The sequence below is a fragment of the Gymnogyps californianus genome, chromosome 5 (assembly GCF_018139145.2).
Source record: "Gymnogyps californianus isolate 813 chromosome 5, ASM1813914v2, whole genome shotgun sequence".
In the NCBI taxonomy this organism is placed as follows: Eukaryota; Metazoa; Chordata; class Aves; order Accipitriformes; family Cathartidae; genus Gymnogyps; species Gymnogyps californianus.
The window spans coordinates 54,522,262-54,594,350 of NC_059475.1; the positions used below are offsets into that span (position 1 = coordinate 54,522,262).

Consider the following 72,089-nt stretch of genomic DNA (forward strand, 5'->3'; position numbering starts at 1 on the left):
GACTTTCATCATTTTGAAATAATCTCTTTTTCTTCCAGTGATGGTATTGTTATAGCCACAGAGGTCCAAGGAGGTAAGAGAGGCTGGGTTTTGTAGGGACAAGATCTTCTAGGAGAGGAACAGATAAAGTTGGTTTAGCAGTGTTGCCTCTCTCTACGTACCTTGCCTCTCTCCTTCACATCACTTTCTGTTCCTGCTCCTCTAGGGCTTTGTTCTGTTCTGACACCAGCTTCATGACAGAGTAAAGCTACCGTTTACAGTGCAGCTACTTCTAATTTACACCAAAAAAAAAAAAAAGAGCTCAGAGTTGCTTTCAAATCCCCAGTCTAGAAAAGTCTCTCAAGCAGAATTTCACCTACTTCTTATTGCAAATGTAATACAAAATGAACTGTATTCACTATGTGCAAATACAATTCTTATATCCTTCTTAAATAAACCTTTCCTTGACTTTTAAAGGAATCAGCATTTCTGGATTTTAGTCTATTAAAAAGTTCTGAGATCTGAATGTTCAGAAATCAAGTACTCGATAAGAAAGGTCCAAAAAATGAAAGTAAAAGTGTTAGCAAGATGGTGTCAAAGTATCAGAGAATTAGCAACCAGCACACTTAGCAGAAATCCAAACAGTAGAATAGAAACTAAAATAAAAATCTCAGTCAGTGAAGGAAATGTGATTGTTTTCCCAAATATGTTGACTCTTGACAATTTCTGAATTGTGATCACAGCAAGGATGCTAAGCTCCACCACAACCCCAGGATACCTTTGAATTCCTCACTGATACTTGCTTCAGCACTACTCATTTTTCAGTGTTGGCTTTCATTTCTTGTTCTTTGCAGACCAAGCTCTGAGGTGAATCATATGTGTTTTCCCTTGGAAAACCTAACAACAGTCCTATGTTTAGCTTTCTGTCTCCTCCGTTTTCTTCTCACTCATGCTTCAGAAGCATATTTCTCTTTTAGATTAGTCATTGGAGGGCGCTTGACCAAGCCAGCAGCAATTCCTCCCCACCGTGCACGATCTGCGCCCTCGCCGTGCTGATGACACTGGGTGCCACGCTGGGAAGCTGCTGCATGTCCAGTGTGCCTGGGGTCACTGTGAGTAATCATGCTGTAAGTATCGAATCAGTCTGTCCGGGAGAGGCAAGGTGTCAAGAAGTTTAATGCGGTTTCTTCCAACCAGGCTTCGTACCTTGATGCGGCAAAGATGGGAAAGAGGTCGTGGGGGCTCTGAAAGACAGGCAGGTCAGAAACATGAGAAGAACAGGTTTAAACTTGAGAGGGCCAGCTTGGCTTGGCCAGGTCAGTAGCAAGAGGAAAACGGGAGAAGGAGGAATGAAAAAAAGGGGGCTTTCCTGTAATGGAGGGATGACGCATCTGGCGTTGGTGGCAGCTCATCTATTCTGAGGCATGACAGGGAAGGAAGCAGGGCTGGAGGATGGGGTGCTGTATCCCATCTCAGCCTTAGCAATGGACTTACTTTCTAGGAGGATTTAAACAAGCTGCTACACAGAACTCAGCCTTCCCACTGAAAATAAATGTAATATGTACCAAATTTAGCTTGGTGCCAGAAAACCAATTCTGATAATATCTATGAAAGACTTTGGATCCTGAGGGAAGGGATATTTAGGAGAGCAGAATATTAGTAAAGGCTTTAAAGGCCACTGGTGCCTGCTGGGCTGCTGTGGAGATGGTCATGCTGCCTACCTGCCCTGATCTGACTGCACCGCAGGTGCAGCCAAATGGGTCTTCCTGCACTGGCAATGCTCATTCCCAGTGGGTCAGATCCACAGCTGGTGTACATTTAACATCACAGAGTCAGTGACACCCCAGCAATTTCTAGTGCTTCATACCTGGTCCAAAATGTAATTCAGTTTCAGTAGGGAAATCCTATCAAGTTTAAGGGATGAATACTAAGAGGAGATGGTGACTGAGGTTTTGAATCCAACAGTGGGACTATTTGTGCCAGATTCTCTCCTGGGTGACCATACCTGCTTTTTCTTTAATGACAGCCCAGTCCTCATAGCTGTCAATATGCTCCTTGAGCCGGGAACAGAGCTGCACGTTACCCACATAATCCAGGAGAACATCGATGATCGGCCCGGCCCAGCGACTTATCTCTGGAGTAGACACCATTTCACAAAACTTCAAGGAAAAACAGATTGACTAGTCAGTGGGACATGAATGCACCCATGGAAACTGCAACAGGTTTGCTGATCTGAAGGCTTTGGTGATCCCACCCTTCTACCAGCTGTGAGGACAATTACCAGCTTCCCTTTAGAAAACTTCAACTAAAGCCTCTTTTTTTGCAACTGAGGGTAGAATCCCCTCTTTACAACTGCAGGAAGACACAAACCCCTGGTGAAGTCCTAGCTCTGGAGCATGGAAAGGATGCTGAATTGTTTACAGGGTCCAAAGGTCCTACTTCCGCAGAAATGGGAGTGCAGAGGGGCTTTGCCCCAAGCCAGTGAGGGAGCTGCTGAAAGGTCCATGCAGCCCAGGGCACTGTGACCCAGCATGCTGGGTCCCTTTCCCTTCTTGGGAGGGGTTCTGTGGGGCAACTGTGCACAAAGGAGGCTTAGGGAAAGAGGGAGATGCAGCAGAGTGCAACACCTCCTGCTTCTTGTGAACCCACTAGTATCTGCAGCTTTTGGGGACCAAACACCTTACTAGAAACAAGTCTGGGGAAATCTCTGCACAGATGAATCCCAGGCAGTTTTACTTCCTCGTGAGAGAACTATCCTGGGCCTAATACAGAGGCATCTTCCTTACTCAGTCCGGGATCAAGCAAATTTTCTGTTGCCCCCAGTGTGAGCTGCAGAGTACTCAGAGCCGTTGCACGGAGGGCTGCTTATGGAGATACTGAAGAACAGACTTAAGGACCTGACTTTAAGCAGTCTCATTTCAAAAAAGTAGTAACTTCTCTTCCCACTTTGATCTAAATATGTATATTATACCAGACAGTTTCATCTATCTCTGTTAGGGTGCTGCATATGATGAAGGTATCTGTGGACTTATCTGCATGTGAGCAGTCAGAAAGTTTAACATGAATTAAATCATGCTGTGTGAACAGGAACTCAGGCACATGGCTGAACCCAATTGAATGATGGTGGCTTAAGCACCATCCATCAGCTTAGTCACTGAGACTAAGGTCTGCAAGCACCCTTCAAGCCCAACCCAAAGAGGAAAGAAAATGCACCAGCTTAAACCTCTTTCAGTTTAAGCTCCTGTAACTAGATCAAATTTGATTATACATGTATGAGCCCTAACTCAAAATGCATTAAACTCTTGTGTGGATACTCTAATCCAGAAATAAAATTATATTAGTTCACCTAGGAAAGAATAAAGCTGTGGAAAATTGTAAGGCCATTTTATTAAAGGTGAGAGCATTCACAGAGGTGTTTCCTACTCTTCTGACTTGTTTTTTCACTGAGCACCACCACGTAGTGTTTCCCAGGAAAATTAGATACAGTAATGTTGGGAGGATCCCAGTGGACAACCCACAGTTTCCTACATGTGTCACTTATAGGAAGTTCAGTTTAGTATATCTGGCTGTCATTCTCCAGAGCATATGCCACTGCCATGCAGTTACCCATAGGATGTGCAAACTGGGTATCTGCACTACCACCTCCAAGCAGTAACTCCACTTTGTCAGAGTTTCAATGAGGACGCATGTGTAGGGCAATAAAACATGGGATCTTACCGCTCTCCTCTTCTTGTCTCCGCCAGAGACCTTGCCTGCCTTTTTCTCTCTTCCCTATTCACAAGCTCAGTCTACAAAAACGTTTTCTGGAACAAAAATGTTCCAAAACATGTTGCAGGAAAAGGAGCACAGCAAAACGAAGCAAAATAATGCAAACCTGCAACTACAGGCAATGGGATTTACTCAGGGACAAAGCACCTTTGAGCCTGCAGTCTCGGTAGGCCCCTGAATGCCCTCTCGCGGCAGTAGGACACTTCACTCCCCATGTTCACTGTTTTGACACTGCAATTCTGGAAATGTGGAGTGAGACAGCAACCATTTTTCTGCACTCACTTTCTCCAGGATACATTAATTTAGTAGCAACAGTAATGATTTATACTTATGCATTTTTCAAATCCACTTCCAGCAGCTGTATAAAGACTAATCATTCAGATTTATTATCCTTACATAATCTTATACAAGAAAATAAAAAATGCACATCTTTTGTGTGGAGAAAGCTACAGTTTCACAGGATCCTCTATATTTCAGAATACAAACTGTATCACAACTATATCATGAAGCTACACCACACAAGCCTTACTTTTATTAGCCAAATTCCTAGCAGTAAGAAGCAAATTTAAAATAACATTGGAGGGAAGGGATTGCTTTTTCTCTGTATGCTTTTGTCCCTCACCAGTCTCTCTCTAGGCACAGATATAATTTTATACAGCTTTTGCTACCTCTGCCTCACGTGGTCTCTTTGAGGTGATGACTCTGTTTGTGAGTGACCTAATATTTTGTTAGGCACTAAAAGTAGTTTTAGGTAAGATCCAGAGGGAAATAATGTACTTAAGTAAGTAAAAACAGAACTAGTTTTGAGTGGTTAGGATACCATAGAGGGCTACAGACAAACCCTCTCTCCTTGCCTTGGAATTCCAGCCCTCTGTTCACTCTACATGCTACCATATTACGGTTCAAGAACTAGAGATGATATATTCTATTAATTTTTCTTTGACAAAAATGTGGTATCCTGGAGCAATTTTGCTGCGACAAACACTCTCAAGGAGAAGTCAGCTCTGTTTGGGATAAGAGATTATTCTGATGGACTTTTACAGTCCTCTTTCTAAGATTTCTTTTCATTTGTTTGTTTCCCAGACATGTTACTGGAGAGTAAAGTCTTTTGGAAGGCGGGACTGATAAAAAGGTCAAGATTTCCTAGGATCTTTTAATGTTTTCCTTTATTCGCTCCACCACCAAGGAGCATTTATTGGTGACCATCTCTTTGGGCTGAATGACACTTTCTTCCGAATCCCTCAAAGCTACACTTAAACTAGATAGAAGGTGATTTATTTCTTCCCTGATTCTTTGCAAAATAGAAAGACTGCTGTGCTGAGATTTCTTCATTGTGTTGCATGTTGAAGGGTAGCAAATTTTGATTGGAGGGTCAGATTTTGTTTGGGATATATTGGAAGGAGTCAACATGCAGAGATCAGAAAAAAATGTGTAATCTGAGAGATTCTGCAAAGTCCTTTAAGGGATTGAGAGTCCAGTTCCAGCACAAGGGAAGCTGAGCCCAGCTGCGCTTTGGAAAGGACTGCAAAGACACATGTGTAAAACATGGATATCTAAAATCTGTAAGTGGCTTCGAAAATATGAAATCATGGATCTAAATCTCCTAATCTCTTTTGAAAACTTCAAATATAATGCACAGTCATATAGCTAATGTAACAATTTATGCTGTCTCTCCAGGGCTGCTTATCAGACAAAACAAATCTTACAGGGCAAATAAAACAAGCAGGTTTCTACTGCCCATATGCTACCGCCCATATGCTACTGCCCATATGACACTGCCTGTCAAGAAAACATGCTTCACTCCTGGCACCTCAGGTCCAGAGGAAAAGAATATTGTACATCTTGACAGCAAGGCTGTCAAGATGGCTATAATTCACTGCAAATTCAAGCTAGGGCCACAGCGGCTGTTGCCTACCATCCTGCTGTCTTTGAACATGGACTTGGAACATTCACAGACTGTTATTGAGCCTTTTTTTCTGTAAATAAACTAGGAATAAGGGCATCTTCTCTCACAGGAAAGTTGGAAGAAAAAATATGTTAAAGTTGTCAAGATACATGGGTAGGAGACGTCCTCAGAAGTACTGTAGGTAGACTAGGCAGTGCTTACCTGTACCACAGTTGGCTCCTTGGACAGCTGAGGATCATTAAGTCTGTCCCGTCTGTAATTTAATGCAGGGTGTGGGCCGTTTCCGTACTGACACTCAAAACAGGAACCTGCATCACAGCCCAGATCCAGGAGATACTTCAGCACGGAAAGGTACTTCATTGAAAACATGATGGTAGCTGGAAATGCGGTGGGATGGCTTGATATATAGGCATCAATGTTTGCTCCATGGTCAAGGAGCAGTTTCATGGTCTTCAGGCAACCATGGCGGATGGAGATGAGTAATGGGTTAATGAGGTCAACATTGGGGTTGGCTCCGGCTTGCAGCAGTAGCTCTGTGGCATAGATGTTGTTGTTAAAAACAGCAAAATAGAGGGGGGTGGTGCGTCTGTCCTCGTAAAGGCAGGACCGTTCATTGGAGAGGGCGGTGTTGACATCGTAGCCAGCATCAATCAGCTCTTCCAAGATATCATCATTGTTGCGTTCAGCCGCTAAGTGCAGGGGGCTGATGCCACTACGCTTGACGCGGGTGCGGCTGGTCACAGGGATCAGCATGGAGACAATCCTGCCAGGTGGAGAGTCAGTGAACAGCAGTGAGCTCTAGGGGATCTAGGGGATCTACAACCATACAGCAAATCGTAGCGGTATGGTTGTAACCATAAGAGAGAGCCTGCTAACTCAGGCACAGGAACAACTCTCTCTGAGAGAAACAAGGGTGTGAACTTGAAACCTGTCAACAACTCCCTGTGCTCCTACCTTGCCAAAAATGTGAGTGGTGTGACCCCCTCTTTCATGGAGGAACAAGTTTTTTTGAAATTATCACCCCGTTTCTGTGAGGCAATGGCTGCTACAGGGGCACTTACGATGGAAGAGACAACATGCTAGCACTCACCTACCCTGTTGTAACTTCTCTTAGGTGCCACAGCCCAAATGGCAGACGCCCAGCCGGAATCTCCCAGATGTTCTGCACCTTCATCATTGCACTGTGGGTAGGACTGCAGGAACAGGCGCATGGCCTCCGGCCTGAGGTGCCAGCAGAGAGGCTGTATCTCCCCACCTCCATCAGGATTGCTTTATTGCTTAGCAGAGAATGGTGCCAACATTGGTAGGCCTCATGGGTCACAGCCACAGCAAGAGGCTTGAGACCAGAAAAGGGGAGAAACCAAACCTTCCTCTGCAGGACTGAGCTAGGATAAACTACATATTTGGTTCCCAGGCCTCCCCGCTCAATTTTACAATTCAGTTATTACCCTGGATTGATCCCCATTCTGGAGGCCCTCACTTGGCTTTTGGCTGTGGCAAATCCATGGGGCCATCAACATCCATCCCTGATCATGGGGAGCCAAAAAGACAATTAGGAAAGGGGAGAAAAAGAAATAAAAATATTTTCCAGGCTGGTTTCCATGCTTTAGCCCAGGGAGAAAAAATGTACAGCCAAGTCCTAAACCCTAGTAATCAGGGATTGCTATTGGAAAGTGTGATGTGGCCTTAAACACAGCAACATAAATCAAGCTGCTCTTGTTATGTAACATGAAGTTCAAATATATGATCTACAGGAACCCCACAGTCGCAAATCTGTGATCATTTTTATGTCTCCATAGGTGTCATTGGAGCTGCATGACCAGCCCCATGGGTTAAACCCTCTTTTCCTGCTCATAAAGTTGGGTGGTTTAGCCACGGTGCTAGGTTGATTCTGTAAATACAGACAAGTCACCTTAAGCTACTTCCAGAAAGAGACTAGGGAACATCCAACCTGAGTCTGCCTACTGTCTCAGGAGATGCCCATGCTCCCTGTATAATGCCTGTGGAGAGAGGGATATCTAAAAAGGAACTTGTGGGAGCCAGCAAGCTAAGCACACCTTCTCCTCCTCCTCTTCCTCCCATGCAGACTCCTCTATCTAGCAGTCAACAGCTCTTCTAACACACAAACATGCAAAGCTCAGTTTCCTACCATGTCGTATGTCTCCTTTAAAATGCTGCATATCTTCAGCTTGACTGCTATGGCTGGTCCCAACGCTGGGCCCTCAAACATATATTTACATAATGAACTAAGCCAAATATAAGTGCTCGTCTCAGGAAAACCTTTGTCTGTGATGCATTGAATGATCCTGTGAAAGACTGAGCCTCCAACGCTCTCAGGAGCTGAAATAAGAGTTGAAGATGCATAACACTTTACAGGATTGTGTTCCTATTTACATGATGGACTGTTGATGTCTCCAAGTTACTTCTACATTTCATTTTTAAACAAAAAGGCTTTTTTAATTATATAAATATCTTGGGAAATTAAGCACTTTTTTTTCTCGTCCAAGCAGCCTCACTAATCTTCCAGTGCTGTGACGCTCACCAGGGAGCAGGAGGTTTGGGTGCTGGTGAGCTGGCAACTTCCCACCATTAGCAAATGTTCTGTAAGAGCCATAATAACAAAAAGGGCACAGAGCACTGCAAGGACATCATGCCAAGTACCAGCATTAGTCATCCCATGATCAACTGTTTTGAAGATTTAAGGGTCTGTTTTGTTCTTTCCCTCCAGCGTATGTGCTTCAGCCAGCTCTTCACATCTGAGTTAAAGAGGCACTGCGTCATTTCTGTCTGCAAGAGGGACCTGAACCTCACCGCAGGGGTGCTACACTGAGGCTCTGCATCCAAATGCTGCCATGTCCCAGACCTCAGTACACTCCCTGTGCCCCAGATTTATTTTGGGAGGAAAAGCAGGAAGCATCAGATTTGTATCATCAGAGTTTAATTTTGTAGCTTGAACCTCTCTCTCTTCCTCATCCTCCAAAGTGGGTTGGTTCAGTAATACGGTGCCTTCACCTCTGCAGTCTTTCCTGTCTGTCTAGAGGGAGAAAGCAGCTCAAGTGAAGGCAGACAAGGCCAGATAAGCCAGACCACATCCACGTCTGTCACAGGGCTGAGCTTCATGTACAGTTTCAAGATAGTGCCGAGTTGCCCCTTATCCCTGACAGCTGCTTCTATGATTTCTCTTTGTTAGAAATTATATGGAGGAGGAGGCAGAGCATCCTTAGTATGAGTGCGCCAAGAGTTTAATGACTTGTATTTACTTAATAAATCTGCCCACACCTCACAAAGTCTTCCCTTCTCAGCATCTCAGTTCCGAGGGGGAAGGAGTTAAATGACTGCTTGTGATTGTCCTACAGCTGATGAGATGACCCTTATGAATTTCAGGTCAGTATTGACAAGGTGTCATTTAAAATAAACAAACACCAAGCAACAAGAGTTGACAGTTGAGCCTTGGGACGACATTCTTGGCTTTTTGATGGTAGGGAGCCTTTGTGCTCTGGCAAAAAGTTGAAGCGTGGAATTCCTGCAGAATTACGTATTAAATCTGCAGGAATACAGAGAGGTCACCGTGAAGGGTGTTATTTTACTGAATACCAAAGGAATTAAGAATGATTAGCCAATTGGGCTAAAGCTTTGTCATTTAGATAAATATTTATAGGAGAAGATCTTTTTCTTTTTTCTTTCTTTGGCACTTAGTTTGCAGCAGTTGTGCACAAAAATTTGTGCTCAGTCTTTTACAAGTGAAGGAACTCGGAGTTTGGGCTGAATTCTGGTCTCATTTATGCTGCTGGTTGTTGGGAATAATAGTTGTGAGATCTGAATCAGGCCCTTTCTTTCATAACGGGGATGGATTCAGGTTGCAGAGTTTCCATGTAAATTTCTTTTCAGGTTGGAGTGTGGAACTATTGAGGGGAGGAAAAGATTCAGAGAGATGGTCCAAACTCTATATACAAATTGGATTCAGATCAGCTTACTGTATTTTCAGATGAACTTTTTTGAAACTGAGCAACTGGAGCTGGGTCCTGTCTCTGGCACATTTCTCATCTAAAACGTGTTTGTTTTCAAGAAAATGTCTTTGTAACTCGAACCCTAGAGAAAATTTTGAATCATGCCTGCATTAGTCTATGCAGGGTATTCATGTACATGCTGTAAGTGTATAAACCCATGACATAAATTCACACTGGGCTGCCCTCTAGAATACACAGCTTGCACAAAGAAGCAGGCCTACTCCAACTACAGAAAATGAATATCCTCAGGTCTATCAAGTGAGAGAAGCTTAATTGGGATTCCCAAGCAGACCTAAATGCTAGGATAAAAGATGCTATGGGAAGGTGTAGTGCTGTCAAAAGTTTTCATTCCTCAGACATTGTGAAATATTTAAGAATCCGCTATAGCAGTTGATTGCAAAGATAGCTTTACTATCCAGAAACAGTCTTTGCAGTTGGATATACTCTCTCCTTTGACTGTTGCTGAAAGGATTTTGATAGAATCTGTGATAGTCAGAAGAGTTCACTACAGTCACCAAAAGGGTCTGTCACTGCAAGATGTGACTGTGTTTTGCAAAAATAGCTGCGGGCCACTCACCCTTCCTGCAGCGAGGGGTTAAAGGCAGGAGCTAAAACTTGCCCCAGGATCAGAAGTAAATGCTAAGAAGTTCAGGCTCAGAAGCACAAAGAGCTAGGTAAACACTATTTACATGACAGTGCAACAATCCCATCCCTAGACAGAATCTTCTAAATTGATATCCTTTATCACAGGCTGTAGAGTTTCTCCCCCTCCTATAAACACCTCTACTTCAGAGCACTGGTAAATCTACCCAATTCCTGGTTATTTTTTCCATTAGTTACTTTTCTCACTGTTGAAAGAATGTGCTCAGCTCTACCCCAAACACATTTCATTTCAGAAACAAACCACTGGATCTTTTTATGAATTTGTCTGTTACATTTAAAAGTCATTTAATGACTCACTAATAAAGTATATTTTCCAGACCGCAAGTAATTCTTGTACTTCTCTTCTGAAACCTTTCCAATTTCCTGAAAGGTTTCTGAAACGGAGGATACCAGAACTGGACACCATATTCTAGCAACAATCTCACTAATGCCCTAGAGATTCACTTAACCACTTCCCGCTGTCAGCATCTGAATTATTGTTAATAAAACCTGAACGTGAACACACCAGAGGTTAATGCAGCATGTTCTGCTTGTGCAGAAGAATCACAATGGGCTCATGTAGGAAAATGATTGCAAACTATGCTGCAATAGCTATTGAGGACTAACCCCTCTCCCCCAACACACACACACACACATGCTTTTTTATTGTCTCATGCATCTTTTGTGGAGCTCAGTTTAATCCACTTCCAAGATACATGAGGTTTTTTAGCTGTAATAGGTGATACCTTGGCAAAGCTAAAGGAATCTTGCACCCCACATTCCTGCTCACCCCATCCTATCCCAACTTGCAAACACACTCTTCAGTCTATAATTTCCAGCCCGAGCTCTGCAAGCGGAAAGCCCAGTTCTCAGCTGGCAGCTCCCTTGCTCACGATGCTCAGAATTAGATCTGGGACATTACATTCTCCTTTTCATAAGGACTTTGGATTCTTGTCTAAAAGATGAAACTATGATATTAACTAAAACTTACTCGCAAATTCCTTTTTTGGCTGCTATGTGAAGAGGTAACAGGCCATCCTTATTGGCTTTGTTAGCATCTGCTCCATGGGACAAAAGAAACTCCACAATAGGTACGTGTCCATTTTTACAGGCTTCATAAAGAGCAGAGGCATTATCACTGGCTTGAGTATTTATATCAGCACCTAGGAAGGAAGAAAATCTTTGTAGCACCAAAAGGTTAAAATCATATGGAAGGAAGATACTTTGAATGAACATGTATATCTCCATGACACTGGAGCTACAAAATGTGCTGGACGGGGATGTGAATGAGGTCATATCAGAGGTGACACAGTCGTATCAGTTATATACAGTTATATCATAGATTTCCACTGGCTTTTATTATGATGTGTATTTTATGAGGGAGAGTTTAACGTGGGTGGCAACCATTACCTCCCAATCATGAATCCAGGCTCCATTCAGCTGTAGCTCAAAGGCAAAAAACTTTAAAATGTGCTATTCTTTATATAGCATAGCCTTTTCTTTAGACACAATAATTCCATTAGTATTTATGTGTTTATACTATGTATATACACTATGCCTGAGCAGGAGTTTGGACTAGATGTTCTCAATAGGTGCTCTCCAAAATTCTATGGTTATGTATTTATGATATACATTTATTTATATTTATACATATTATTTATACTCTATTCACACTATAAGTACATTTATACTATTTATACTATATTTTAATTTTAGTACATATCCAGGCTAAAATAGGACTCTATATCATGACAGCTGCATGGTACCAAGCAACAATTCTAATCAGCTTTTATTTGGGCATGCCATAGTCAATGAATATTTAATTTCAGAACTCAACACCTGAGGCCATATCTCTTCACTTCACAAGGGTTCAAGTTAGGCTCCAAATGGTTTTACTAAAAAAAGATAAATGTTATTAACAGGCTACTAGGTTATTTGGGGCATTTTTTCTTGAGCTCTAGTGTGTGCTTGGCTTAATAAACAATATGCAAGAATAAACCAAGACCTAATAGTTTTTGGCCACAAACAATTTGGAATTTAGCTTTTTCTGTGCTAAATATTTAAGGCCTGAAAGCCTGGGTTTCAACTGTAATATACTGTACCATGGTGTCCTCAGGAAGGCTGCTCTATGTGTATCCTAAATGGGAATGACAGTTCACTGGAGTTTGGCTTCTAAACTCCAATAAAGAAGCCAATCAGTCTCCCATTTGATCATGAAAACTCCCTGCCAAAGAGAACATTTCCCTGTGCTCTCACCCCAAACTGAAACATCTGTGTTGTGTTTGGCCCTTTGAAGATGTTGTAGCTGGAAACATCAGGAGAATTGCAGTGACAAAACATAACACAGGACTATGTTCCTAATGAAAAAGAAATGAAAAAGAAACCCTTTTTATGATGAACATTGCTCATCATAAACAATGCAGTGATATCATTCCTGGGATTCTCAGAGGAGCTTTTCAGGGCTTGAAAAAATTGGACAGTTTTATTGGATTTTCTCCTGTGTATTATTCTCAAAATTGAACTTTAAGGAAATCCTAATATCTATCTAAGCTGCAACAAATCACATTCTGGCTTAGTTTCTAAAATCGTAGGCAGTATGGTGGACTAACTGGTCATATAAAACTGACTTGACAATGCTACCTGGACAGCAGAACACATTTTTTGTTCCCCAACTCTCATATCTTTCTTAGTCATACTAACTGCTTCAGAAGTTTTTCTTATCTTCATCACTGTTTAGCTCTTGTTTCGCAAGTGCAGGATCCAACTCTTACCTACATGGAAGATATTAGCCCACAGTGAAAATAAAATATGCCTCAACAGTAGTGAAGTATGTTGTGCTTATTGTAAAGCTGGTTTACATGAGTGGAGCAGTAAAAGGTAGGTTTAGTGTAAACTAGAATCAAATTCACTCTGTTTATATGTTTGAACATATACACGTGGGGAGAGTGAGTCTGCTTCTCCTTGATGTAAATCCATTAACTATACAATAGTACTTTATTTATTTTCAGCAGGATTCATTAGTGGAGGAGAGCTAAACTTGCCCATCACCGCACATGTTCATAAGCAGATGGGGTTGGCTAATATTCAACTTCTGCCATCTATTACCACCTACAGTTGTCTTTTATGACTGATTGCATTTTAGGCTACATGTGTGCAGTAATATGGGTTTTGAAAGCTGTCAGGCAATGCAATTAGTGAGCACCATATTACTTCCCAAAGTAGGTGACTATGAATGAATGCTGAAGAAGCACATGTGTGTAGACCATGCTCTCTGAAAGACCCTACACAATTCAGCCATCTGGAGCAACAGGGTTTCAGCACCTCTGCAGGTTAGGCCTTGTCTCCAGAGACAGAAAAACTGAGCCAGGGAGAACTAATGGGAACTTTGAAATATTAAGAATTAAATGAGTAAAGGCATGTAACGGCACAACTGTACTCACCACATTTTGCGAGGTATCTCAAAGCTTCCAACTGCCCACTCTCAGCTGCGACAAATAAAGAAGTGATCCCATAGGCGTTTGCAGACTCAATCTTGGCACCCCCTTTCACAAGTATATCAATAATCTCGAGGTCGTTTCGGGAGACAGCCTCATGGAGAGCAGTCCATCCTCGATTGCAACGATGGTTGGTATCAGCATTGTACTGTACCAGGAGTCTTGCGGCCTCTGCATTCTTGCGCTCACATGCTGTTTTGGAAAAAAGGGAAGTGATTAGGACAGGCTTTTGAAAAGATTCTGGGTGTTGTGGTATCCATTTCATGTAGCATAAGGCAATATAATACAACTAGGCCATAGTGAGTAAGCCCAAAGATCCATCTAGGTCAATATGAAGGCCAAGGCTGTTACCAAATGACACTGTCTGGGGTTTGTAAAGGATGTGGCAGTTAAGCCAACCTTCAACCAGGACCTGGAGAAGGCTAAGTGTCCTGTGCAGGACTTGTGCCAAGCCTGGTACTGAGGGCAATCCAGCCCAGCACATTTATACCAACTGGACACCACAGTGACACAGGGAGGTGACGAGGTGCAGGAGATGATTTATGAAGAACAAACATGTTACAGAAATCACATGACCTGAACACTTTCTTTCCAAATTCTGTGCAAACCAACTCTGTATCTTACTGCCCTGGACCACAGATAAAGCTTTATATAGACAAGAAAATAAAAGAAGCTCAAACCAACAGTGGCCAGAAAGGGATCCTTAGAAAACAGTAATGGCGTGAGTCAGTAGCACTTTTTCAGCCTGCAACAATTTATAGTTCAGGACCATCCTGAGTTAAAGATATTTTCTTGATAATTAATAGTATTTTGTTGATTTTTATTCTACCAATTTGTCCCATTGCTTTTTGAATCCCAAATCATGAGGCTTCCTGCACACCTTTATGGTGGGACCTCAAACCAAAGGTACCTAGAATAAGCAGCCACATTTACAAGCCCCAATTAACATTTGTTGTACAATGTACAGAAAGAGAGGCCAGCACATTCCATAGCAATTGTTTTTTTTCTTTGAAATAATAGTGTCTTTTTCTCACAGAGGTCCTGCCTTTTGGTTTTGATTCTTCCCTTGGGATACCTCTATGGCTTCCTCTTCCATACACAGGTGTCAATCGCATGTACTGAAAGCAACTATGTGATTAGACAGTTCTGTAATTACCTATGCATAGCTCTGCAGAGTTTAATTTGCTTACATACTATGGATGACTAATTTGTTATGATAATTTTTTCACTCTTTTTTTCTTGGAGGATAGACCAGAAGATTTTGCATCAAGACTAGCACATTCTTAATAACAGTTTTTCTCTGGCTAAAGGGTACTTTCATATTGTTGTTATTATTATTACTATGAGCACTACTACTACTACCACCACCACTACTGTGTGTTTAATGCACAGTTGAACAGCTTTCCTTTAGCAGACTATAAGCCACAATTTTAAAATGAAACATTTTAAACTGAGCAGCTCTAATGCCAGGCATCCAAAGTTGGAGGCAAGACTACTGTTTTAACCAGTAATATGTGCTTTTTAATGTTTTAGAGTGCTAAAAATAGTCGTGGCAGGAGCAGTCAGTCAAAGGGGGATGGACATAAAGGTGTGAGAGATCATCTCCGTCTCTGAATCTTTGTGATATCGTGGATGTAATACTGTTCTGCTAAAGAGAGTGTTCTCTCTGACCAGCAGCAAAGTAGTATGTCCATGTTAAACACTTTATCTACCTCACTGAATTGTTAATATCTTGATGCATCTCCCATAGAGCACAGCCTGGCCTGGCCCACACAGTATATGAATCACTGGCATGTCTACAGTTACTGTACTCCCACATCTGACAGCCTCTTAGGTCCTACTGTTTAGAAAAGCACACATGTTCCTGTACTATCCAGCTTACCATAAGTTTGGGACATTGTGCAGACACACTGTGCTTAGGGCCCCACTAAGCACGACACACCCCACCCTCAGCACCACATTGCAGCCTGCGCCCTGCAGCACAGCCGCTCATCTCCTGTCTCTGATGTGGATGAGAAGAGAGACTGTAGCATGGCAGGTCAGACATGGGAGACAGAGGACTACTGGAGGGAGGTAGAAAATGGGAGCTAATCGCTGAGTTTCAGCCCTGCATCATAAGCAATCCTGCAGCACTGCCTTGGTGGTGCCAGAAGAGCTCAGCATCCCTGGAAAAGCAGCCACTCACCTTTGTAAAGCGGCGTTTCTCTGGCCTTGTTGGAGATGTCGGGCTCAGCCCCAGCCTGCAGCAGGGTGAGCAGGCAGTCCAGGTTGCCCCGGCTGGTGGCCAGGTAGAGAGCCGTCTCCTCATTGAGGGTGCGCTGGTCAATTGTGCCGGGGTATGCTGTGAAGAAACAGTGAGCCCAAAGTCATTATGGCATGTAATGCACAAGTATGTGCAGCATCATCACCTTTCAAAATCCTTAGAGTTTTAAGTGAGTTTTTGTTGTTTGTTTCTTTTCTTTTCCTTTTTGTGCTGGGTTTGTGTAGTCAGGGAGAGGCTACAGGGGTGGCTCCTGTGAGAAGCTGCTAGAAGCTTCCCTGGCTCCAGCCCGGACCCGCCTCAGGGCAAGGCCAAGCCCATCAGCAACGGTGGTTGCGCCTCTGTGGTAGTGTATTTAAGAAGGCGGGGGGGGAACAAAACAGCACCAAAAAAAACCCAAACTCTTGAGGTGGTGTGAGTGTAAGATGGAGGACAAAGAAGAAGAGAAGAAGGAGGAGCAGGAGCTACAGTAAAGAGAGCAGGAGAGGAAGAAGAAGATGGCAGAAGAAGAGGATCTCCAGTGAGGAGTGGGATGTGAGAGAAACAACCATGCAGACACCGAGGTCAGTGAAGAAGGAGCAGGAGGAGGTGCGCTGGAGCAGAGATTCCCCTGCAGCCCATGGTGAGAGGGCAGGCTGTGCCCCTGCAGCCCATGGAAGGTTAACGGCAGAGCAGAGATTGCCCTGCAGCCCGTGGAGGACCCCAGGCTGGAGCAGGAGGCTGGGCCCAGAAAAGGCCGCCACTCTGTGGTGGAGCCCACGCTGGAGCAGTTTACGGAGGACTGCGGTGCGTGGAAAGGACTTGAGTTGGAGAAAATCATGGGGGCTGACCCCCGTGAGAGGGACCCCGCGCTTGAGCAGGGGAAGAGTGTGAGGAGTCCTCCCTCTGAGGAGGAAGGAGCGGCAGAAATAATGTGTGATGAACTGACCGCAACCCCCATTCCCGCCCCCCCCGCATCACTGGAGGGGGAGGTGGTAGAGGTATCAGGAGCGGAGCTGAGCCCGGGAAGTGAGGAGGGGTGGGGGGAAGGTGTGTTTCTAAGATACGGTTCTATTTCTCATCATTCTATTCTGATTTGGTTGTTAACAAATTAAATTGGTTTATTTTTCCCCAAAATCGAGTATATTTTGCCTGTGACCATAAGTGGTGAGTGATCCCTCCCTGTCCTTGTCTCGACCCACGAGCTTTGCTGCTGTATTTTCTCCTCCCCATCCTACCTGCGGGGGGAGGAGTGAGCGAGCAGCTGCGTGGTGCTTTGTTGCTGGCTGGGCCTAAACCACGACACTTTTCCATGAGCAAAGTAAGTTAAGAATATACTATAAAGTTACTATAACTCAGATTAAGTGTCTAAATCACAGGCTTAGATTAAAATGTTCGGCTATGGCCACTAGTGATGCAGAAAGTTGTTGAGTAACTGCTCTTCAGTAGCAGGTAGAAAACAAACTACAGTAGTTAACCACCTTCAAGCACCAGCAAAGAGGTGCTGGGCTGGATCTCCAGCTAGTGGGAAGTGGGGTAATTGTCGTCAGCTGTGGCAGCCGGGCAGCTCACGACAGCCGAGAGCTCCGCTACAAGGCTTTACTGTGAGAAATCCAGGGCTTGGCAAGATCTATCCAGATATCACTTTCTCCTGAAGATCCTAACTCTTAGAGGCTTCAGTCTGGAAAGCTATTCTCAAAGAGAAGGTGAAATTAATGTACACTCAGAGAGGTTGGAAAAAAGCTTCACACACAGTCCCAGACCAGGATTGGGCTGCTGCTAATTTTGCGTTTTAGTTTATTCATATTCTTCTTCTCCCTTTTGTAATTAATTAGTTTTAACTTCACTGACCTTTTTGCAACAGGCTCAGGCAACCCACTTGGCCGTAGTACGCAGCTTCATGGAGGGGTATCCAGCCGTCCTTATTAGGTTCAGAAAGGTCTTTTCCTGATTTCATCATGTTGCATACTGCTTTTTCATCTCCATCCTTGATTGCTGCCACTACAGGGTCAAGTTCTCTTTAAAACAAGATTAAAACTCGATTACTGCTTCCTTCATTACTGAGAAGCTTTTTGCAGCAAAAAAATCACTGTATCATTTGGCCAAAATAGTGAACACCTACAGCCTATGTAATATGTATTTGTGGCCCTAAGGTATCTTGCTACAGGGCCTGTAGAGGTAAAATTTGTCTTCTCTAATTTGGCCATTCACAACAGATCAGAAGAATCACTGTCTGGAGGTGCTGATCTCTCTTCTCGGAGTGTAAGGAAAGTGTAGGTGTGACTAATCTCTGACAGAAATACTGACATTTTAGATATCTGGAGTTGGGGGAGACTAGCTCTACCCTTGCTCTGTACACTGCCATGAGTGTCCATGGTTGTGACAATTACATCACCCTGCCATTTGCTGTCCCACGTGGCAAGGTGTTTCCATATGAGATCTCTTAAATAAGATCAGCTTTGAAAAGAATTGCCCCTGTTCATCCCTGAAGCAAATTTTTAATTTGATTTGCAGGTGGCTTAGCCCTAAAGCAGAAATTCTCAATAAGTCTTATTCTTGTATTTTAAAGATACTTCTATTTCTCTTATGCAAGCCTGTTTTCAGAAGTTAGCTGGTCCAGTTATGAAGAAGGGAGAGCTCTGGTTAGACTGTGTGAACATTAGGGTGTTGGTCTGGCCTCTCCTTTCTTCAGCCAGGGAGGATTAAAATAAAAATCCACCCACGCAAGTGAAATTCTGCGCTTCATGACCATGCCCCACAGATCCCCAGCTGTTATTTCAGCATTGAGTACTCAAATTTTCAGAAATTATAACCACACATTGTAGACCTTCAAAAATGTCTTTGGTGTCCCAGTAAGACATACTAGGTGCTGGACACTTCTGAAAATCTGGTCTTTAGAAGCCTTCTTGGGAGCAGACCCATTAGCTCTGTTGACAAGTCCACTCCTGCAAACCTCTTAGCCAAGTTAGCAGTTCCCCAGGTAACTGCAACAGTCAGGGGCCTCTGGAACCACAACTGGGACCGGGTACCAAGCTGTGAAGTGGTTCATGTTCCTGTCCATTGGAACCCAGTAAACCACTGTCAGGCTCCACAGGGCCAAGTAACTTCTAGGCGCAAGGAGTAAAAGGAATGAAAAGATATTAGGGAGGGAGGGAATATTTTAAAGCCTCTTCAGAGTAGAAAGTCATTGAAATGTGTAGAATCACCAAAAATGTTAAAGTAGTATTTCAGTGTTTACCAGAGAAAACAAAAATAACATGAAAGTCATCTTTTTTTGGTGCTACCTAATTCTGAAGCTTTCAGGAAGAGGCGTACTGTGCAAATCTACAAAAAGCATGAAGTGTGCTCCGTGCCACCCAGAAGCAAGACACAATGAACAGCGTACAAGCTAGCTTTGCTCTGACAAGCCTTCCCTTTGCCAAGCATGCATTCTGCACAGCCCGGGCAGCAACCCATTTCTCCAAGCTCTGTAAGAGCAATTGCAGAGCAGGGCTGACCTGGGCACACCAGTCCTTCTGCAGAGCAACAGCGAGAGCTGCTGTGGGACTCGCCGCACAGCGGGAGTCACAACGCTGCCCGACAGTCACCGTACCACAGATCAGCAGTGCCTGCAGCAGGGCCTGCGTCCCTTCTTCCACCCCGGCTGAGACTGACGACAGCGCAGCAGAGGCAGGGAGCTAGTACCCTGCAGCCGATGCAGGCAGGATCCTTGCCTATGGCTGACAGTGGCTCTGTGCATGATGGTGTGCTGTGCCTTCCAGTGTAGCATCTGCTCGTGCTCCTGCTGAGCTGTGCTTGGAGAAGGCAGCCATTGCTTCCTTATTCTGAGGCACCAAATGGCTAAGCTCCAAGACAGCAAACACCACAAAGGAAGAAGCATTTTTCCAGTTCTGATGGGGACTTGCAAAAAATGAATGTATGTGGGCTGTATTTTCAGAGACGGAGAACAAGAGGATGTTGAAAACAGGAGAGTTTGTGGTTTGAACTAACTCTAAAGAGAAAATCTTGCAGCCTTGAAAGTGGAGAGACTGCGGAGGGAGGTGCGTGTCTCAGAGAGACACTTAGCATTGCCAGGGTAGGAATACAGCATATGAAGAAGGTCATGCAGGGCAGTGATGATAGGAACAACCAGAAACTCTGGTTATGACAAAAGCTCTAAAATGCCACAACAGAGTGAGATCAGAGACAGAAAAATACGGGCAGCTCAGCACAGGGGTCCTCAAAAAGCAGACCATTGGTACAGCCTCTGCATTAAGTGCAAGTTAGAGGAGCAGCACTGGATTTCATTGCCTGGCAGGGGCTGGACAGACCAACAGCCTGAAACTCACACAGGCGTCATTAATTTCAGCTTGCCCAGAGATACCCAATCTGTGCCATAAACACTGATATTAGCACTGAAAGAAAAGTCACCAAGCTGCTTCTCTGAGGATAAACTCAGGGCCTGGAGCAGAACAGGTGAACACAACATGTGTGCCAAAGAATGGGAAACGACACCATTTCCCAGGTGAAAAAGTACATAGTGCCGCTCGCTCCTTCTCTATAGCTGGAAGCAGCGATCTCAAGACAGCAGGGTCACAAAAATAGCAACACTGGAATGGAGGGAGATACGGGACACAAAGCCAGGCCTTTTGCCTGAGGAGATAACAGCTAGAGCAGGCAGCTGCCTTCCTGGCCACAGCCCGCCCAGGAGGAATCGACTGACCTGATAACTGCCAGGCTGAGGTCCCAGGGACACTGCTGTAGCTCCATACTATTTAGAGTACCCTGGACACTAAACCTAAAATTGCTAGTATATAGGCATTTGAAATTGAGCATGTTACTGAAGTCGGTTAACAGCAACAATCGGCATATTTGGCTGGGAGAGGAGGAGGAGGTGGGGGATCTTTGTCTTTAAAAGCCCCTGGCACAAGGCTGCTGAAGCCATCTGTTGTTCTGTGCAAAGGTTCATGTTACACATGCAGGGCTGCTCACTGCGACCTCAGGATTTGGGCACACGATAGAGTTACCAGTGCTTAATGAGTTACTGCATGCCAGGTGGGCCACAGCAGGAGTCTCTGTATGGGGCTGGGACACAGCAAATGCAAGGTGAACTACGTTAGCTGAGACCTCAGTGAAAGCAGAGGGTACCTCGGATCTGTGGTAGGGTTAAAAATGTGTGAAGAATCAGTTACTATTCTGCTTAAGCCCTCACATGTTGAATGAAGCAAACTTCTGTCGGGCTCGTTGACCTTAAATGACTCCTGAGTAAGATGAGGGGGTTTGCTGGACCAGGCTGTAGATGATTTAGCCAAGCAAATTCCAGATCAGTACAGAAAGTTTAATGAATCTCCATGTGAAATCCTTGTTTTCTGCCTGGCTCATAGTTGGCTGTTATAAAAAACCAACACGTTCTGCTGCTTGGATTTTGTCAGATATAGAAAAGCGAGTATTAAAACTATGGAGGAAGCCTGAAGATCTAATGAAACCTTAACTTTATAGGCGAATCAAAAAAATTACTGCATTTCAAAGGCCAGTGGCCAAGATAATAAATACTCATTGCAGATGAGATGTATGGTGGGGTCAATTCGGAGTGCTGCAGAAGAAGTTAAGTGGAGCACAGAAAAGTTCAGGAAGCTCCTTCTTGTCCTGGCAGCCTGGTGAGATGCAGGCAGCATGAAGGAACATCTCCCCAGGTGAAGCCAACTATCGTCCCTGCCTGGCTCTGAGACCAGGGCTATGAAACAGACATGCCATCATGCTCTCCTGTGGCTTCCCAGCCACATTTTTGCTCTCAGTTGGCAGCAGAGGAGGGCTAGCTTATCAGCCTTATCCCAGTCTTCTTGTGGACTAAACTCTGTTGAGCTAAGTGATGCAGAAGAAAAGCCTGCCCTCCAGTCATCGCACCCAGAGCAGCAGAGGGGCATGCAAGTTGTGCAGAGCACTTAATGAGAGGATGCGATTTCGGTGTGGCCAAGGGGAGCTGGCAGGTGACAGGGATGAGGGAGGCTTCATGTTTCAGCAGAAAGAGGTTTTCACAATGTCAGGGATGGCAATGTCAGTGGGGAGCCAGGGATGGAGCCTGGATCAGCCAGGGTGCAGGGTGAGGTGGGGGAGGTGGTAGAGTTGGGTGAGGGATGAAAGGAAGAAGAGCGGTGGAGGGGTAGTCACTGCAACCATGCATCCAGGGAGGGACTTGTAAGACAGATAAAGTGGATTTAAACTGGGTAAATAAAAAAGGCAGGGAAGAGTTTTCTGCAGGACACAGAGAAGTGCTGCCTACAATACTTTCCTCTCTTCATCTGATAGCTAAAGGCAGGTGCATGCATCTACTCTGCCCTGCAGAGAGCTGTGATAAATCCACCATGGTCCAGACATTTCCACTACACACAGGCACTGGGGCAGAGCTCAGGCCACCCCCTTGCCCGTCTGCTTTCCTCATCCATGACTGTGTTCACCTAAGCTTATTTACGGTCTCTGCCAACAGCAAAACGTGGCCAGGAGGATCACAGTCAGTCAAGCTGGTTTCCTCCTTGGGCAGGTGAGATGTGGTACGGCTCCCCAGCAGCCCTCCTCAGTGTGGCAGGGCAGTGCAGGTATTGCTGGGAACAGGCATGGCATCTTGCATGTATAAAATATTTACTTCGAAGGACTGGACTTTCTCACCCTGTTTATATACTGCAATAAAATGTTTGTTTCCCCCACTCTTCCCCAATGTCAAACCCTGAACTTAATACCAATGCAGTTACTATTAGCACCTGCCTGCCTCATCTACTGTGTTGATATGGGAGCCAGCCTGCATAAATAAACCACCGCGCAGGCATCCTTTCCCTGCTATCCTTGTCACCTCAGAGCTACCGAATGACCCAGAGTCCCCAGGACATGTGCACTGAAGGGATGGAGAGGGATGAAGGGGGAGAAGAGAGCAAGGGAGGTTGGGGTGGGTCACCCACAAGAGCCTGGGCATGGTCCAGGGCAGCTGGGAGGTTGGAAGGAAGAGCAGGAAGGCAGCAAGGGTGCGGTGCAGGTATCAGCAAGACCTCCTCCAGATGAACACCACCGTTTCCCCCCACCAGCCATCACCACCCAGAAGAGCTGCCTCAGGGGGACAGTGGGTAGCAAGGCTTGTTTTGACCGCAGAGGAAAGCAGGAGAAGGAGAGGGAGGCACTTACACGGGCTGGGATGTGTTGAACAGGCTGCCGTCGTACCTTCGCCTGACCCCCCAGGCTGCCCCCGAGCTGGACGGCTGAGCACGGCCTCTCGGCTGGGCCGCCAGTCTGGAGTGGTGATGACATGAATGAAATAAAGAGAAATACTCCGAATAGGAGAAACAGGTCATGTTGAGGCAGAAACAGAGACACACATCCACAGAGACGGAGCGAGAAAGCCTGCCAGTCAGGGCTTTGAATAAAAGCAGATGGCCACGGCTTGCTCTGTGCTGGATTCAGCTGCTCGCTCAGCTCGAGATTATTTTTGGCCCTCTGAGGAAGCGTCAGGGGATTCAAATGACCATATAAGACAACAGTGAGGTTAACCCTGCCACCACCACACAGGAAGCAGGCGCAAGGCGAGGTGAGGTGACATTCATCACCTCCAAAGTGTCACGCAGGCAGGTCGGAGGCGGGGGTGGAGGAGGACCCAGGGCCCCCGGGTGCCGGCTCTGTTTCCAGCTCGGCTCTCCCAGGTGGCAGAAGAGTTCAGCAATGCTACTCATCTGGAGCTACAAGCTGCAAAGATTTTCTCTCCAGTGGGAGGTCAAAAGCTGCTGGGCTGAGGCAAAGGCAGGACAGGTTAATGCAGAGAACTGCAGATACTGCCTTTTGCCAAAATAGCAGATGTCAAAGGACCCCCAAGGAGGACAGGACGAAATGGCCAGGGAAGCCCTTATTCGCCCCCGCATCAAGTCCCTGCGGCAGAGCTGACAGTACAAGTGCACAGTAACAACACCGAGAAGCCACAAACTTTGGTGGGAGCAGGACTGCCTGCTGTACAGCATCCAGTACATCCAATTCATCCTGATTCCACAGCTATGAAACACTCTTACTGCTCAGCAAATTGTCCCCAGCCTTGGAAACCAAACAATCACAGGTGGTAATGAGTGAGGCACCAGAGGATGGTGGAGTTATGAGAAAGAAGGAGGAAGAAAACTTCAGTTACTCCCAGCTTATTAAAAAAAATTAGTTTAAAAGGATATTTTCCCTGGGTTTTGGGATGACTTTGTAACCTCTTCCCCTCCCCCCCCCCCCCCCCCCCCCGCCCCGCCTTGAGAAATCTGCCTTTTAAAAAATGAAAGGAGAACAATGTCTGGGTTTGAAGCTGTCAGCAGGTCTCTGTAACCCACAGCCTACCATCACAGGGGAGGGGGATGCCACCACGCTTTGGTGTCTGGAGCTGCTCTTGGCTGAGAGCGGTGTACTTGAGGTCATACTCTGATCTGAAATAACTACATCCTTTAAAGACTGCAGTATCTAAATGGTAGCCAGCTCACACTGTTTTATATACCTATTTTTGGCCTCTCTCCTATGTTTTCCCATAACAAATGCTGTGCTCCCTCTCTGGCGAAGCCTAAGCTCCGTGTACAGTGTGCCCCCGTGGGGGAAAGGAGCCACTGGCTTCGGCTGGGCTTCTGTCATTCAGGAAAGCTTGTAGCAGTGCCCCTTTTCTTATTTTATTTGTTGCTTAAAACAGACAACATGAAGCAAATTCTCATTTCGCTGTGAGGGCATAAATTGTTGACCTCATTGGATTTATAGCAGACTCTGGCTTTCAAACTAATGACAGACTCGCAGAGTAGCTGCTTGGTAAAGCTAATTAGAAAGCACATGTTTTAACAGGGGAAGCTGTTTTTCTCTTCCTGGGCGGGGTGTTTGTTGGGACGGCACAGCTCAGGCAGGCGCTCACTCACCTTTGCCAAGGGTAGATGTGGTAGGGCGGGTTGTGGCTGCTGGCGCGGCTGGGGGTGGCCGCCTCGCCGGGGCCTGCCACCATCGACTTCTGGTGGCTCTGGGCAGCTGGCTGACCCGCGGGGTCCTCTTCCAAGCTCTGCTGGATGGCCATCTTTATAAGCTCGTCTTCACTCAAGCTACTGTACAGACTGTATTCCTCACAGTCTATCGTTTGTCTTTGAGTATTTGCTGCTGTTGTAGCCATTTTCTTTTTTTTTTTTTCTTTCCTGTAAAAGGAAATTGTGATCATCAAAATCTGGAAAATGAAAGAATGAAACTCATTTATCTTGTCCTTTTGTTCAGCTCTGCTTCTTGGTTAGACTGACCAGAACACCCTTCAGAAATCCTGCACCAGGGAGAGAACATTATCAGCTAAAATCTGCGTGTAAACATAATGAACTAACTCCTTTCTATCACATAAAAGTAACTGATTTAGCTGGTGTTTAAAAAAGGGAAGGGAGCTGCTGCAAGCAAGGCAGGTTTTTATCTACTTATTCTGATTGCCACGGCTCAAGAGAAAAATAGGTGAAGGAAATCCCCATAAGAGTAAAGAGATACAGCTTTGAAATTAATTTATTTAGAACACCAATGGACATATCTTTTTGTTGGTTTTTTTTTTGTTTTATTTCTTGCTCTAATTGCAGAAAATTAAGGGAAGAGGTTTGTCTGTCTGTTTGCTGATTTTCTGCAAGGGCAGGTTCTCCACCACGAAGTGTAAAGAGACTTCGTGGAGTAATTTTTTCCACCTTATCTGGAGATCTCTCAAGCAACATGCAAAGCTATTCTTTGAAGTGACTTTCTTTGTTTCACTCAGCTAGGAGAGCAACACGACACTGCTCAGTTTCACTTCTGATTTTTTGCTTTTCACAGAAAAAAGTTCAAGGTCATGAGCTTTAAGACTTATGGTCAGACTCTCTTCTAAAAACTGGTGGTTGAGAGCTGGAAATGAGAGAAGGGGGAAACATCAGGGCACACTCAGCAGTCACAGAATGACTGTGAACTGTCACCACAGCATGGACTCAAAAAAGGCAAAGACAATCCAAAATACTGCGGTATTTCCAGCAGTGATAGGGAAGTAATAATGCCATGAATGGTACAATGCTCTAGCACGATCTCATTCGGATGCCAGAGAGCACTCTGGCCATCAGTGTTCAAGAGCTTATTTCATGGGAGGAGATGGAAAAGCCTGCCTCTTTTAAGAAGATGACAGCCAAGGGGGAATAGGTTTGTTTTTTATAAGCACTGAGCGAGAACTATGTAAAATAATGGAGAACACCAGGATGAGGAGCAACGAGTACAAGCCACCCAGGAGGACATGGACAGGACAGGGGAGGACAGGGAGCCGGCAGAAGCGGACTGTAGAGGCATGTCCCCCAGGTGCAGAGAGGTGAGGGGCTGGCTGAGTCCACCGTGGGGTTGCCGACAAAGCTGCCTGCCCCCACACTGGCGCTGTCAGTCCCTGTCCCAGCGACGCCACAGCAGGGCTGGTCTCCAGCTCCGCACAGCCCTGCGGTGCCCAGCCATGGGTCCTACTGAGCCAGGCCACCCGGCAGAGCCACATGCGTGAGGATGGCAGAGCCACCCAGCCTCCCACTGCTCAGGACCTGCCTCCCGCCACACCAGCACCGCTGACAGAGCGAAGCCTTCAGCTCCCCTTCCCTGTGCAGCTGCTCTCTCCAGCAGGCTGGGGCTCTGCCCCTGGCTCACTGATTGCCCGGGGCAGCCTGGCTTCCTGGGGACTCGCACCCACGTCGATGGCAGTGGGGTCCAGCATGCCACGAGCCTCAGGCCAGGAAATTGCCCTGCTCTAGCAGTCCTTGCTACTGCATGCATGGCCAAGAGACAGTCCTGACCTGGAGGAAATGGTAGCTCTCCAAACGGCAACAGAGCCCTATCTATGCATGTCAAGACACCCATGTTTTTTTCTTTAACCATAATTTAAAAAAAACCAACAAACTAATACAGTTTTAAGAAATTGCAAGAGCTTGAATCAAGCCATAAGTAACTTAAAATCTTGGTTTTAAGCTTTTCACTTCAGAAGTGGTGACATCTCCCACATCAACAGCCACCTCAGGCTCCAAGCACACCCCAGAAGAAATGGGAAGAATTCAGGGTAAAGGGAAGCCCAGCAGATTTCAGATTGACATTATGACTTTTAACAACAAAGGATGTATTTTACAGCCATGAAAACTGCCAAAATAAAACCTTCTGTTGCTGTAAATAATGCAACCCAATTTTGTTGTTATTTCTTTTCTTTTAATTTTCAGCCAGATCTCTCACGGCTGCTGTCAGTTACCTTCTCCAGTGAAAGCTGGTGTGCTTCAGCTCTATGACCCTTGCTGTCCCAAGGAACCAAGCCCAGGCATCAAACCACTGATAGCTCCCGTATGGAGCCGCTGCCCTCCCCGTGCCCCAGCCGCTCCGGTACCTGTCCTTGGCTGTGCTCCAGCCAGCGGCTGGCCAAGAACCATGACACAGCTTTGTTTTCCAGCTTCTGCTGCTGCTTGGCTTGCTCAACTCCTGGCATGCTGGGCAGCACTTTCATAGTCCATCAGCCTAGGTACTCACTTAGTAACTGGTGCGCTGTGGATGTGTGAAATCCATGGGCTGGAGTCAGAGGGCTTGTCTGCAGCATCCAGCACTGCAATGTCTAAATGTAGGGACTCGGCCCCGATGGTGAGTCAGAGACCTAAACTACGCAGTCAGTGGAGAGGGCAGGATCTGATTGTAAGCTCCTAATGGAGGTGATGCACAATGACTCTTTGGAGGAGGCAAGAGTGGAGATCAAGCTGCTCCTCTCAGAGCAACCTGCACCAGTGGAGCCTGGGACACAGATCCCTCCTCTTTATCCTCCCCATCCCCACCGCTGGCATCCTGACGGCACAGGAGGCAGAGCAGGCAGTGGGTCCAGCCTCACCGTGCTTCTGAGCTGGGTGTCGGAGTCCCTTCGTGGGCAGTCAGGGCTTTGAGGGGTGTACAGGAGACCACTGCCAATGCAACTCCACACTCTGGCAGAGGAGCTAACTGATTTAGGTGCCTCACTAAATCCCCAATGGATCTAGGTATAAAGGCCATTTCTGGACATCTTCCCCTCCCTCCTTCTTTTGTTTCACACCTTGTTAAGGCACAGGGAAAGACAAGGAAGATTCTGAGTTTGGAGATCACTCCTATTTCACCCTCTTATTCTTTGTATGGGTTAACTGGGTCCCACCCACTCACAGAGAAAAGGGAGAACCTCCCCTGCATGTTGGTAATCCTCACTAATCTAAATATTTTGACAGGAGTCCCATGGAGTGCAGAAACAACAGTGTTGGCTGCAGCTCCTGCCACTGACTCATCCTGCAGGGAGAAACTTCATAGGGCCCAAAATAGAGAAAGCTTTCAGTTCTGCTAATCTAACTGGCACAACCCCGATGAAGGTGTGAGGGTCACATCCTGGGGCTGCAGGAGCTTTTGGGCCCATCCTGACAGCCAGGGACAGCTTTGGGTGTCCTGAACCCTTGCAGAGACTGTTCAAGTTGGGCTTGAAGCTGTTCGTGCATCCCATTGCCTGTCTCTCCTTGCTCAGACTGACCTGTGTGGTGTGACTGAGTTTGGCAGGAGGCGCAACATGTGCCTCCTCCCTATAGCTCGCTGTGTGACAGCCCCGAGCAGAGCCGAGCAGAGCCACCACGCTCCCCTTCCACCTGGAAATGCTTTTGTTTGAAGCTGCAGAGCCACGGGGCACCTGATTCAGTTTAACCTTCTTTCACTGCGGCTGAGCTCAGTGGCATCACCGTGTGCTGCTGCAGCTGCCCGGACCTACCCTGGCTCAGCTGACACAGCAGAGCTAAGATTACCCCATCTGAGGCCAGTGGTAAACTACCAACCATGGCCTTACGAAAGCCCACTAGGCTAATGCGCTATAAGCTAAATATTTTCTGTAATGAAGGTGTGAAAGAAAAATCAATCTTTGTTGCTAGGAACGGTTGAACTGGTTTGGATAAGTAAGAACTAGCCAAAGTCATCTTTCTAAATGCAGCTTGAATCTATTTGTTTGCTTTAAGCCTGTTTACTATAGGTTTAAAGTATTGGAATCAGATTTATCAGTTAAATGCTGGTTTTACTGTTCACCCTAACATCAGGTTTTTGGGGGAGGTTTTAATGTTTGGCTGTCCCCTGCATTTCTCTGGCAGCCCAAGAGCCCATCCTCACACACAGGCAGCACACAGCATTGCATCTACTGTAAGAGCAGAACCTGATTTTTAAAGCTGTGGGTATAGTGCTCTTATTATTCCTTAGAGATCGCTTTGTGTTCAGGTCTGGATGGCTTCACTAGTCCTCTCTCTTGGCAGAGACATGTCTTAGGATACTGCTGCCTGTGCTGCCATTTAATAGCTCAGTCTGACAAGATCTTCTGGATCAAAATTTATCATCATTTCCACATAGGGCCTGATCCTGATTCTTAGTTTTGCCATCCTGATTTCAGTGAGAGTTTGTTTATTTAGATGCAGAAATCAGACCTGTGCCATACAGGGGTAACTTAGCTGCATCCAATGACCAGAAGGTAAGGTTAGAAATTAAATACTTGTGCCAGGGCCAGGCTGTGACACTCTGCCCTGCGTTAGTGAGCAGCTGTACCTGGCAGATCTCTGAAACCAAAGGTACTACTCACCAGGGTGACTACTAGTAACCACTCACAATTAGGTTACTATTATATTTGGACTACAAGCTCTGTCACCATACAGTGTTTGGGAAAATGGGCCTCTGATCCCTGATGCAACATAAACAAACAACAAGGATTACAGCTGCCTTTGAACATGCAGAACCTCGCTATTCAATACCATTAGCATCTGAAACAACTGGTCCCTATTGATAGCTCTTCCTTAAAGAAAAGCTTAGCAAGGCTGCCTGTCCTCCTTCAATAGATCCCAGGCAGCAGAATTAGCAGAATTACTTATTGCTGTCGGACGAGAGTGGCAGGTGAGTGACAAGGTCATTAAGGGAGCAGAGCCAGGGACTTTGCTTGCCTTTGCACTGAGTTTACCCCAGTCAGCTTGTAACTCAATACAGGACCTCAGTATTTATGGCTCAGGGTGCGATAAACCACATTTCTAAAAACAAAAACAAGTCTTTGGAGGCTTCAAAAGAGCGAGAAGAGGAGCTGCTTGCTCATTTTGCCTTTTGCAAGAAACAATTGAGCCCCAGCTTCTGCAGATATGTGTTTGCCTTTCCATGTGTTTGCCTTTACTTCTGAAAGCAGCAGGAGCACGCACAGCAGGAAGGTAAACATGGCTGGAAGTCTTCACAGTAAACCAAGCCTCCACTTTAGTTCTTACTGCGGCACCTTTCAGGCCAGATCCTTTCCTGGCAATGGAAACTAGACCAATTTGCAGGACTTAAAGTACTCACATTTTTGCTGTATTTTAGGTCAGTTTCCAGATAAATCTTTGCAGTTCTCCAAGGATATTATATTGGATAATTACTAGTGGGAAGCAAATGATTTTTTAAAAACAGAAAGATTTCAGTGCCCATCAGATCTGCCAGAGCTGAGACATCAGAAGAATGACACCTCATATTGTATGGCTGCGGCAACAGGCAAACATACTTTGTAATGACAGCTTATGCAAAACGCTCAAGTTCTAGCCCAGTGCTGAAGGAGCAAAGCCAGGCTTCCCAAAGGAATCCTCCAAGCAAACAAATCCCCTTGTCCAGCCCCAGCTGTCAAAACAGGTCACCTATCAGTCTGGCATATGTTATGATGCCATCAAATCTTGATTCTGCACAAATTCTTTACTGGAAATGCATACACCTGCAAGTTTTTATTTCTTCTCAGAAAGCATTAATTCACGCAGCAATCAGTACAATATTAACTTCATGTTGTACCAACTGGAAATTTATAAATGAAAGAAATAATTTGCTGATGTCTTTTTTTTCCTTTCTACTGTGCCTTGCACACTACATTGTAGCTTAGCATGTTGTAACTACAACAATTATTTCTGAGCAAGCTATTCTAGGGACAAAGATACAAGCATCACCTGTAAGTGAAAGAAAAATAAGGAAATGACAGAGCTACAGTTCTGCTTAACACCAGTGAGTGTTTTATGGCTTATTTGAAAAAAAAAAACCAAAAGCAAACCACAAAAACTCCCAAGACTGTGTTAGGGTGTTAGGTTACAAACTGCTATAAGAATAAATATTTGCTTAGACATAGCAAACTGACAGATTGAAAATGCTAAATAAGTTCAAAACATGCATATTTGCATTACCTTTTTGTTCTGAAATAAAAGGGTAATAATACTGTTGAAACAGGTTATCTCCTTGATTAAGTCTTAATTCAGAAAATCCTCGCTGGTATTCATCTCCCTGCTTTGCCTGGATGTTTCGATCAACTGCAGGACAGCTTTGAAACACTCTCACTTTGAAGCCTGGAGTTTATTTCTGGATCACCCCATGATCAGCGAATACAAGCCAAAATATAAGTTGTTCTGAATCTCAGATTTCCTGTTTGAAGATGCACGGCAGAATCCTAAAGTTCTTCTTTGTTGCATTATCTGAAGAACTTCACTTCATCAAGCATCCTGTAGCTAAATGACACAAAGCTGACCTTTCTATTACATCATTATTTATTGTCCCTGACAAGTAGACCATATATGGACATGTTTCTGGAACCTAAAGAAGAAAAAAAAATTGCCGTATAATTTTGAAGTAAAATATGTTGTCCTGGAGAGTTTTATTTACTTGGGGAGAAGGGAGCTCCATTTTCTTTTCTTTTAGCTGCTGCTTGTTAAACAAAACAGCCAAACATTACATGGGTATTTATTGACGTTTTAGAGTAGTTCGTATATTTTTAAGGCTGCAAGTTTGAGACTTCAAGATTCCAAAAGATGACAAAAGCAGCCGTGAACCTGTTCCAAGTAGTATTTGTAAGAGCTTACTAGTGGAAAAGAACTGCTTTAATACCATGTAAATGTGAACGACAGACCCTCTCTCAGACTCCTCGAGGCTGTAAATGTGAGATGGTAGCCATCTTCCCCACATCTGGCAGAGGGCAGGCTGGCCAAGGAAGAGAGAGCACTGATCCAGGGATGAGCTAGCAGAAAACAGTCAGGCACATACAGGAGAACTGACACTTGGATTAGCTGGAACTTGGGGATGATACTCAGTTTGGGAAGGTTTCTATGTATTTGTCCAGCTAATACGAAGAATGAAGGGAAGCTATAATACAGTATCAAAATGATGCCTATGCTTTTTCCTTCAGCTCCTGCTTCACTGATTCCCATGGCAAAACATTGCATATAAAGAGAATAAAGCCTAGATTGCAATGGGTCTGGTTTCCTTTCTGAGTACCTTGTCGAGCCTCAGGCTAGCTATACTCACCCTGTCAGTGCATAAACACCCCCATCTAAGGCTTAGCAACAGCAATCTTGAAGGGAACGAATTTAGCAAGACCATGTCATCCACTAACGTGATCCCTTCCAACTCACCTGCTTCGCTTGTAGGGTCTTTCAGGACCAGCATCATTCCCTCTCCATGCTTGTTCCTCGATCCGACTTGCTCCGGCATGACAGGATGGCCAGTACATGACACATCCCCCTTCCCTGCTGCCCACAAAACCATCTGCCCCTCATAACTAGTGCTAGGGCTGTTGTTTTGTCCAAAGTTAAGGACAATCAGCAGTTACTGTGGCAGGCAAAGGAGCCCTGGATGGCGTCACCAAGAGGGTATGAAACTCTTACGCCCTTGACGTGTCAGCCAACCCTCCGTGACTTTTAAACAACACCCAGCACTTTTTTTCCCTGATATTACTTTAAGATTGTAACCAGCCTCGGCTTAAAACCAAGAGTGAGTATCTCCCACGTTTAACCCTTCTGCTTGCCTTTTGGCAGTCTCTCATCAGATCCACACCCTTGGCACTCTTACGGCCTGCTTAATGTTCCACTGAACTCAAGGAACAATGCTGATACTGTGATGCAGATTCACACTTGGCAAAGGCAAGGGTGCCTATGTCTTCCAGGATGGACTGTTTGATTAGAAAAAAGATACTGGGGCTCAAGGTGCCATCAGCTATGAACATTGCAGGTGGTTCCCCATGCCATTCACACCAAGCACACTGCAATTCCCTTCCCTCCCACATTCCTGGGTTTCCTTGCAAAGCCCTGTGCACCCCTTTGATGTATTTGGAGCTCCTATGAATGCTGCTGCACCATTTTCCAATAAAAGCACAGGACTCTGCTTCAGAAGATATATTTTCAGATACCACTAACTCTCCCTTTTATCTGGAGTAAATCATTGAACTCCACTGTGTCTCATTTTCTTCATTAGTGAAGTGGAAATAATCAAATGCATTAACTTCAGAGAAGAGTCCAAAATACCTTGCAGATGGGAAGCCAACAGGACTACTTATATGGACAGAGATTGCCAAATAAGACACCGAATAAGACCTTATTTAATTAGTATCTGTGAAATACTTTGGTATCCTCAGAGGAAGACCTCGTAGAAGTTTGAAATATTAATTACAGAAATATTACTATACAGGAATGAAATCATACGTTTGGGGATTGATTTTTTTTTTCCCCAATAAAACAATGTTGTGGCTTTATTACAACACATCCAAAGCATAATAATAACAATCATGATGATTTATTAGCATTGCATCAGATTTGCTAATATTTCCCCTGGGGCATGCGCAGTTATAGATCTGCATTTTCAGCTTAACCCCAAGATATTCCAGGAGATTACAAAATGTCACCTGCAAAAATAAATACATAAATTTACGCTATTTTCCAGGACAGATTTCAAACTCAGACACTGCATATTAGATCTGTTTGCTTTCTCTTTAAATAGAAAATGATGGAAATAGCCAAGTCATGCTGATGGAGGAGTCAGCTAGGGTCTCCCAAACAGGGTGCAATAAAAGAGATTTGAATCTGAGAGAAGACAAAGAAGGATGACCACATAAAAATGACAAATGGCAAAATGAACAGCAAGATTTGCTTTATTCTTCATGGTTCCTCAAAATAGCCAGCAGAAGTCAGGTTAGGAAAGCACATTTAACATTTCCTTCATTTTTGGATTTGTTCAGAGTCTTTACTTCCATTAGTTGAATTAAGTAGCCCTTCCGCTCTACTAAGCCCTTCAGCTCTACTAAGCTACACAAGTGAATCAGGCAACTGAGGCTGGTGAAAAAAACAACGTTCATTTGTGCATCCTGGGAGACCGATGAGCTTGGTACAGACTCATTCTGTGTGCAGAGCTGCCACAGATGTGCCATCACATGATGAAATACAGGTGAGAATGGACATTAGCACAAACTGTATTCTTGTCCATAGCCTATAACTGCCAACGATGACTAACTCTACTGTATCCAAACACTTGGCTCATGTGTGGCTGTTCTGAAAGGAAGAAAATACTGATTAGTTGTGACAGTAACAGTCACTGGACAGAAAATCCTCATAATACTTTGCCACAGAACAGCATACTGCTTTGTGCACCAATTACCTGGAACTGTTCCCTTGTTACTTATATCTTGTCCGAACTTTTTTACTCTCGAAAGACAGCAAGATGTTTTGGGTGGCATATTTCACTGAGAGCATAGACCTAGGGCACACAACTCTCTACCTTTTGCCATCGTATTCCAGTGAGCAGAGCTTTGCATTCAGTGTTGCCATGCTGTGCTTCCCTCAGATGCTCCCAAAGATTAAATGCAAACACCAGAACCAAAAGCAACTCTCCTGTGCTGCCTGCTACACAACCCACGTTCAAATAACAAGAAGACAGAAACTCCCACGGGGAAGATGGTTTCAATTTCCTTTGCAAGAAATGATTGCTTTTGCCACAGTACCCTGAGAGAGGCAAGGAGCCAGAGGCACTCGTATGGGAAAAGGTGCAGGATGTCACATGTACCCAGGGGTAAGGAATACAATATACATTATTTCTTGCTGACTCTGCTGCCTAAATACATCAGTGCTGGGAAGATGTAAGTGTTTTGAGATCACTCAACTAAGAGCATAATTCCCCTTTGAGGAGGAATTTATCCCACTCTTAACGGCTGCTCACTCACACCTCCGAGTCAGGGTGGACTTCGGCTTGGTGTATGACTTCCACCTCTGCATAGTGGCTCCTCACAGAAAATTTTTACCTTTCAGATACAATCAAAATGGAGTCCTCACTCCTCTGGAAATATGACATGAGCACAAAGGGGAACACCCAGTATCCAAGGTCCTAAGCCCCATTTCAGGTATCTGATGACTCAGCCCAGACCTGCCCTGCCAGTGAGCTTTGGAAGAGCCTACAGCTACTGCAGTCACTGCCTCTCTGCAAATGTCATCATAAGGTCACAATCACTGACTCAAACTGAAAGAGGAATCAGTCAGAGGGAACATGAAATGCTAATACGAAGTGAACACAAGCCAAAGACTATATAAACAAATACATGTTCCTTGGAGGAAGAGGAAAAGCATAAACATCTTTTAGTTACACTTTGCTGTGCAAATACCATTTATCTTATGTTATAATGTATGTTAGTAAGAATTCTAATGAAAGACTTGTCTTTTTCTTGACCTTTACAAAATCCACAAAATTCAGAGATGTTGCTGCAACCCCATTGCTCCGAGGCTCTTGCAGGGGAGGAGGAGGATGAGAATGGCAACAAGAGACACAAGCTTCTGTGAATAGCGAAGGTCTTGGGAAAAACAGCGACTCCAAAAAAGCAATGATGGAAAAGTGAAATTGATTTTGATGGGAAACAACTTTTCCATAGTTTTTTTAAAGTAGTCTTTGGCAATATACAATGGGTGTTTACCTCTCCATTCAATCCCTTAGGCTAGTTTGTGAACAAAGTCTCTTTTGACGCATTTCTCTGGTACCCTCTAATTCCTTTAGGACTGATTTTTTTCTAACTATTGTGCCTGCTGTATGTAATAAGACCTGTTGCATTGCTCTCCTTCCCTTCCCTCAATGACATGAGAACAACAGGCTTTCTAGATACGGATCTGTCTTTGCTTTACTATTGCCACAGATAAACAGCCTTCGAAAACCAAAAGATGCCCCTACCTAAATTCAGCAGCTTGCAGAAATGTCCGTAACTTTGAGCACAATGAAGTTCAAGGAATTATGACTTTCTATATGCTTGGAATTAAACTAAGGCTAGCAGGTGCTACCGGAGCGGCAAGGCAGAGCAGGACCCTTCTGTGCACAGCCCCAGGGAGAAGTGGGTGGGTTTGGTTCCTGAGAGATGGGCTCCAGTCTGGCTTGGGATGAATGCTGAAGGTGGCTTCTGGCCATCCCAGCTGGAAGTGGGTTCGCTGTCATGGCGCTCAGAAATTCAAAGCAGGGGGACAAGCTGTCATCCACATTGACTCCTGCCGTGCTACACTGGTCTGCTCCCCCGATAAGATGGCCAGGCCTGGGACATCATCGGTTGCTGTGCAGACAAGAGCAGCGAAAGAACCAGAGTAGACTGTGGGCACTTCATCATCATCTCTATTTACCCAGTGCTGTTTTTGCTGTGCGGTCAAATTCATATGTAATAAATACAGTATCTGGAGCCCTGATCAAATGAACTGTCCTTTATACTGCCACTGACAAACTTCGTTGTCCTGCACTGACTGCTTTGAGCACGCATGAGAGACGACCAGAGGTTTATGCCTCCTTTAAGTTCAAATCACAATGCAAAAGGTTTGTTTTGCAGTGCTGACATTTAATGATTTGCCCTACATCTCTCAGGTTAAATTTAGAGCTAAATTTAGGACAAGTGTCTGGACAGAATGTCATATGACACCAGCATATATCTGTTGCACAACATGCCATACGAACATGTCATATTCAACTCAGTTAAAAATAACCGTGCACTTACCTAATTCAGCAGGCTTCTGGACTCTATCTACTGAGCTGGTAAGCAGACAGTGCAATAATAAGAGTCACAAGCATACTGAGGGAAGAGACATCACTAAAAGCAAGAAGACAGAAAAAAAGAATCTTTTTCTGTATTTGTGGTCTCTTTTTTTTGTATCAAGTAGTAATTATTGTCCCATAGCAATTTATGTATGACAGTCTAGATTACCTTAAAAATGGACATGAATAGGTAAATTAGAGTGGAATTGTGAATAGAATTGTAGGATTCTTCCCACTGAAGTGAGAGATGTCTGATTCCTCAAGAGCGGAGTTAAGTGGCTGTTAAAACTCCCACCGTAAGCCTAGAAGAGGACAGATTCTTTCACAGTTAAGAAGTAGCTTGCTACATACATGGTTTCCTCAGCTACAACAGGGCTAGATGGCACCAGTCAGCGTGGCTGAGGCAGGGAGACCCAGATCTCTAAACTAAGCATCATTAGCTTCCTGAGCTGTGCTTGGAGATCATAGCTCCAGGGAAAACCTGAGCACAGGAAAAAAAACCTGTTATACAAGTGTCAAAACCACAAAGTGAGATGGAAAATCTGTTTAACAAACACCTTTACAGATAAGATGAGAACAAGCACAACAGCCCAGATGAAGGCCAGAGTAAAGAGCTGAACTTCAGCCAAGCTGCCTTGATGTTACTGAGAGCTGTAACAATAAACCGGATGTATTTTCTCCATTTGAGCTGCTGCCGTGCTTCTGTCCTTTGGCATTTATCTAGGCCCATCTTGCTGATAAGGAAAGGTTAGGGTGTCTTCACCCTTGGCCTTGGATGGTGGGGCTGTAGGTGCTTCGGCCACGTGCAGGTGATGGCCATCAATGCCAAGCTCTCCTCCGGTGTGAGGAGCTGGCAGCCTCCGTGGCTCCTTGCTGCGGAAATGTCCTCGTAGGTCCCCAGCTGGTGTATGGAGTCCCCGTCCACCCGTGTCCCTGGAGCTACAGCCTGGCAGAGGGAGGGTCACCAGGATGAGACAGAAAATGCTGAATGCTGCTGGCCATCAAACGGAGGGTCCAACAGCTGTAATGTGCAAATCAGCTCGTTATTAGGGTGCAGGGAGAGCGCCAAGGCAGCACGCAGTGCTGCTGAGCAAGCACTGCGGGAGCGCAGGGAACCAACGCTCCTGTGGCAGCTGAGCAAGGAGAGGGTTTTGTTTCAAGGCATTAGAAGTGGGATACAAACAGCTCCCTGCGTCACTAGGCTAAAGCTGGTCCAGCCCAAAGGGAGGGGGCTGATACCTGACAGTTGCCCAGTAGCTGATGGGAGTGCATGCAGGCTTGATCTGGGTGTGGGGGCAGGATGGTCGATCACATCATGGGCTACAGTGGGTACTGCCGTCTCCTCAGCCAAAAAACTCTCACCCTCAGGTGGGACAGTCTTTTGGGACCAGAGTGAGGCACATCATTACCGTGTCAGTGTAGGGATATCTATCCGTCCACTCTGTGCTTGCTCTCCAGATACCGAAGCACTTTGCTATGAGGGCATGCCAGCACAATGCCTTTCAAAAGTGCTTAAATCATGTTTACCATTTTTTCCTTTAATGAGTGATTTCCTTTTGACCTGAGATTGTGAGACAAGTTTAGATGTCTTAAGCTACTCACACTATATATGAGTGTAGGTGTGTGCATGCAGAGTGTCAAAGATATTTTTATTGAAATGCTGCAAAGACTGAGTCATTTCTTGGTTGGCAAGTTCTGTTTTTCATGAAAACGGTTTTGCTTTCTCTGCTGTGATTGTACATCATGTCTGTCACATGAGTTGTGGTCATAGTTATGTATCATGGATTAATCTCTGATACAATCTTATTTTCTGTTGTTTGGGACCTAAAAATCAATCAGGCCAATGGTCAGCTTAAGTAGACCCCATAGCCTGACTCTGACAGTGGTGGTTTAGAAGCATTTGCAAGAAACTTCTGGCAGGATAAATTGTTCCCCTCAGAGACATCCTGCCAGCTCATAAAGACTGGTTTAAATCTTCAGAACTTGGCACTTTGCAACTTTTCCAAATGTTTTTCTGATTATTTACTTCTCAACAGTCCCATTTTCATGTAACGCTGAACCCAAGTTTGAATCTTGCTAAGTTCTTTATCTCTGTGACATTTTGAAGCAACGAGTCCCAGAGCTGCAAATAGCACATTTCTGTGCTATTGTTGTCAAACTTCTGACAACCTCTTGCTGTGTACCAGCAGAGACCCACATGTGGCTTTGAACACCAGGAGCAGGGACCTCCATCACTGATGGATGCTGGCACTGTGAGCCAGGGACTAGTGGAAAGCAAGGCTGCACGCACCAGCCTAGCTTTTGACACATTGAGTCACACAGAAATGACATTGGGGCATGCTGCGAACCCTTTCAGGTTGCGCAGGAAACTGTGGCTAGCTTTCAAACATAGTCAAAGAAAAAAAAAATCCCAAAGCTCATACATGCATCAAGACTTCACTTTTGCAGGCGCCAGCTCTTAGCCAATGTGCCAGCACACTCACCGGGGCAGCCTGTGCAGCACGTGGCACCAGCAGAGCCTTAGACACATTTGTGTCTGGCAAGAGCCAAAACACTCCTATCACAAAAAAGTGATTGATAGTGTAAATTTTCACCAGTGTTATGAAATGTCTCTGGCTATTGGTTCACTGCTCAGGATGTGAATAGGAATGGAGTGTTTCATAATAATTTTATTAATATATTTTTTTTAAAAGGAGAAAAAAAAGGGAAGATTTACCAGAAACTACTGGAGTAATTGGAGGGTGCTGTCCTTATCACTGATCTTTGTAACCACAATCCATACCACATATTTGGCCTCAGGATCAGTTTGTTTCTGCTCTGCATCACATCTGTATAACAAAGCGTGGGAACCAATATCCATTTAGTGGTATGCTCAGGTATATTGGTTCAGTACCAGAGAAGCTGATGGTGTCACACTGGAGTAAGTGAGGACAAAGCAATCAGTCAAAACCCACTAAGGTCTCATAACATGCTGGAAATAACACACATAAATATGCAAAGAAAGAATAGATCAACCAGGCATTACCAACCTTTTCTTTCCCTAGTGTAATTATACTTTATTATTTATGACAAACTATTATTGTCTCTTCTGACCCTTCTGTCATGCAAAACACGCAAATGAATAAGCACTCACTCTCTCTTCACATGTATATGTGCACATGTACAGATATCTTACTGGAAATCTGCTGCACTTGGGTGAAGAGGGTGAAGTCCTTTACCCGAGATATCCGTTACAGGTACAAATTAGTGTAGCAAGAGAGCAGCTGGGGAAAATATTGCAGAAGGTGTGGGCTTTCTCCAGCTTTCTTCCGATAAAGAATTCCTTCATATAGCTAAAACTCTACTTCCAGATGCTTTCCATCCATCCTTAAGTTCTTCACTGTATGCTGCAAAAGTGACAGAGGAGGCCAGGGAACACAGTCTTTTGCATTTATTTATGTAAAGAACGAGCAAATCTTTAGCTACTAGAAATCAGTATATCCCTCTTTATTTTAGTGGAACTGTACTCGTTTCCAAAGAAGGTGCATCTCAGGCCGAGGAGCACAAGAAGCACTTCAGGGAGAGGCATGTATATTCCATCAAGACATTTTTAAAATTGTGTCTCAGATCTGTGAAATAATGTGACATGCAAATGGCACACACTGACTTGCCGTATGAAGTCCTCATGACACATTAACACTTTTCCTTTTTGAGCTCCAGAGTGATATCCTATGTCTGGTAAGAAACAAAAAATAAGACTCCAGGCTCTTTGGAGATGAGTGACAACCTCTCTGCTGATCACATATGGTTCAGGGTAATTTGCTGACAACCACAATTGCAAATAGACCTGGAACAGACCTGATGACGTACTTGTGCACAGGGTCCACCACTCTGAGTACAGCATCAATGAAATATAAAAAATAGGTGTGCATTATGCAGATGGTTAGGCTGAATTGGAGCAAGCAGAAAAGAGTTTGTCTCAGGAAGTATATGTCTTTACCATCATGGGTGGACTAGTCAGAGTTCTGTACGGGCTGAGCATCCTCAGGAAAAAACCATCGTAAAGATTAGCAGCACAGTATGTATATTAGCAGAGAACCAAAAGAAATTACATAAAAATAAAGCTACAATTACATAGAACTAAAATGGCATAACCCAGATATAAGCATGGGACTCTGCACCTCTTTTTCTTATTTTGTAGAGGAAAAACACACTTTGCTGTGCAAATCAAACAAAATACTGCTGAGAGAACTGCAGTTTGGAAGAATATAAAAAAAAGATAAAATTTGTGTGTCATCTCTGCAAATGCTGCAGTAGATATACAGACATGCACACACAGATGCAAAGAGAGGACTGGGAACTGTGTGTAAAAAAGGACAGCACCAAGCAAGTCAAGCAGCTTCTGAAAAATCAAAGAAATCTAATCCTAACGCTCCAATTCTGTTTGCAGCATTTGTATTTTGGAGGTATCCTGGGAACTGATTATATTGAATTTTTGCAGTTGATTTTGAAGCTTTGAGGCTGAAATTTTCCCCGAGGTGTTACGTGTGTCAAGGAAGGGACATTTGCCCAGATAAGGGTGTTAACACGACTTGGCAGATCTCTGCATAGTGGCATGCAGAAGAAATATTTGCCAGGGCAAGCCTTGAGGCCCGTGATCACCTCCCCCACCATGTCTGCCTGGACACGGCCAAGGCTGCTAGAGGAACAGGGGCTGCGGCCATGGCTGGGAATGCAGCTCCCCACAGCTCCCCTTTGCTCAGCGGAGATCGGCAGGAGATTTGCATTCATCTTGAAATTTATATTGCTCCAAATCGTAGTTTGGTATAGTTAAAACAAAGGAGGTTAGATTGTGTTGATGCAGGCAGAGGTTGTTCAAAATTTTTCTCCCCCATCTCCGCTCCCTCCCTTTGCAGGAGAAGTCATCAAAATACATGCGGCTTAGTGCGCAGAGCGCTGCATGTCAGGAAAGACACCTACTGCGCTCTCAACTGATCATGAGTGACTGGGGATCCCCAGCAGTCTCACATGAGGTATTTGCTGCAGCTGCAGAACAGCAAAAGAAATGTTTTGCTGACCCAGTTGGGTGAATACAGGTAGATGACTTAATTTCAAACCCCACCATACCCTTGAATTTAAAAGAAGAAACCTTTATGGGGACCCTGCTGGTTGGAGATTTTCAGAAACAGCAGTGTTCCTAAAGAATTTAGGACAAAAAGGAAGAATGGGTGAGTAGTAACTTTCCTGTACATGTAAAACAGCTCTATCTGTAAATGTAGTGCTGTGCACTTAAGGGTGGCGTCCCAGCAAATAAAAACAAACTGGGATGATGTCAGTAGGCACTGACTGAATTTAAATCTGTCTTGCAACATAGGGAAGGGAGATTGTAGAAGGCAGTGAGATGATTCATCATTGCAAAATCAGGATTTATAGCAGATAGTATGGAGTCAATAAAAATAAAAAGACAGAACAACACCATGCATAATATGACACATATGAGCACAAGTGGTTGGTTCAGCCCCAGAAAAGCCTAGGACAGATCTGGGAAACTGAGTATGTGCAGCCGCTGCTCACGTGTGAGTCCATCTAATCTATCCCTCAACTGTAAAGTGCCCACCACTGTGGTGTCTATTTACATACCGCAGAGCTCTGACACATACATGTATCAACCTGCTTTATCTAAATTGCTGCCCAAACCTACTTGCCTAGCTGCCTACATCTAGCTGACTCGCCTATCGGCCTCCTCAAAATGGTGCAAAAGATCCAAGGGGCACAGTCCTTCTCATGTGTGTTTCTTTCCAATAGAGTATCTCTTCAAAAGAATCAGCAACATACCAGACATGCCCATTAGTTTTGCACATTTCAAGACCATTCTCTTGCAGCTTGCCCTCACAGACCTCCACCCCCAGTAATAAAAGACTCTAGACTTCCAAAATTTATAACCATAAACAAATCAAATGCATAAGATCACTTAAGACATTTTGAATGGGACTAATCCTGGAACAGCAACCTCATTTTTCATCCCATATCTGCTAGGCTTATTCTGTGCCCAGTGGAAATTTTGTAGCTGGGACCATATCTCATTTTTCCATTTTTAAAACCTATGAGACCGGGTGCTTTCTCCAAGATTCCAGCAGTCATGTCCACTGAATTAATCTCTGCAGAGGTGGCAGGACAAACATTTCATCTGAAGAAAATCCTCAGGAGCTGTTTAGCATCCATCCATACAGAAGGATCCATTCAAGAGACCATTGCACTCTCAATTATACTGATAAATATGTGTCAATCTTGCCTATCAGGATCTGGGCTTGCAGATATAAAAAATTTCAATTCTTCAGAGTTAAACATTGATGTTAAACTTAAAAGAGAAGTGTGATATAAAGGCTGTCATGTTGGTAATTTCTGGGTTGAATCTTCCTGTTGGAAAAACCACCTGCCTCCTGAACGCCTTTCTCCATTGTGCAATATGATGCAATGTATTTGCTGCCTGGCCCCTGAGTGCGGTACAAAAGTATAATTTTTGCACCAACTTGTCAAGAAGCTGGACAGGTCTGTTTTATATTCCCTCAGTCTGTATTTAGTCCACTTTGTCCTCATAAGGAGCTTTGCCCATATAGATATATATATTTATAAAAGCACCCATTCATTTTGTACACAGAACATTTCAAAGTACAGTCATCTCTGTAAACACTCAGACCAAAACCCCTTTGGCATTGAAAGTGCTGATGCCAGAGCAATGAAAGAAACTCTTTCCTTTGTCTCAACACAACCCTTTCTCGTCTTTGCTGTCATGCACTACTGAGCAGAGCTGTGTGATTTTATGCCACGACAATGCACCACATATCATTACTATTATCAGGGTTAAGAAATGTATTAGGAAAAAAATCTCATCATTGCAAGCTGATATTTCTCATACAAGGTCTGATTCCAGAAGCAAATTCTTGATCTGTTTGTAAACATGCAGTGTGTCTTTCTTTAAAAAGCAAAATCTAATAAAATACATCATATTTCTTGTTAAATTTCCATTAACTTAATATGGAACCTAAAAGTAATGTTAAAGTAACAAAAAATGACTGAAATGGTCTTGCTTCATAAAATAAAATTTTCCAAGTAGTGTAATTGCTTTTGAAACCGATCAAGCTTTATAAAGATCAGAATATTAAACTTCCCCTGTCATCAATTCATAAATTTTTAAAGAACTTTTCAAACCGTCAGTGCATTCAGTATGCTGATGACAAATCTACTAGAGACAAGGAGATGCATCCTGCCCTCAGCTCTTCTAACTTACCTGATTATAACACCAATGAATGCAACCGTTCCCTTCAATTTACGTCAGCATCATTGAGCTTATGACTTGGCCAAAGAGGTAAATAATTGTGTCTCAACAGAAAATCAGTAACTAGAATTATTACCAAAAGAAACCTGATGAAAGTTGTTGCCTGCCCAGTCTTTGCTGGCAAATAAGTAATGCTAATTTTTAAAAAACATGTCAATTGAGTAATTTCCTGGCTGATGCAAGCACTTTGCCCCGCATTAGTGGTGTTATCTGCTAGCAGAGAGAGTCCAAGTCTGGAATGAAGGTAACCAAGGTGACCTACCATTGTGCCCTGCATGGCCTAGGTGATAGAAAGCATCATCAGTACTAACATATGGTCAGTCCCTTCTTCTGGTCCCCGGGGGAGGAGAGAAGAAATGGTCACCTCCAACCCTCTCTAAGAGATGAGGGATGGGTCTTGCTCTCCTTACTGTCATAGTGTGGGTATGAGGCCAGAAAGATTGGCAGTCCTGCATGACATTCAGCTTTTTCTGCATATCCTTGGGTGACTTCTTTAACAACTTTACACAGAGAACGTCAGCTATGAACTCTTTTCTAAGGGCAAAATGCCTGCTGAAGCCAAAGGCCATTTCACCGTGTACAGACAAGTGAACACCAAGTAAGAAATTCATGACTTGGGTAATGCTTTGGTTGATTTGATTGACTGTTGTGTATTTTCCCAGGGAAGAGGAGGACAAAGATGTCACTCACGTCCCCATCATCTGTGAGGTCAGACAAATCTCTTTGCCTACTCATGTGTATGTCAGAGAATCTCAGGGAACAGCATTCTCTCCTTAAATCAAAGCAAACTCTTAAATAAACCACTGCCACTTCAGTGCATAGTGCGTGTGTCAGCCAAGCTCACCCCAGATGTTTCCAGCTATTTGTCTGTTGTCATTTGGATCCAAGTTTGGGTCCCTAAGGAAGCGAGCACGTGGCACTCTGTTCTTCAGGAAAATTACCTTAGTATGGAAGCTGCATCCCAGCTGAGAGCAGAGCTGGCCGCTAAGCGCCACAAGATATAAGCATCCTTCTCACTCTGTGCTAGGAGGGAGAGCCCTGGTGTCAGGGTTTAGTCCTGCTTCATCCCTCGGTGACCACCTTCTGGCTGTTCACGGGGAGTGTTTACACATTCACACATGTTGCAATCAGTAGGAAATTTAAGCAGCAGGCATAGTCTGTTGGAGCAAGGGAGGAGCTGCAAACGATAGTCTTTCTCCAAGGAAGAGGAGTGTGCTTGCTGTCTCTTTCTCACAAGTGCACATCCTGCATGCAGTGGCAGGAGTGACTTTCATATTTTACCATGACCCGTGAGGCAGTGCTGCAGCATGGATAGACTGAAGCCTAGGTCTTTGCTTGTGCTGTAAAATCCTTTGGGTTAGGTTCAGCAATGACACTGGGGCCAGTTATTACATGAGCGTCTTCCCCCATGCTCCATTCACAGTGTGGACACTTCAGTCATTTGGGACTTGATCTGCTAGAAGCTAGTAAATTTATCCAGGTGTTGTGGTTTAACTCTGGCCAGCAGCTAAGCACCACACAGCCACTCACTCACTCCCCCCCCGGCTCCCAGTGGGATGGGGAGGAGGATCGGGAAAAAAAGTAAAACTTGTGGGTTGAGATAAGAGCAGTTTAATAACTAAAGTAAAATAAAATATAATACTAATGAATAATAATAAAAAATTATAATAATTGTAATGAAAAAGATTATAACAAAAAGAGAAATAACACCCAAGAAAAGACAAGTGATGCACAATGCAATTGCTCACCACCTGATGACTGATGCCCAAGCAGCGATCCGCCCCTCCCAGCAAACTCCTCCCTGTTTATATACTGTTCTATGGTATGGAATATCCCTTTGGCTAGTTCGGGTCAGCTGTCCTGGCCATGCTCCCTCCCAGCTTCTTGCACACCTGCTTGCTGGCAGAGCATGGGAAACTGAAAAGTCCTTAACTTAGGATAAGCGCTACTTAGCAACAACTAAAACATCAGGGTGTTATCAACATTATTCTCACACTAAATCCAAAACACAGCACTGTACCAGCTACTAAGAAGAAAATTAACTCTATCCCAGCTGAAACCAGGACACCAGGACACTGGATAATCTCTCAGTTTACCAAGTCCCTGAATGGAGTGCCTCATCTACCTGTTAAATGCACCATTTCATTTCTTTTGTGCCAGAACAGGAATCAAGCTCTTAAGTTTGATAAGTTTTTTTAAGACTAACAGTGTGAAGAGGAAATGAGCAATCCAAACTACCAAGCAGAAGTAGAGTTGAATGAAGTGACAGAGGGAGAGAAAAATAAACTGGTAGCAGTTTGAAAAATTGAGAGTCAGGTAAGGGCTAAGCTCCCTCTGCCACAATATCAGACTGTGTAACACAGGGCTGCCTCTGTCTGCACACGCTCTCATCCAACTTCATGCATCTCCCTTGTTCCAATTATTCACTTAATAAAACAAATTAGTACGATAGTACAGTATTGGTAATAGGACCAAGGTACTAAAAGGGATCCATTGCATCTTTAAGTCTTGTCCCCTGCTGTTGTTAGTAAACTTTATGTACAATCCTCATTCAGAATATAATGAGACCCATCAAAAACAAACAAGGAAGTCTGGGCTAGACACAGTAAGGGGCTGCAAGAACTGCTGAGCTGGGCAATGCAAATCCTGATTTATAGCCAAAGAGAACTCAAGATTTGGGAGCTCAGGTTCCTTCTGCAGTCAGTGGGCATTAGCTCCCGTTATCTAGCCTGGCTGTCAATAAAGAAGCTGTGTAAAAATGTGGGTAGTGGAGCACTGCCTCCCCCTCCTCTAGTCATGTTTAAAATACAGTGGCTCTTGATGAATATTGCTAGGGGCTTGGACCTGACAGCCCACTGCAACCCCACGGTGGGGAGCCCTCCAGGTTTAACCCCCAGGACATCAGCTGGTGATCAGTCACTTCTGACAGGACTCAGATGTGAGTAAAAGCATGAAGCTGCTCAGCCTGAGCAGGGCTGGGCGTGTGGGAACACAAGAGCTTGTAGCTCCCAGGAGACTCTCAATGCCTATGGGAGAGTGCTAAGCGATTTAGGCACCTCCAGCATTAGAGGGCTTTCAAGAGGCTGTAGCTTGCAATGACAGAATGCAAAGGGACAGTGTCCAACATGGCTCTAGCCCCAGCTCCCATTACACCCAGTGATATATTGTTCAAGACCTCTCTCCTCTGATTACAAACTTTCTTCTAATTGACTCATGGCCCTTTATTTCTTTTGTTGCCAACTCTGTCCTTTAGCTTAACTGGCTCTTCGTTCTCCCTGGTGTTATGCCCTTGCTTTATTTATAGAAAGCACTGGTATCCACTCCGGGATACTTTCTCGCTAGCATTAAGCCAGCCAAGTTCCCCTTGTCCCAGACAGGCTGTCAGTTCCCCTGCTCTGCTCAGCTCTCCCTGCCTGCACCTGTCTGGTCCGAGTCTGCCTTTCGTGAACACTGCACACAATATTTGGGAGTAGATCTCATTAATGTCTAGTACCACAGGTTGTTAATACTTGCTATTATTAAGTATTATGATTATTAGCATTCCTATTATTTCAGGAGGCCATTAGGAGGCTGAACTGTCAGAACTGCCAGATTTCCCCCTCAAAGGATAATTGTTTTTATATACTCCTGCAACATCATGGAAATCTTCTCCATGTGGCATAGCTCAATTAAAAGCTCCTTTGACACCAAAGAATCCCTTTAACAACATACTTCATTCTCACTGTTTGAACTAACTCTTCTAAAATAGCCTTGTGTATTTCTTCATTTTCTTTGCAGGCAGCAAAAGCTAGAGAGGAAAGTTGCTAAATACAAAGTATATGAAGATTTCCTACTGAAACCCAGTGACAAATTGCCTGACAGTAAGTGTTACTCTAAAGCACCTGCTGGCTCTTTTACTGTAATAACAGCAACTGTCATTGCCTCCCTTTGCTCCTGAGCTGTGGTCCGGTAAATGCAGTCACCAGCAATCGGCTGTGCAGAGAGGTGTGCTGGGGTGTAGCTGCCAGCTGAAGGGAGGAACAGCAGGCAGCAAGTCAGACCCACTTTCCTGGGGCTGAGCCTGTGTGCCTGGTCAGCACTGTCAAGCTGTAGGTAGAGGACAAAGAAGCCAGATCCCTTCTATAATAGCTGCAGCCCAGTTTGACCATGGGATCTGCATAGCCTTATGGCTGGGAACTAGGAGCACACACTTCTCCAGCTGATACCAGCACAAGGGACAGAAATCTTCTTCAACTTACCAATACAACTGTGCTTGGGAAGAAAGTAAGTCAGTCAGGACTGCATAGTGCAGCTTAGCAGCATCGCAGCAATTAATTGATGTTGTTGTCCGCTTGGGAATTGGGTTAGGTCAAGATGACATGAAGTTGCTGAAAGGATTCACAAAGTATGTTTCATTTCTGCCTTGCTGAGCTTGTCTACTATTGAAGGTGGGGTCTAAAGCATGCCCCTTGCACAGGGAGCTCTTAGACCTGCAGACTCCAACCATGTACCGCAGTCAGCAGGGCTGCTGTGCCTGAGGAATAGGGCAGTGATGCCCTATCACTGCAAGCGCAGACTGGACTGAAAGTGGCTGTAAGCACCCTGAGCTTCCTGACCCTCTTGCTTCCCGTTTCCATCGCTGGCTGTTAGCTCTGTTGTGCTCCTGGCTCCACACAACCATACAACACTCGGGTAGAGCCAACCTGAAGAAACCTGCCTGGACAAATTGCAGCCTATTGGCCTTGCTTAGCACTTTTCTCAGACCACATAGGCACATCCTTGGCCCCCAGGACTTAGTTTTTGACCATGGTTGGATTCTCTCCCTCCAGGTGACTGTGGAGCTTCCTCTAAAATGGCTCCAGAGCACATGCTTGCGTGGGAGCAGTGTGGATGGGAAACAGCTCTGAACTTCTGCTTCCACCTTTTTGTGAGTGATACAGTCTGTTTTTCGCCATTTATTTATTAGAGGATTAGAATTGCAGTAGAAGAGGCTCCAGACTGTTTTATAGCTCAATGTTTTTCAGCAAATTGGTTGTGACCCCTGTAGTCCCATGCAAGGCAACCAAGAGGGTTGTGATATGTTGAAACATTTATTACACTGTAAAATGAATACAGTCCTGCTCCCTGACCCCCACCCTCCCCATGTCTAAGGTCAACTATGCTCTGTCAGCTTCTCCAAACAAGCAAGTCAGTCCAACAAGCTTTGATAATTTTTTGTCTTGCTTTTATAACAAATATACTGGCATCAAGGGAATATTTGTGTTAGAATGAGGGGGGTCACCACCCAGTGGAGGCAGTTAAACATAGATCCAGCTTGCAGAAGGCTCATTTAGTGTAGATAAACCCATTTGTGTTTTAATGCTGTATTTAAACACTTTTGGGTGATTTTTTTTTTAAGTAAATTCACTGATGTATTGTTTACATACAGGTAAAGGACCTGTCTATCATTACCAAAGTCTCTAATCCTGCTGAGTTACACATACCTTACAGAAGATGCATTAAATGCCCTTTCTTAAATGCATGTTAAATCCTACCTGAAGCCTTTCAAGCATTCCAGGTCTTTGGGTTTTCAGTCCAGTCTCAGTCTGAAGTGATAATTCTGCACCAAAAGGTTTATCAGCAAGAGCTATTTAACACCTAGTCAGGTGTTAAGCCTATAAATAGTTTATCTCTTGGCAACATTTAGACCTTGCGCCATGAAAAGCCACTGGCTTGCTTTCACTATGAGGTCAAGTCTGTTTGAAGGAATAGTTTGTTTAAAGGACACAGAAGTTACCATGCAGACTTCAAAAAAAACCAAACCACCAAAACAAAAAAACCCCACAAAACCCAAATCAAAACCCAAAACAAACAAATTCTCTTAAAAACCTATTTCACTCGGTGTGAAGTCTCACACTGGATTAATTTCCTTGTTGGGTCACCACAGTCTCTGGCTGTATTCATTCTCTATTCATGGAGCAACAGCTTACTTGGTGAAGAGTTTTCCTCCTTTCCTCCTTTCCATCCTTATCACCATGTTTTCGAGAAATTAGATTCCCTGGGATTAGACGCTTAAAGCCTTCAGTAGTAGAGGTATGAAGTCCAATACATTTCCCTGACAAAACCTTGGAATGAAAACACTTCAGCCACCTTGTTTTCTTACCTTTCCGCATTCTCTGAGTAAAACAGGGTTGTTTCCTTTTGTCAGACATCCACCAGCAGAGGCACTTTACATAATTTTCTCACACCTCAGACTACCTGATGCTTTGGACTCAGCAGATTAAGCAGCGGTCTCCACTGTTCAGGCAGGGGTGGGGAAGGAGGCACGGTGTGTTTTTTTCCTAAGCAGTCTGTTCCAAGCCTCTTCAAAGTTGCAGGAAGAGAACGTGAAAATGTGAAACTCCTACATTTAAAAACTGGCAAGCACAAAGAACTCCCAATTTCTGTTTTTGGAATTCATGATTGTTGAGATGACCTCCAGATGCAGTAGAGGGGAGCAAGCTGAGTGCTGAGATACGAGTGCTCCTAACTAGTCATCTTGAATCAATTCCCACTGTTAGACACACTCCCCAGCAGTGAGATTAGGCTGTTATGCAGAGGTCCTGGTCCTTCATGGATTTTGTAAGGTGCAGGCACTTCCTCAGAGGTCCATGAGCAGTCAGAATAACATACCCTGCAGGAAGAAATCTGTACATCAGCAGGATTTGGCCCCTACCATGCAAAGAAAGGACAATAAGGTATACATGATAGATGGTAGGTGGCACCTATATCCACTTTGTGGTCCATTTCCCTTGTGCCCTTCCACCGATTATTTGGAACACAGTGGGGACCCTGTGGTGAGAGCTATCATCAGGGAACATGAGTTTCTTTCAGCTACAAACCAGAACTTGATAAAGAATTTAGTCATCCTGTCAGATGACTACAAAAAAACCCAGCATGATCTTGAAGCCTTGCTATGGGAACATGATACCACAAAAATTGTAATGTTATTAAGCATGTTATTTATGGTTTATAGGGTGGTATTTAGGGCAACAGAGTCACACCACCTAAAAATCAAATTCTTTGTGGTGCTGAATGCCATCTTCTTGCAAGAAATCCTTAGGGCCCAGACTCACATACAACAGCTGAAGAGGGGGATGTTTCTCCAGTTATTGCTGACCATAAATATAAAATATATCCCCCTCATTTGAACAGGCTAGAAAAAAATCCCTGTTGTCAAATGAGTGGTGTCAATGGTCACTGCACAGCCTGGATTCCCTCCCTGTTGGAAGTCTCTCATGGATATCAAGTGGGTTCCTGGAGGGGAGCCAAGTGCAATCCAGGCCACGGTGATACACAGACATGGTGACTGAAGCCTAATTTTGAGCCATGTTTACAAAATGTTGCTACTGAAGCCGATTTCTATGGTTAAAAGATTACTCCTGATTTTTTTGTTAAATCAATCATCCTTAATCATTATTTTAATTGGGATAAATTGAGAAACCATGCCCTTACTGGGAAGAGAAAGCAGTCCTGCAAAAGCCTGTCTCCTCAGATCATCGCCCTGGATCCGATACTCCAGGCCAGGTCCCAAGGAGGCTCAAGTGGTGCCCACCGGGCTTGGGCTGTGCCCGGGCAGCACTCCTCCTGGCGCTGACCGTTCTGCTCAGCAATGGCTGAGTGCTGACGCCAGAGCTGCTCGAGGTTTACCTCGGCGTTGGTGGTAAGAGAAGAAGGTGGCCCTGCCAGCAAAGGCGGAGCTGCACAGCCCCTTGCAGAGCCTTGGTGCTTGTGGACCAGCCTAGCCTATGCTTGTCCTGGCCCAGCCCCAGAAGCAGGCTTGGTAAATTTGCAAAGGCACTTATAGTCACTTGTAAAGCCATTTGGTAACTGGAAGCCATCACAGCTGGCCACCTCTCTGCAAGTGAGAAGCACATCAGCGGGTGAGCTTTCTGCTTTCTTCATCCAGATGCTGATGAGTGAGCTTTCCCCGTTTCAGACAATGGGCAACAGCTCATGGAAAAAAGCAAGGAGCTGGAGCTACACATTACCCGGGAGAAAGGTCACTTCAGACAGCAGGTGAGTGGGTTGCACACAGGCCAACCGGAGCCACAGGGAGGAAACGGGGACAGGGACAAAAGCAGCAGTGTCACTGGGAAGCTCCCAAAAGAAAAAGAGGATCTCCCACAGGGATTTGTACTAGGCTGGAGCCCTGCTCTGTCACCACAGGAGGAATGGCTTTTTCTGGGAACTTGGCAATCCTAGACTCGCTGCAGGGAGCAGAGATTCATGCAGGGCTTTTGTGCCGGGGCAGAGCCAGGAACAAGGCAGGCTGCTGTCAGCCGCCCCATCGTATGCGGCCCTGGCAGGAGGTGGGATTGTTGTCGAGCCTGGACACGAGGCAGGTAAGTAGCAAACACGCTTTGAGCATGGCGTGTGTGTGGCACTCCTCTGCGAGGAGCACGCACACCCTCATGGTCAGCTAAACTCCCAGCGACTCACCCTGCTCACCAAAGCACTCTGACAAACACAGTACCACCCAGACTAGCAGCATTACCGATGAGATCAGGAATATCGCAGCAGCAGGCAGTGTCTTGCACAAACGGCCAGGAACAAGGAGATCCAAACTGTCCCTCAGCTCTACCAGCGAGTTACAAAGAGACTGGAAAAAAGTCATGTAACACCATGCTTCAGTTTCCTCACAAAGAACAATATTTCTCCACCTCTCACATTTTCTCTGAAAGTTAATAGATACATTAAACAACTGAAATACTGAAGGGAAAGGTGCTAAAAAGGGCTATATATCAGCAGCAGCACGTGCACCTATGCATGCGTGGTACACACATTGCACAAAGCATTGCTAGTCTCATCTTGCTGCTGGTCTGTAACACTAACGGCAGTGGATTAGGCTGCTTTTAGGTGATCTGGCAACAGACGGGATATAAAGCCAGGAGAAGGACACTTGTACTTCTTGGCCGAGATATGTCATAACATGTTCGTCAAAGCTGATCTTTTCAGGATCCAGCCCCTGGGAATGTAAACCTGAGGAGCAGAGTATCATTGGAGAAAGCCACAGAGCACTCAGTCTGCTAGGATAAATAAATCCACTTGGAGAGTGCCTAAATTTAGCTATATATGGACATTTCTAGAAAGTAAGAACTGCAATGGTTTTTCCATCAATATTTGAAGGGCTTTCTCCAGCCTCTCCCAAAGCCCTGTATTAAAGTGGTTTAGCAGAATAATCCTGTCTTAACAGAGACATAACAGAGTCACAGAGAAGTGCTTGGTCAGAGGAGGAGCGAGGGAAAGGGCCAAGAATAGTGTCCAAAGACAGTTCCCAAGCTGTTACAGCTTTGGGTTTAACTCTGAACTTTGCCTCAGCTCTCTCAATCTTCAGTCAAAATCCTGGCCCTACTGAGACAAGACAAATTATTTTACCTCGCAAAAATAAAGAGGAAGGAGGAAATCAGTTCAGCTTGTGGTCTCAAAACCCAGATCGTGGTCCTAGTCTGCATCTATATGTGTTTTATAGCACGGGCAGGAAATCCTGAAGGTAGGATATGTTAATAACAATAAATAATCCCAGTACTGTCCAAGACTAGTTAATGGGGCACAGAAACAGACTCCTTTCTTCACTTTTTCTGATCCACTCTGCCTGCATTCCTGGCTACAGCGTGTGCCTGCAAGGGGCAGCACAGCCCCACGACAAGACTATGGTGAGGTCACAGGCTGAGGAGAGCAAAGCTGTAGACTCAAATCCTGTAGGTTAGGAGGGGACTTGAGGCAATTAATGGTTTCCTGCAGAGGAATCCTCTCCTTTTCATCACCAGGATTCACTTCTGAAAAATTCATATCATACACTTAGTGACACAGCCTGATGAATCTGCAAAGTTGCAGTCTGGTTTTGGAGACAATACTCAGTGCCAGATGCTACGAAGAAGGCACAAAACAAGCTACCAGTGGGCAGTGGTGGAATAATACAATGTGGTGAGAAAAAGTGGAAAGCATCCACATGGCACTATTTTAGATTAATGTACTGCTGCTTCAGCAGATTAAAATAGCGAACCTCAGCATCAGGCTAGCTGGTTTTCTTAACTAACTCTTCTTCTAATGCTCTTTTTCATTTGTTTTCCCTGCATATCCAAGCTTGGTAAAAATAGATGTAACTGCTGCATAATGGAAACACACTGGTAAAAAACATTGACATTACACTGGTCGTGCTGGGAATGAGTGGGATCAATGTCTATTTTGGTGCACTCTGATTCAGGGCATCCACTTTGAAATTAGTGCAGAACCCCTCATTTTTGTTCCTTCTTCTCCACGAGAAAGAAGGGGTTACAAAATGGACAGAGTATTACATACGGTATCACCATGGGAACAGCGATGAGTGATGCTACTGGAATCACTCACAGTGCTAAAACCATATCATGGTACTTCAGAGGCTTTTCAGTGTGAGGCCAATGGGGTTCAGAGGCGTTTGGCCTCTTGGTCTCCCCACACTAGCTCCTCACTCTATCCAGCTCACTTTGCCCATGGGGTTTACACTAGTCCCTCGAAATTCCCCCTGAACCTGGAGTTGAACAAGGCTGTGCTGAGTCTGGCCCTCACTCCCCTTCCCTCAGTGCACACAGTCCCGTCCCAGTCCATTACCCAAGGGCTGAGACCACCCAGCAGCTCTGAGAGCACCAGCAGCCAAAAGGAGAGTGGGGTGCAATTCTCACTCATCCTCCTTTCTACGCTCCCTCCCCGATGGCAATCCAACCCTGGGGGGCTCCTCAGCTCTGGAGTGGAAGAGGTAGAGGAGCACATGAGGAGCAGAGGCTCTCCAGGGCCAGATGATGTGAGCAGGAATGGAGGAGCAAGAAAGAGCAGGATGTGAACCCAGCATTGCAAATCCCATAGTACCATGGCAGTACTTTGGTACGTGTCAGTAACACACACGCTGCACTATGTTATCACAGATATCACTGTATGAGAGGTGATTCTTTACCTATAAAACACAGGGGCTTTACTGACTTATGCCTGGTGAACGTCTTGCCTAAGATTTTTGATGTCATAACAGCATGTTCCATTCACAGCTCTCCTGCTGGCTGCCAAATCTCTATACTAGAACAAGCTTGCTGGAAAACACTACCAAATTGGAAAGGAAGCGTCTGACACTGCTTTGCATCAGGCTGCAGTGAACCAAGCCCTTGATTTCTCCCTCACACCAGTCTAAACAGGAGAGCTGGTTGCTAAAGTTTTGTTTCCTAAGAGCCACTGAATTAGACACTCCTAAGTGACTCACCAGCTTATGAAGCTAGAGGCACTCGTTGCAGGTAGCATCAAGTTCTTTCAGATCTAGCCTAAAACTCCTTCTCTTTTGTCTCAGTCCAAAGGTAGCATCAGTTTTAACAGCTCTGGCATCAAACCACTCCTCAAGGCCAGCCCTCCTTGTGTCACCAAGAATTATCCAGCTAGTAAAAGCCCTGTGGGACAGCAGCTGAGTACTGTTCATGCCCTGTGCTTATTGTCAAACTCAACAAGGAGTGGTACTGGTGCCAAGGTTGCTAACCTTTAGGACAGGTAGGCAAGCAGTGGTAAGAGCTGGCACTGGTGCCTCAGCTGGCAGGTGTGGAGCTGGGCCCAGAGCCCAGGAGTGCAGATTCACACATGCTCTCCAAAATGTCCCACCATTGTCCTGCAGATCCTGGTCCCTTCTCGCCTTATGAACCCCAAGCTCCACTCTGGGCAGCTGCTGAAGTAGGGCTTGGTACTGCCTCCACCTTGCTCTTGCCCAGGCACTGCCATGAGATGTAATTTGGACCTCTCAGCCTGAGGACAGGGAAAGAGCCTCAAATTCATTTCTAATCACCATGCCATTGATAAGAGATCAACACTGTGTCCCTGTGCTGCAGCGCTTTAAAAAAATCAGTGACTGCTGCTCTGTTCTGGGGCAGGCTGCATGTAGGGCTGGGCGCCAGTGGCCCTGGCTCCTCACTGGAAACACCACCTCCCTTCAATCCCAAATCAGCTGCCCAAGCTACGGGAAGGTAAGGGAGATCACATGAACACATGAACTCTTTCCATAATGTCCCTACAGCAATCTTTAGGTAATGCCTTACAGTGAGTGTAGGGTTTTTGAGCAAAGGGAACTAAGTATCCAGCTCTGGGATCAGGTCCCACTTCACAGGCCTTTTTTTTTTGTCTAAATAGTGCTAAATAGCTGACCTGGGACACTGGGGACTTGAACCTGCATTTCTCAGTTCCCAGTGGTGTGTTCCTCTCACAGGAGGCACCGTATTGTCACATGCATTTGAAAACCCCTCTCAACCAAAAAAGCTGCTAGCAGGGAGCACCATAATACCATTGCCCAAAACAGCATAATCCCACCTTCATATCAATGTGACTGTCCCTGAAAGTCACATGGAGATGGGGACCCATGGTGCCAAGCACCTGGGTAGGCACGTGCTGGTGAGAGGCTTGTCTCTGGTCCCCCCATGCTCTCCAGTGAGGATGCGGTAGTGATGGCTCTTCATCCAAAGTACGGGACAGCGGGCTGGATAGGACTGGGCTGCTCACTGCACTGCCCTGGATAACATTTTGTATGAAAATTACCTTCTGATCGCACAGAGGATGAGAGAAATACCTTTTCTCCAGCTGGTACCACAGCGCCGTGTCCAGTCAGTCCATTGGAAAACAAATAGCAATTGCTGCTTCTTTCAGAAAACTGTGATGTAGCAGTTCACTGACTCGGTCATCCCAGATTCTGCTAAGTTCCACATTTCAGATTTTTTAATGATTTTCTGATACTGTCGTTACTACTTATAGTGCTGCTGTATAGTTAAAGAGCCAGAATGAACCAGTACCCCTGTGGGCTGTACAGATTGTGCTGGTTTTGGCTGGGGTAGAGTTAATTTTCTTCATAGTAGCTATATGGGGCTATGTTTTGGATTTGTGCTGGAAACAGTGTTGATGATGTAGGGGTGTTTCAGTCATTGCTGAGCAGTGCTTACACAGAGTCAAGGCCTTTTCTGCTTCTCACCCCACCCCACCAGCGAGCAGGCTGGGGGTGCACAAGAAGTTGGGAGGGGACACAGCCGGGACAGCTGACCCCAACTGACCAAAGGGATATTCCATACCATATGATGTCATGCTCAGCATATAAAGCTGAGGGAAGAAGAAGGAAGCGGGGGACATTCGGGGTGATGGCGTTTGTCTTCCCAAGTAACCGTTAAGTGTGATTGAGCCCTGCTTTCCTGGAGATGGCTGAACATCTGCCTGCTGATGGGAAGTAGCAAATGAATTCCTTGTTTTGCTTTGCTTGCGCACGCGGCTTTTGCTTTCCCTATTAAACTTGTCTTTATCTCAACCCACGAGTTTTCTCACTTTTACTCTTCTGATTCTCTCCCCCATCCCACCGGAGGGGAGCAAGCGAGCGGCTTTGTGGTGCTTAGTTGCTGGCTGAGGTTAAACCACGACACAGATATAAAAAACCCCAAAACAAAACCACCAAAACCACCCCACCTGTGCTCATTTGGAGAAGGACATGGGTTTTCCTTTGGTGTTGAAGGCTCAATTCAATAGTATTTGGAAGCTGATATTGTTTGATAAATAGGAATTATCAAAGTTCAGTCCACAGCTTAGAAACCTTTAAAAGACATCCTCTTTTTAACAAACTACTGTACAAGCAACCCAGGACAAAGTCAGAACAACAACCGACAGCAAAATAAGTGCACAGTAAGATACAGAAGAAAATAAGAATGTGTTTAAAGGCCTGAGGAAGGCAAGTGTTTTTGTTGCTGGTGTGTTAAGAGAAATGATTGAAGAACAGTTTATGCATGTGAATACATGACCCCAGTTACTGTCCAGGTCAGTCAGCTGAGGGGCAGCATGCTCTGCCGACGGAAGGGACAGCCAGCACTGCAGAACCCTGCAAGGTTTCATTTACCATGGGTAGTACCGTGGGTATCTTATGTGATCTGCTTCACTGGGACTTAAAAAGAGGGATTTAGATGTGACTGGGTACATCCTCGTCATTCTGGCTGCCTCTGCCCATCTCCTGAGGCCCCCTCTTTTCTCCGAGCACCCTTGCCCAAGACTGCTGCCTGGGTCTCACCTCCCATGTTTATCACTGTGGATAAAGGCAGCTTCATGCAAATGAAAGGATGAAGCATCAGTCACACGGAGAAGGCTGTCATGCACCAGTTCTGGAATGAATCTTGTTAACGGAACCACTGCTAATAGGCACTGCTAATGCTGAAACTGCTTCTGAATGAAAACAAGACTTTCCAAAAACATGGTTTTTGATAGAAAATGTAACTGCCCTTTGAGATACTAAAACAGATATGTAAATACCTGAAAAATGGAAGTCACAGGGTCTTTAGACTAGAGTTGCACTTTGCTGCCTGTATCCTTCAGCTTTCCTAGAGCCCAGGATCCCCCCCTCTCCCCTCAGAGAGCGAGGCCAGGGCCTCCCAGGGTGAGGAGGCTGAGGGGTCATCTCGGGATCCCAGCCCTAAGACAAGAATGACAGCTGCAAATGTAAAATGCAACCTCTAAGAGGCATTACGGCTCCTGTTTTGACTGCAGTCTTTCATGGTTTTGGAAATTAAGTCAGAATTTTCCACTGAATGAAACATTTCCATTTCAGCAACAATCTCCCTCCCTTCCCTTCTCCTACCAAAATGCTTCAAAGGATTTCACCTAAAACTGTAAACTGCTGCATAACATTTTTTTTCCATATTCTTTTCTTTAGGCCACCGTAAGTCCCTTTTCTATAAGAAAACCAAATGTTTGGAGTTGCTGTGGTCTTTGTTTCTGTGACAGGCCTACGAGGGCAGAATGGTGCCCATGCTGGACTTCGTTCCTCTGGCATAAATCAGAAGCCCTGACAATTACATGGACAAAACTCAAAAACTTCTCATTCCTCCTCTTTGCACCTTTGTTTAGCCTGTGCAGAGTGTAAAATGCAACTGAATTGCACTGGTCCCAAGCAGCTCTGGGCAACCAAGCACTGCTATTCCTCACCTGCAGTTTCCCACCATCTTCTTCCAGCTCTCATGGAGATTTCCACCTTCAGCTGCTCGTCGTTCCCTGCTGCATGGACATGCCATTGATCCTAGCCCAGCTCATCTGTACTGAAGAGGGATGACCAGACTCGCAGCCCTCTGCTCCCCTTCCCCACTGGGCATCCCCCAGCAGGAGAGGTGGTTCTGCAGCTGTACCCACCATGGAAAACCCCTCCCAGAAAGGACGTACAGCAGGTGTATTTCCCACTGGAGCAATTCAAAGGAGATTCAGCACAACTGAAATAAAGACCCACTACCCGATTCATCATTGGTCACAGTCAGTTTAGAGCCATAGTTTTTCTCCAGCAGCCAGCCAGAATCTGTAGAGAGAAAGTAAATGTGACCCTACTGAGGCTTTTGGTTGTTTACTTGGCAAGAGGAAGGGAGGAAAGAGGAGAGAGGGATGGGGAGAGCAGGACCATCTGGATCCTGAACTTATGACTGGCCTCTCTGGAGGGAACAAACAGCTTTGCTGGGAACGCAGAAAAGACCTTGCTCAGCATCAAGATTTCACATCTTAGGCAATGGAAGAAGGCAGTAACCAAAGCTTGGGCAGCTCAGTTTATCTGAGTGATTATGCCACTTTTGATCTTCTTTCCCCAAAACAGCATTGTGCAAGCAACCGCTCATTTTCTGCTTTCTACACAAAGGGGCTGTTTCTCCTTTAACGGATTATTGGCAGAAGCTGGTAGGCCTGAAATCTCCAGACTGCTTTATGATGTGAAAAGACACAAGTTAAAAGAAGTATCAGACTTTTCCAGGCTCTGGCAAAGCTGTTTGTTTTCAGTGACGGCCTCAGGAGGATGGCAAGGTTATTTGTAGAAAGCTTGTGTTAATGTTGTGTATGTTGCCTTCCATGCCACTGCTACGGAGCGTATTTCCAGAATTAACCATGTTTTACAATAAGCAGTAGCTATGTTCCAAGTTGATACATAGGAATCAATACACTTTGGAATTGGAGAAGTGTTTAACAATGCTATTAAGAAGCCACTGTTTGAATGCTGGCTTTACCAGTTCAGTGAAATGGAGATTTAATCAGGCATCAATACCGTTCCAGCTGGGTTACATCTGGATGGATGCTTTGAACTGTCTCTTTCCCCCAAAAATCAAGAGGACTGTCATGACCGAAGATGTGGTCTTCCCTTCCCTAAGAACAATAGCTTGTTCAGTTTAGGATATATTGGTGACTTGGAATACATTGGGATAAAAACGCATAATGCAGAAACAAAAAGCAGGCATGTTACTTATAAAGTGCTTTGTATATCACATAGGTATCCATATTTCAACAGAATGTGCTTATCGCCTTGTACAGTGGAAGTAATCATGCTGACTTAAAGCTGCTGATTTAGAGACCTAACTGACTCTGGTCATATTTAAACTCGATTGCACAAACTGAATAACAACTACAAGTTAAAAAAAATCTTAGTGTTCAAAAATCTTAAGTGGTCATAGTCTTTGGCGGCAATTAAGCAACAGCACAAAAGAAAAAGTGTAAAAGAATATTAATGGTACTAAGGTTAATCCACCCCTCTGAAAAACTGCAGAAGCTTCACAGTTAAGACACTTGCAGTAACCAGACTGCTAGTAATGGTAAGCTCACACCACCGCCTCGGAAGGCTGCCTTCCTTAGTAAAACTGGTCGCAGGAAGAGGACTCCTCCACACAGGGGGTGGCATTGCCAGCTTGCAAGGTGCCTGGAATAGCTAGGTGGAGATGTGCCTTTTGGATATCCCAGAGAATAGCAGTGAGATGATAAGAACAGCAAATACCATGGTTCTAAGGACTGTATTCCTAAAGGACTAGAAGGCCTGGGTAGGAACATCAGTTAACCTCAGATCAGCCAAATTAAGGTAGAACAAAATAATGCATTTACTGGCAGTAGAGGCAATGTTCTAATCAATAAATTTTTACTGAAGCTGAGGCAGTTTGACAGCTCGTGGCCACAGTGCAGGTGGTCCTCACACCCGCCCTGGGGCTGAAGGACCCCGATGTGCCAGTGGGTCTGCCCCAGCGCGGGGATTTCAGGAGCCTCCTGCAGCTGCTTGAGGCACCGACAGATGCTGTTAGCAGTGGAACTACAAGTGTATCTGTTCCAGCCAGCCACCCCACAGACTGCGGAGGTTTCGGTTTGTCGGAAATTCAGAAAAATGTTGGTTTCCACCCAACTTGGATCAAAACCATTTTTTTTTTTTTAAATCCAAAAATTTCCCATGACCTCTCACTTTTTGGTTGGCTCTGCTTACTACCTGCATGCATAGTGCTTCATGCAGGGGCTCTACCCTGGAGGGAGGTCAAAGGCATACAGTAATATACCGAATACCAAGCCCAAGATCCAAGACAGAGACAAATACAGATTTGCCTCAAACTAAGCAATTAAAATCTTGTTTTATACTGTGGAAACTTAACCTGAAGCTCACTCAGTATTAGAGCAATGGGGTCAAACATTTGAAGTTTTATATTTTTTTAAGCAAGACTGATTTTGTTAAACGAATATAAAAAGCCATCAAGAATATTAAAATCCTAAACAAGATTTTGAATAGCATCTCTCAATTTAATTGCTTAATGGAACAGACAGCAAGAAGACTGTGTTTTATTTTTACACTAATAAAAAGGCATTAACTGGTGGGATAGCAATCTGATGAAGCTGTTTCCATTTCCAAAACTGTCTGCTTAAAAAAAAAAGTTTGTATTCATGAAGCAAGATCGTCATGCTCAAGAGAGATTTTTCCCATCACATACCATGTTCTGCATAGAACAGCCATATCCCTTCCACTCAAAACGTTCTCCAGGGACAAGGGAAAGAGAAGGAAAGGAATGGGAAGAGAACAGGATAAAAATCAATCTCTCATGAAGTACACCAGATGCTAATAATGTTGTGTTTCAAAGATTACTCCAATCTCTAATTTCTGGGATCAGTATGAGACCTCTGTGGAGGACTGATTAACCCAATCTGCCTGTTGCCAGTTGTTGGGTTTTTTTGCAATATTCCTTCTCAACAGCTGCTTCTGACTGCTGGTCTGGAGCTGGTCTGCTGCTGCAATCCACAACGGCAGTTCCTACATTTTACAAATCAGCCTATTGCCAAATGGCTGCATGCCCTCAGCAGCGACAGAATTGGTACATGCATATCTCATTAAAACAAGATACTTATCACATCAACGTAATAGGATTAAACACGCGCAATCATAGTTCAGTTCAGTTTCCTAGTTGAAGAAGCATCTTTGTGTTATTTGACTGTCACTCAGTGAATGTCTTGCTCTCAGTGTCAGAGAGAATTAAATCTGGATAGTGTTTGATGTTCTGAATTGAATTAAATCCAGCCTGCTTTTGATTCATACTCTCACTCCTTCGTAGGAACCTGAGGAGGAATTGTAAACTTTAAGTAGGGCTTCTGCCCTACGAACTGGGAAAATTACTGAAAATATTGAATACTGACAGCAAAAAAGTACTGACTGATTTACTCTCAGGCAACAGAAGTACATAAAACTGAGTATGACTGTATAAAAGCACATGTATACACTGACTGTATAAAAGCTTATGAAGCTCAAGAGTAAAAATTAAGACCAAGTATCTGGTAGATTCCTCTTAAATTTAATATCCTCCATATTTGTAACAGTTATTACTTGAATCTAGTAGATTCCCATATTTCTGCAACCTTGCTGTGGCTCAGTCATCCCACAAAAGCATTCTTGCAACTCTTGAACAGGCTTTCCAGGATTGCAATGTGAGACTAAATGAAGAAGTGGGAATCCCTAAATCATTGTTTGCTGAAAAATGGGAGGATTTATGAGGTGCAAGCAGATGCTGTACTTACCCTATTTGTTTCATGCTTTTTATAGCCTGGCTTCTGGATTGGGTTTCTTTTACCATCAGTGTTTAGAGCAAGAACAAGAAACTAAAGCCAGGAGAGGGCAGGTGCTGTGGGCAGCATCCCCTGCTGTCTTTCATGGCTGTGCCCAATGCCCCAGAGGGACATGGGGACTTGGCTGGAGAAGTAAGTAACCCCTACGGCTTTTCCGTGGGTTTGTACTTTTGCAGGCACCAACAAAACTTGAGCAAACTGGGATCCAGCTGCTCTAGCTTCTTGGGGGAAGCCCAACAGAGGGTAGCAATGTCACCTCTGGGTCGTGGCTGTGGATATCCACCCCCAAGATGTACTTGGCAAACAGCCCTATTGCATGCACCCAAACTCCCATGGCCCTACTGCTGCCCCGTGCAAGATCTGCATGCAGCTCACCAGCATAAATGGATACCTGGTCTCAGCCTGTGTGACCATCGCAATTGGGAGTCTATAGAGTGTAAGTACCAATAAGTGAAGCATCTGAGTGAGATTTCCCCAAAAGAGAAACCCACAAGAGGTGTCTGCTGAGGCCATTTACCAACAAAAGTGTGGAGAGTTAAAATATCTTGTTTCAGGCAGGAGACACATGGGGAAAACAATCCAGAACTGCTGTGTCTGGACAGCTTTGGAACAGTAACAGGGGGTTGTTCATCTGATTACAAAATGCCGGTCCTCACTGTCAAGACCCACATCTGTCCACTTGCTTCACACCACCATTTTGTCTAGAAGTTTTCCAGCTTCCTTCGCCCTGACTTGCTAGGGTAGACTTAAAGGACAACTGTGATCATCTTCATCTCCAGGACTGAACATACACAGATCAACATGAGTGCACAAGGACAAAATGGATGCAAAATGCTGAGGATTTAAGTGAGGCTAAAGCCTAGTCTGCTTCATGTTCTTTGTTGCTGAGATAAATGAGTTATCAGAAAAAAGTAAGTTTGGGCACGTAAAAGGTGCAATACAAATATCCAATGCTCATAATTTCACCCACGAGCCACAAAGAGGAACATCTACAGATACATAAACTTGGCCTGTGACACCTCTTGCCGAGGCTAACGAAGCAGAGTGTATTACACTGATGGTTCATAATTACTCTGGTCACAGTCCTTTATGTTGCCCACCCAGGTGCTTTCGCTGCAGAGGCCCAGGTTTGGTTCCCGGGAGAGGGGAGGATGCCCGGGGCTCAGCTCAGCCCAGCCCAGCCCAGCCCAGCCCAGCCCAGCCCAGCCCAGCCCAGCCTTCCTCCGGCTTTGCAAGTGCATCTGTGCCATCTAGCGTCTCTTCTGCCTCACTACCGAAACGTCCCACTTGGAGCAGCCCATGGTTGTGATAAAAGACATTCTGGAAAGTAATTAGTTGGCTAATTGCTAATAACTTTAGCTGAGTAAAGATATACCTGAGGAGGAAGACGCACAAACTCTATTGCATCCATAGGAGAGATGAACACAGGTAAGTTATTCTTTCTGCCTATCTCTTTTCCTGTTACCTATGAAAAAGAAAGTGCTGCAGTTTTGCCCTCTGGGAACTACGCAATGAAATTCAACTCAGAAGGCATTCAAAACTCCCTCAATGACTTTTTAAGTGCTTCAAAGCACTTGGATGTTTCCCTCTGGAGAGAAAACACAAAGATGCATTAAAACAGAGTTGTTATTCCAGAGGTAAATCAAGCATGAAGTACCTTAATATAGTGTTTGCCTTCTCTCTAATTAATAAACCCCTACTTAATCACAGCTTTTGTAAGCCTCTATTCAGACAGGTCTGCAAGAGCAAGATGGCCTCTGCTTATCAGAGCCCGCAAAACCCTTACTCACTTATTTGCAGCAAACTGAGGGTTTTCAGTACAAGATGCCAAAACTATGTGTGACTAGAAGAGAGCGAAGGAAAAAAGGCATCTTCAGTGTTGGTGGTTCCTGCTGTAGCAGAGAATTTTGTAAGGATCATCTAGATGTTTTAATCTAAAAAGTCACCGTACTCCACAACACAGAGGAAGGCCAAAAAAACCCACCCCTAAATAGTCCCCCCAAACCCACCAATTCCAGTCAGTCCAAATTTTACTATAACTGTTTAAGCAAGACACCAGAGTTTTGAATTTTTTTTCCAAGCCAATATAAATAATAGAGCATTTTATCTGACATCACATCTGTATGGCTTCAGAAGACATAAAAAAGCTTAAGGATTACAGAAAAGTCCTTCCCCAATGTTTGCGGAGGATCAGTACACTCTCTGAAACACGGAGCCTGCTGCCTCCTGCAGGAGACAGGATACTGGCCTAAGCAGGCCTTTGACCTGGCCAGACAAGCTGTCCATGAGCTCTGCCTAACATATGCAGAACAGGAGAGTCACTTGCTAAGCAAAACTCCTGCAAACAGCACTGGCATTTTGATGGGAACCCAAAAAGCGTATCAAAGCTGCTACATGCAACAGCCTGAAACATCTTTAATGCCACGTGATGCTTTTAGTATGGCTGGAAAAAACCACCAGACAGCACAGCCAGGCTCCTGTGTTTAGGGACAGAGCAGCTGAACACATCTTTAAGGCAGTGAGTAATGTGCAGCAGAGGTGCTGAAGATGAGCACTCCTGCCTGATGTGCTTCCAGGCGATGCCGCAGCATGCCTGATGGCTGCAGCTCTGTTTTACAAACAGCCAGATGGATCGGCTGCTTGACCAGAAACTGTTTCCTGTAGAGAAACAAGCCAAGGAGCAACAGCCCGTTGCAGAAAATGGGACAAAATCTGGGCAAAGGTAATACTCTGAGAAATCAGCAAGACTCTGGGAAACTTTCCTACTCGTACTACAACTGTGGAGCACGCTGTAGAGCTGAAACAAACCCAACTGTCCCAGAAAAGCCCCTCCTCTCTCTTTTTCTGTCAATGTTTTGGCCTGTCCCAAGTCTTCCCCCAGTTCTGTTCCTCTTCGCCATGGGTGAGGTGGAGGTGGGTGCCTGCAGCGGCCAGCAGCCGCCAGCGCTGAGGCCAGCTCAGACACACAGCTATTGCCAGCGGGAGTGTGACGGGAGGAGTAGTCAGTGTTTCGCTCCATTCAGCAGCAAGGTGTGCTAGCTGTCCAGGAGATGAAATGTGGCAGGTTTCAGCAATATGAATAGCTATTGTGTTAACACTGGATTAACAGGAAGAAAGGCCAAGGTTAGGGCCTCTCTTAGCTCCCCTTAACATACTCCTGCATGCTTGGGAAAAGGGCTATTGAAGAGACTCTTTCCAGGTACGAGCTGACAGGCAGGTACAGAGGATTTTGCTTGGAAGAGGAAGACACTGAAAGGAAATGCATCACCTTGCCTAGGAATCCCCTAGCATTAGTGGCTTAAATTCAAACAGCACTGTCCTATTGTGAATTTTTTAAAAAATATCATGTTAACAAGAGACATTTTAACAACTTAGATGTTTGCTCCGTTACTGTTTCCATGAAGGGGATTATCAGGAATGTAGTTACTATGACTATTTATCATCTTTCAGGAACTCTCCTTGTCTTCTCAATCACTGCAATGCAACGATACCTGGCAAGACTTGGTTTTAGTGCAATAGCTGAATAAATAAATACGCGGAAAGCTGTAAATGTAAAAAGAGAAGGAGTGATAGGGATTTATATTCAGCCATGGTAAGAACCAACAAGAGACAGAGTAACATCTCATGCTCTGTTATTGTGATAATGCGTAGGGAAGTGGGGCAGAAAGGTGAGGTGGTAACTACAGCCAGTGGTAAGGGACTTTGAGATATAAGACACCGAAGCAGAACTGAGAGGAGAGCAAGGCTCTTCCTTTCATCTTACCGTATTTCATTTCCTTCTTGCAAGGAGGAGGTAGGATTCCACAAGGAGAATAACCACTGCTCGTGCAGCAGCATCACTCTGGTTAAGTTTTGTACATGGGACAAAGCAGTATCTCCATAAGAGACCTCTGCATGAAACTAATATGTGAGTTAATCACTGTACCAGCTTATCCCTCAATGTATCCACTGCTGCAATGTGCTGTGCACTTTATAATCCAACAGCAAAGTGAATTTGTTTACTTAAAATTTAGTGCTGACTAGGGAAAAATGTACTGTCAGATTTGCCGGGATGGATAAAGCCGATGGCTAAAGCAGAGAGACCTGTTTATTTCTCACAACAGCAGCAGCCTTTTGAATTTGAAGGTTTCCTTCCAGAACCTGAGAAAAGTTTTTGAAAGATCATGGCATTTTTGTGCAAGGGGCACACAAACACAATGCCTGATATTCACCATTCACCAGATCAAGCCAGAATCTTTTAATGTTTTAATTGAGAAAGATGCCTGCCTATCCCCTAGACACAACGCAGCCTGCTGAACTCCCAGGATTTTAAAATGACAAATGATTTGACACCCAAACGGGCTCAGGCTTACAGGACTTCGACAATCTTTTGCTCAATGATTGTTAAGAAACCAGCACACAGGAGCCCAGTCTGCACCTGGCGGTTCTGGCTATATTAATAGTAGTGGATCAGTAACTAATGAGAGCTGTCAGGAATTGGCAAGCACCACTTGTAAAGCTGTCACTCGAATCCAGTTCCCCTCCCCCAACACTCTAAGGTGTTTAATCAGCTTTTCTAAATGAGTATTTACTTTTCACATTAACTCATCTGAAAAGTTATGCTGATAGCTTAAAAACAAAGCAGAGAGGGAGAACATGTAGTTCTAGCAATTGCAAGGTCACAGAAAATTTTTTTCTTGAACTCCCTCCTCCCTAACTCCTCCGCTTTGGCCATTTGGTAGAGCAAAGCACATTTACCAGCCCTGCATGTACCTGTGCATTAGTCCTCTATTGGGGAAACGATGCCATATATTCAAGAGCCTGACTTGCTTTTCAGAGCATATAAAATAGTCATAAATATAAGTACGCTAAAGAGCAGGAATGTTTATTTATGGCATTGTTTGCCCAGCAGTGGAACCAGTGTCTCACGGCTGTTTGTTCTTGCACCGTAACCCAGCTCTGGGAGGCTGTAATTCATCATGAACTGAATTCTGGTTTCACCCTCCGTATATGAGGAACAGTTTAATTAAAATGCAGGAATAACAAAGACAGCTTCCATTGACATACAGTAGATAAGGCATCGGTCTGACCGAGAAAGGTTTACAAGAGGCAGTTTTTCCAGTCTAGGTTTTTGGTTTGTCGTTTGGGGGTTTTTTAAATAATAAGACATCGCAGTATAATGAAGTATAATGGAAAATGCAAACATTTGCTTCATTGCAAGCAGAAAGCTGCCGCTGACTATTGGTAACACCCAGACTTTTGTGTACAGAAAAGTGCTGGGATAAATGATGGTACCCTTCTCTAATAAAACAGTTCCTGACAAATGTTTCTTAATGTTTATTTTTGTGCTGTCATTGATCATATTTTAAATAGGAGAAAACAACATGGAATTTCAACTTGATAAAGCTGTCCTCATTTTTATGCTCCAAATATCAGGTCTTGATTCCCTTCTTTTCCTTTTTTTTCCAGTGAACCAATGTCATTTTTGTTGTCCTTGGGTGGGAAATAGAAAGAAGAAAGATAAATCAGTATCAGGTATCCGGTTTCAAGGCTTAAAGGGAGGTGCATTTTTTTGGCTGAGATGTAGCTGAGATTAAACATTGAGATTTTCTTGTTTCTTTTGAAATGTGTGATGACAACGTTTTTTCCAGCTCACATTTATTTATCATTTGGTAAATGTATACTTCATTTCTTTAATAAATGAGACAAAAAACTCCTGTGGGGGGAGTGAATGACAGTACTTTGTTCTTATATAAATATATGTAGCTGTATTAGCTAAAAGCTAGGGCACATTGTGTGTATGTGTATACACATATATAATTGAATGATGTACTAGAAAATAGACTTTTGAAAACTTCTGTGGTGAAAGGGACATACTTTCCAATCATGTTTATACATGTCTATATGTGCAAGAATAAACTTTTTTCCCAGCTGGAACTTAGGAGATTTTGAGAACCTAGGAAAAGAAGAAAAACAGTGATAAATATTTCAGCAAATGTAATTCTCACAAATTTTTTAAATTGCCAAGAAAACCGCACTGTGAGGTCATCTCAGAACTGAGAGGATGGAAATGACCTCACTTGAGCCAGCTTAGAAGTAACACTATAAGAAAAGTCTGAAATGACTGCACCTTATACCTTGCACCTTATTGTACTGTTATTACCAATAATGCTACAGAAATCTAATAGGGTTATACTCCTGTGTTATAGAATAAATTTGATTAACTATTCTTCTCTCTGAATAGTCTCGTTTAGCATTAGTAGCTTAGCACTAGTAGCTAAAGTACTTGAAGCCTTAGGCCACAAGAGCTGACCAAGAGTAAACTGCTAACACAGAACTAGCTGCATCTGGCAGATGCAAGCGGAATGAAGAAGATAAGGTCCAAGAGAATGAGGTAACTTCAGAAGAAGGCCAGCCCAGCGACAGTGAAAACCAGTAAGAAATCAAGAGACCACCAACCAGAATTAAGTGATTGGACTTGGGGATCAAGTGCTGGGTGGTACGGGTATAATTGAGGGGTGTGATCTGGGGTAGGAGTCCCTCTCCACAGGCACCCAGCTCGAGTTGTAACCTGAGAACTAATAAAAGAGGAATTGGAAACCTTCACTTGGACTTTACATTAATCAGTGGGATCCTAGGGTCAGACCTGTTATGGTGGCTGGCGTGTGTAAATCCTGAACACCTGTCAATACTGAAATTGCTTATACTGTTTCAGGTATTCCCATGAGGAAAGGAAAATAAACTCTACTCCTATAAAAGCATCCACACTACTGATTAGACTGATATAATTACATCAATAATAAAAGAACATCAGACCTCTAATTAGCCCAGTGGTACCAAAGCCTGTGTGTACTTTGCAGTGCCCTTTCTCCTTTTTCCAACCCAGGATTTGGGTCTGTGTTCTGTAACTGCAGCCCTCACCTACAGAAATTTGGCAATTTGTACCATCTAAAGTTGGTTGCTCTGGAAACAGGCTACAATTTCTTCCAGCTTCACCGCAAGAGCTGCTGAACTCCAAGACAAACAAGTGTAGCAGCTTTGTTCACTTGCTTCCCCAGGCCAATGAACTTGCCTCAGGAGTCACAGATTATTTTCCTCTCTCTTATCCACTCTGTGAGGCCAACCCCAAAAGGAGCTTTTGATTGACTTCAGAAAACACTGAAGCCTTGAAGTACCTTTAACAAAAGGAAGCTAGAATAGGAAATCTCACACAGGCCAGAAAAATGAGACAACATCTGCCTGAGTATCAGAAGGGGGCGTGGAAGGGATCTATACAGGGTTACAGAATCAGGACCATTTCCTAAAAGAGAGCCCTTCTGTCTGGTGCCTCCCGTCTCTTCTCCCCAATCCTATGACCTCTGACAACATGCTACTTTTCTGCAAGGACTATTGGATATTTCTTAGATATTGTTGCTTGCTATATTATCAGTCTGTTACTGGTCACTGAACTCATGGTCTTCTGAGCTCCTTCCTTCACCAAGCCATTCATGAAACAATCTGGCATCGCTCAGGCACCCAAAATGCACCCTGCTAGCACAAGACAAAGCAGTGGGTGTTTTAATACCCAAGAAAGCACAGTGTTTCTACCGGATTTTCCTCCTGGTGTCAGGCAGTAAGAGGCGAGATGATCAGAAAGTGTCCTTTTCCTATCTTCTTTCCCCCTTAGGGACCTGGATACACAGACTGACTGCGGTAAGCGTGCAGTACCCGGCTCTTTCTCAGTAACGTGCAAATTACCTCCCCTGTGCCATGTGGCCAGCCGTGTGCCCGGGCTGCTGGTGTACGGCAAGGCAGCACTCCAGCTTCTGCTTTGCTAACTTGCTGTTTTAGTAACACACAGGGGAGGAGAGAAAAAAAAGGGTAGGGGAATGTCAGGAAACTTTGTTGTCCAGTATGTCAGATCCTGTCCAAACTATCTCCTCAGCAGATGTCTTAAACTACAGGGACTCTTCCTTCTCTTGATAGGTGCATGACAGACCAGGAACGCTGCGGCAAGAATGAGGTCAACTGGCCCCACGCATTCACAAAATAAAAATGAAGGCTCAGAAGCTATTAGGGTTTCTGTTATGTAGTACTGGTTGCTCTGTATCAGCTTGGCCCCTACCAACACTCTGCTGAACTCATGCTTTTACTAATCTACTTGAAAGTTGCTGTGACAGCTTAAATAGACTTAATTAGTCCTTTAATTAATGGGTATTTTAGCAGACATAAGCTGCTACAAAACACAAGATTACTTGTTTGAGGCCTTAGCGTAACTGCTGTGTCAGTAGAGCATTACAGAAACCATTCGATACTATGTATTTCATTAAATACTAAAATTAAATTGCCCATATGTACTTGATGTAAAACTCCTCATGTCTAATTTGCACCAGTGATACACATGCAAATGATCAGAGCTGGAGAAAACATTCTCCTTCGCCTTCCTCTCTTCCTGCAGTAACTTAGTTCATACTGGAAGAGGGCAGCTAAGTGGTAATATTTTCCAGTTACTGTTTAATAATTTGTTTAAATTAGCTAAAGCAAGTATAAGCTTTTTCCTCTAGGTAGAAGACTCACAGTATCCTGGTAAGATAAGGACAAGGCAAAGCAGGAAGTCACAAGAGAGCTTTCAGAGCGCTAGACAAGTATTCTTTTTAAGAGACTGAGATATTTTTAGGGTCCAGGCTTAGCTTCAGCTCCTGTCGGGGTGCAGCATCAGTAGATTAAGCATGGAGAGCTCATGCTGAGCACATCAGAGGCTGCAGGAGAAAACCAGCAGCAGAGCATGCCACAGGCAAGCATGAAGAAGGTGAGCAGGAGGGCAGAAGTGTCATGCTCCATCTTGGGGAGACTTAGCAAGACAGGGGGCTGAGGGCCAGACGGAGAGGTAGGTGTGAGAACTAGGTTGTTAAGCACAGTAAAACAGAAGCAGCTGAAAAACTTCACAGCAATGACGGAGAGGAAATAACAATACTCTCACTGTCCCCAAATTCAGTTCTCCTCATGATCACGTGGAATTAGAAATTGCCAAAACTCTCCTACCTCATGCAGATTTTCAGGCAAAGGAGGAGGAGATGCAGAGCTCTTGTGTCAGGATCCAGCCTTGATTTTGCTGATGAATCGTAAGCAGAAATGT

At 44.6% G+C, this 72,089-nt stretch overlaps 1 protein-coding gene across 1 annotated transcript; it reads right to left on the reverse strand.

Moving 5' to 3' along the window:
- Positions 1 to 1,086: 1,086 nt before the first annotated feature.
- On the reverse strand, positions 1,087 to 31,466 carry ASB2 (ankyrin repeat and SOCS box containing 2). The gene is made up of 10 exons (XM_050898338.1): positions 31,206 to 31,466; positions 24,918 to 25,184; positions 23,185 to 23,289; positions 17,887 to 18,053; positions 15,982 to 16,137; positions 13,743 to 13,988; positions 11,294 to 11,465; positions 5,855 to 6,416; positions 1,985 to 2,138; positions 1,087 to 1,223 (listed from the first exon to the last, which is right to left on the reverse strand). Exons 2-10 carry the CDS (start codon positions 25,160 to 25,162, stop codon positions 1,087 to 1,089), a joined length of 1,944 nt encoding a protein of 647 aa, XP_050754295.1. The 5' UTR covers positions 25,163 to 25,184; positions 31,206 to 31,466.
- Positions 31,467 to 72,089: the final 40,623 nt, after the last annotated feature.

Bases quoted from the DNA above. Each gene is read 5' to 3' on its own strand.
- ASB2 (XM_050898338.1), bottom strand. From the start codon at position 25,162: ATGGCTACAACAGCAGCAAATACTCAAAGACAAACGATAGACTGTGAG. The intron at 23,290-24,917 runs GTGAGTGAGCGC...TCACCACTCCAG, and splicing joins CACATCTACCCTTGGCAAAG to ACTGGCGGCCCAGCCGAGAG. The intron at 13,989-15,981 runs GTGAGTGGCTGC...TTTCCAAAACAG, and splicing joins AGAAACGCCGCTTTACAAAG to CATGTGAGCGCAAGAATGCA.